At 40.8% G+C, this 72,089-nt stretch overlaps 1 protein-coding gene across 1 annotated transcript; it reads right to left on the reverse strand.

Moving 5' to 3' along the window:
- Window positions 1-1,891: 1,891 nt before the first annotated feature.
- EFHC2 (EF-hand domain containing 2) lies at window positions 1,892-57,961 on the reverse strand. Its single transcript, XM_059840009.1, has 15 exons — window positions 57,863-57,961; window positions 50,042-50,227; window positions 45,563-45,713; window positions 38,950-39,173; window positions 35,707-35,961; window positions 34,046-34,156; window positions 33,587-33,725; window positions 25,045-25,210; window positions 23,872-24,014; window positions 19,573-19,769; window positions 15,882-16,015; window positions 11,478-11,675; window positions 10,793-10,885; window positions 3,871-3,976; window positions 1,892-2,238 (listed from the first exon to the last, which is right to left on the reverse strand). The coding sequence occupies exons 1-15, from the start codon at window positions 57,902-57,904 to the stop codon at window positions 2,143-2,145; spliced, it is 2,241 nt and encodes a 746-aa protein (XP_059695992.1). The 5' UTR covers window positions 57,905-57,961; the 3' UTR covers window positions 1,892-2,142.
- Between the last annotated feature and the right edge of the window lie 14,128 nt (window positions 57,962-72,089).

Genomic DNA, 72,089 nt, shown 5'->3' on the forward strand with positions numbered 1-72,089 from the left:
TAGAAGTGAGAAACCACCTCCTGTTGTCCAGGTTTAATTTATTCATGGCAAATTATACCCATTTTTTCCTTAAGACTACCAACGTTCTTACCTGAACCAGATAATTTTCTTCACCTGGCAACAATGTATTTACAGAGAGAAAGGATATTCATTTAATCTGAGCCTTCATTTCATTACACTAAATAAATTATGCTCTTTCAGTCACCTTTCTTATCTCCATTCTCATGGTCACCTCTCCAGCTCTTCTCTGCACTGATTCCAGTTTACAGTCCCCTTTCTTGACCATGACCAGAAAAGACCAAACCATGACTGAATAGATCTGTGAACATGGTTCCACATTAAATTACAAAATATTATATTTCTTGAACTATTTTTTCTTTTAAAAATGCTCCTTTTGTCTCATATACATAAAGAGAAACAAACTAAAGTGAATTTTTCTTCTCTAGAAGCTACTTGAGAGGTTTTCAATGTTCAGAGTCCCATCTTCTAGGAAATCCTCAGCTGTACAAGATTTCCACAACTGAAACAAATCCTTCGGAAGTCTTGGGAACATTAAACATTTACAAGGAAAACTGCATTCATTTAGTATCAATCTCAGTCTTGGTGGCATGTTATAAAAATGTCCAGCTTTCACCAAGTTGGCTTCAAACACAATTTTTTGTTTTGGATCCTGACACTGTCCCTGTGGTCAGATATTTCTTGTCATATAAGGAACCATTTTCCTCTCTTGGATCTAAAAGCAATTCACAGTCTTTTCTACAACTTGGAGCACTTTAGGTTTTTTGCCCTTTTCATTTTGAGCCTCTGGATACAGACATTCCTTGCCCATTTTATTGCTACCCCTCCTCAGCATCAACAACATAATTATGCCTTGTCTCAAGACCTTTTTCGCTGCAAAAAAGGCAAAGAACTTTCAAAAGTTTTATATTTTGCCATACGGTACAAAAAGAGTAAGAATTTCATTTACATTATCATGCAGAGGTGTAGGAAGGTATTTCTATAGAGAATCATAATTGTCAGGGGGATCTCCAAGTTTCCAAAAAACTACTATTGTCTATCCCTCTGTTTGGGGATTTAGATACATTGAATTCTCATCTTTCTAAATCAAACAATTCCTCCCCAAAACTGTAATTTCAGATCAAAGAAAAAACAGGGTTCTAAGTCTTCCCAAGCACCAGAAGAGGTGCACTGGCTCACACCTCTTCCCCTTCCCCAGTGGAATCTTGTGGATGAATCAGCTCCACCTTCACCTCAGCTCTTCCATTCTTCAGAGTGGGGTAATTACTCCTCTCACAAAAGCACAAAGTAAATCCAGATCTAACCATGGCTTTGAACTGGTGTAAGCTTAAAAAGATATAAAAATGCTAACAGGAACTTCATTAAGCCATGGAGAAAGAGAAGGGCATCCGTGAATTTTCAAAGTGCATTTCTGCTGTAAGAATGCTGCACACAGAAATTGCACTGCAATCCCTTCTCTTCAGACATGTCTCACCCAAGTTAAGCTGGGTGGGACTAACCTGAGTCACATCTAAAACAAAAAGCAAGAACTGACAGCTTCTGTGCCGTGCCTGCAAAACATTTGCTTCCACTTTGGAAGGCTATAATTATCTCTGATACCAGAACAGCTTTATAGTGCAAAATCCTTGCTGGCATTTCCTCCACAAAATAACCAACTTTGACATGAACAGCACTTGAGCATCACCACGGGGATAGAGCAAAACCACAGATAAGAGCTGCAGAGAATGGAGGAAACGTGAATGGAATGGCATTATTGTGCTAACACAGTCAAACCCAGTTCTGAGAGGTCATCCAACAAGGTTTGTTCTCAGAACAAAGCAGGGTCAGTCAGATTTTGCAGTGTTTGACTCAAAGATTTCTCAATACTTACAAATTCTCCATGCAACCAGGCAGAGATTAGAGGATCTAGTTTTAATTATGCTTGTTTAAGTGTGACAGAGGGCTGTTGATTTAGAAAGAGTTCCAAAAACACACAAGTATACATCTCTGTTGGAACAAGAAATTAAATGCAATAAAACCTGTATCTGCTTTTTTCTTATTATACAAGAAATGTTTTTGGTATCTCTCTAAGTAATCTTCAGAGCTGAAGCACCAATCTTCAATCAGTGTCTTGCACAGGTGAGGTTATTCTTCCTTTCCAAAGAGATCATCCAGAAGAGGAGGGTATCTGATCCCAGTCACAGGAGGGGATCGTGGTAGTTGGTTCCAGATATCTCCCCTCTGAAATTAGTAACCCAGAGAATATCTTAGTATAAAATAATGAAAACAGGGATCATTACAAGCTGGTCAACATAAGATTGAATGAGCAGCTTCAATTACACAGACAAATCTCTGAAAAATTTGGTCTTTATATAGGACATCTTCTTAAAAGATTACAACATGCACATTCTTATGAATGTTGCAAAATATTTTATTAAAAATATTTTATATCACTAGAACTTTTGCAGATATTTTTAATTAAATAATGCTACACTTTTTTCATTAAAATGCTTATGCTTCAAATTCTTGAAAGTCGTCTATGTCTCAACACCAAAAATCATACAAAATAATGAGATAAAGAGAAGGAATTAAAAAAAAAAAAGCCAGCTAAACAAGCACAGCTCTGCTGCTGAAATCTATCTGTCAAATAGAGGTACTGTAGCCTCAAAATACTGCTATTCATTCCTGGTAAGTTATGCACAGAATGATAATTGAATTCTAAAGCTGAACAAGATTTAAAACTTTTCCTGTCTCTGATTTCTTTTCCATTTTGTAGTTGTCTCTCTTAAAATATTAAATATTTAATTATTGCTTAAGCAGAGAATTCATCTGTAAAAACAAAAAATACTCCCTCAACAAAGCCTAGTCAACACCATGATCCTCAGGACTGCTGTATAAAACATGTAGAAGGGTTTTGATTTTACCTGTACAAGACAGAAAAATTCTTCACAAAGACAAAGCAAAAATAATCAACCATGGGAAGCAGAGCAAATCAACAGCCCTGGGCCCTTGTTAGACACCAGCTACAGTCTAAGATGCTACAGAAGGAAGTCTTGGTAAGGCAGGCAGGAGTGAGGAGTGAGGAGCACAGTGCCTGAGGAATACTGGTTTAAACTATGCCATGAGTAAACTTGAATTTAAAGGAATGCTGTGTTTCTAAATGGTCTGAACACAATCAAACACATTCTGTACAACACATTGGCCAGGCTAGAACAGCAAAATGATGTGTTGGCAGAAGTCTTTGGATTTATTTGTTACAAAGTATTTAAAATTCAGCATAATTGCCTTATGGCCCTTCTATTTTAAAATGTTCCACTCAGCACAAGATGGTAAGATCAGATTAGTCTCTGCAGTTTGTTGGTACTGCATTTTTTCCTACCCTAAGTAGCAGGCTGAAGATACACAAAGTTGAACCATCAGTTCTTCTCTCTGTGCACACCTACCAGAGATGTGGTGTGCTATGTACAGGTTTCTGAGGAGTTATACAAAATGCAGAGCTATTTTCTGCATATGTGTCAGTGGAGCTTAAAGCATTTTCTGTCTACCTCAGCAAGTGAACAGATCATTTGACATGTGACAATGATATTTGTGGGGGAAGGAGTACTCATGCCCATTGTCCATGGATAAATACACCTGCTTCCACTTCTCTTTTTTTCTTCTATAAAGTGCCCCAAAGATGTGATACCTACTAGGCACCTCCTCATCCCTGTTCGACTTCTCTGCTTCACCCTAAACCTCCCTATTAAATCAATCAAAAAATAATTACTTAAAGAAAACAGGTACAAATACACAAATAGGAAAAATATTATAGTGTGTGTTGGCTAAGGCAATCATGTTAAAGTTGGAGAAATTATACTGAGACACTGGTTTTACCTTGGGTTGCTCCTTTTCCTCCACAAAAGCACGGACTTGATTCTCTCTCCAGTTCAGTGCATGAACAAAATTTTTATAGTCTACCTGTTTTTGGTTATCTTCAAACCTGAGCAGAATATCCACAAGATGACTCAAGGTTAAAGGGAATTTTTAACAAAGTTATGTCATGTTATCTACGGCATACTAATCATTGCCTTTGGGATAATAACTTTTATACGACTTTATTCCCAAACACTGGCAGGAGCGAAAAAAAATTACAAAATGTCAGGAATACCTATATTATATATTCTTTTCCATATTCTTATTGGAATATTTATTATTGTCTCTTATAGTAGAATTCAACTTCTTCAAGCTTTACTTCATTTCAGATATTTACATTTTAGTTTTGCCCAACCTTTTCCAACACTGATCTCACAGCTTTTGACAAGCATAGAGTTGGGATGATCAGTGTATCATTCCTTTGTGTAGAAAAGAAACAGAATTACACAGGAAATCTGTGCTGTAACACAACTGACCTGCTCTATTATGACTTCTACAATCCTCTCCTGAAAATAAGTAATCCTTCAAAAATGCTGTTTGCACACACCTTGGGATCAATTTGCAACTGACAGACAGCTTGGTAACGTATCAAATAATAGCCAGATTTTAAAAACATTGGGTAACAGGTTTATGGCATTGGTCTTTATTTCTATGGATAAATAGATATATTTTGTAACAGTTGTGGCTGTCCCCTAAATGCATATAGATGCTGCCAGCAAATATATATGCCAGAAGATATATATGCTGCCAGCAAAGGTTAACAGGTCTATAAGTACATGTGGAAAATACTATTTCCCTCCCTCAGATTTCTAAAATCTTTACCCTGCACTAATAAGCCACATGGGAATAGATTTATAAGTCATTTTATCCTTCTGCCATTGATTTGGAGGAAGCAGCTTCAGAAATAAAAGTCCTCAGTTCAGCAGAACACTGAGGTGATTCTTGGGAACCACTGTTCTTTCAGTGTCACCAACCAAATGTTGAAAGATACCTTTGGGCTGAAGGTTGAAAAGAACAGCTGGAATGCTCTGCCATAAATTCAGCACAGGCAGCTTCTGAAGGACACCTGTTTCACCTAACACTACCCACCTGCAAAAGGGACCCAGTTTGGGCACAAAAACATAGCCTGGAAGTGTCTGTGCTTCACTGGGGTCCATGGAGAAACACAGATACCCAGCAAGGCTCAGTATCTCTTACCTGGTGGGAGACACCAGGTTAATCAATTCTGCCCTGCCATCTGGCGAGACAAAAACTACTGCACAGGAAACAAGTACTGCAGAAAATCATTTTGCCTTGTCCTTAATGAAATAACAGTGCAGAAAACACAGGCCTCAAAACCCTTCAATCACTACAGAGGATTTTAACAAAAATTAAGCATGAAGGCACCTTAAGGGAGAATTTACACCACAAACTTGGAAAACAATACCAGAGGAGAAATAGATCTGGTGACAAAAATAAACTGCAATAAACTGCAGCTCATCCTTTCCTTCTCCTCCCCCCACACCTTTCATTTAATAGTCAGAAGGAAAGATAATGATAAAATATACTGAGAGCCATAAACAGAGATGGCAGTGATAAACTGGAATGTTAAGTACAGTGAGTTATGCTGAAGATGAAAGCAAAGTCAGAAAAGAATGCTACTGCTACCAGAATTAAATGGAGCCTGAAACACTGCCATGAGAAACCCTCCTATGACAGCCTGCTTCTTCAGCATAGTTCACATGCAGGTTAACATTTCCACAAAGCCTTGCTTTTGGGGAATATATCCAATACACAAGAAAAATTCCATTCCCACTTCCAGTTTCAGATTTTTGGTGGTTTTTTTTTGGTTTTTTTTTTTTTTTTGCGATATGTAAGACAAACAAGTTTTGCATGAGATGTAATAAGACAATCAAAAAACTTACATCTCTTGGAAAAATAAGGGCAGACAGATTGCAATTTCAGAACAATCAGGAAAAATGATTTTTCCTTCTACTATTATGTAGTTACCTTTTGCTCATTGTGAAAAGTCAAAAGATTAGTTCTACCACCAAGGTGCTGAGCTGCATAAGCAGGATTTTTAAGCAAAGAAAAAGTGAAGGTGTGTAACTGTTTAAACTTTCTGTTGAGGAAAGCATTGCTTCTGCTTTTGACACACATTTACAAGGAGAAAAGTCCTTTGATGTTACAGCACTAGTGAGCTGAGATGACAATATGGGTTTGAAATTATCTATAACCAAGAATTTTACCATGGGCAGAGGAAATGGGATTCCTAAATCTCATAATTAAATAGCTACAGAAAGCATCTTAAAATACTAGTCTAGAATAGCTCAGAAAGAAAAAAAAAAATTCTCTTTAGATCTTTTTACTGCTGTGACTTATTGTATCAATCTACTAAAAGCAGACACTAGAGATTTGGCACAGAGCATCCAGATGGACTAAGGAGATGTTATCAATTTGTGCATTATTAGGACATAGATGTCATACATTTCACAGGCTGGAGTTAATACTGCTGAGACAGTGCTCTTCAGAAAAGGAAATTAGATTTGTCTTATCAAGAAGATGTGCCAAAGATAGCTTCAAACCATCCTTCTCTTCAGTTTTTCCCTGTTACTTCACCAATGCATGGGATTTTAGACTATGAAAGTCTTTCCTCCATCTCTATCACAGTTTGCAGAGCTTTTTATTTTCTCTACCATTAGAGAAATAATCACACATTTCTGCTTAAAAAAAATACATTCATAATTAAATACTCCAGATAGGTGAAAAATCTGGTCAAATCACATTATGATCATTCTTGAGGATGCTTTGGTGAGTAAAGGTTACTTACTAAGTTTTTCTTTCCCATCAAGAAATCGATACCCCAAAGATTTATGTGAAATTTTAATGTATATTCAGAGTTTTTTTAATGTCTTCATTTCAAACATTTTTTAACAAGTTAATCTGATAATAACAGAGCAGAGGCATCTACTGCTTTAACCTTAGAGAAAAGGTTGGGATTCTTCAGCCTGTTTGATACTTTCTGTGCAACACAGTTCTACAGCGACTAAATTGCCACAGGTGTACACCTAAATTGTCATAAACTGCTCATAATTAAAGGATTTAAAGCAACAAGCACAACAAGTCACTATTAAATAATAATGGCTATATCTCCTTTTTTCAATTTAAATTTATACTACATTTACTCCTGTCTTGAACAACCATGAATTGAACCATCAGCTCCTCAGTAAACTGAATAACAGCAATAATTTCTCTTAAGAGATAAAATATGAATTCTAGAGTTCCTTTTAATCACAAATGGCACAGGGAGTCTCAGGCACCAAAGGTAACAAGAAGGCAGCAGGAGAAAGATCTTGTGATCATTTCCACTGCTGCTCCTGCTGCTGGACACTTGCTGTACAGGAAAAGAGGGTTTTCTTCCTGAAAGAAATAGGTCAGCCCTAAAAAACTGTTACAGGTAGGAAACCAGGTAAAAACTATTACCCAGCCACAATCCTGGGAAAAAATGAGCAGGCAGGAGTGGCCTGGCCTGACCTGTAAGTGAATTGAGAACTGGGATCACCATGTAGGAGGCCCTCTGTCATCAGGCACTGCTACCTGAGGGACTGGAGATTCACCTTTTCAAAACAACAAGCACCTTTCAAACAGACTCTCCCCAGCAGTGCAGAGAGGTGAAAAAAGACTCAGCTACATTTAACAGAAACTAAAAAACATAATTTAAAAAACTAAGGACCTACAATTAACAACTGAACTAATGCAGAGTAATCAACATGTAATGCTTGTAAACTTGTCATCCATTCTTTCTCCTCTCAATTTTTCCCTTCCTTAGCTTCCCTTCTCTGTTTATAAATCCTCCAGGGAAAGACTGCTTCTTTTTAAGTCCTTTTTAGCATCAATTTAGCATTACAGAAAATAAAAATATCAGAAAAACTCCCTAAACTCATTACTTAAGCACTTTGCAAAATTTATTTATTAAACAAACTGTAATTGTTTATTATGCCTGCATAAATTTAAAGACATGTTTATAATGACTACTGTAGTTTTCTGGCAGAAACAACTGTGTACTGTCTGCATTTTTAAATACAATGTGATTAAATTCTGTATTGTTCTGTGATTAAAAAAGTAAGTGAGAAAATGCTGATGGACAAAGCAAATACTTTTTAACATGCCAGCTCAGGTAAATTGGAAAAATGTGCAGTTCACATTGTTGGGTACCTAAATCCTCCTATTTCAACATCCCACAATTAAAAATATAAATTTACACTAGATGGACAATATGAAAAGGTCTTATGAAACCCCAATTTTTGTGCTAAGTCTCCTTTGACTCCATGGCAACTGAGTGGTCTTTGGGTACAGTAAACAAAGTCCTGGGTCATTTGGAGGTGACCACAAAATTCGACAGTAATTTCTAGTCCCATCCCATGCTTGTAATAAGTGACAGATCATTGCAGTATAATTTCCAAATGTAAATAATAAATACTTTAGGAGTACTACCTTTCAAAATGGAAAAATAGAGTCATTAAGTCCTGGAGAAAGTCTTTGCCACCTAATCTCAGATAGCAAAGCTGAATAAACACAGAGCTTCAGCCTTCAACTATTATCTGATCACATTGTCCAGCATCATTTTATAGCTGAATGGGGTCCAGCTAGTGCATTAGCTATATATACTGATTTTGTGGGAATCAGTCCAACAACTTTTATTGTACCACTTTCTTCCTTCATAAATAAAGATTCACAGAGTAGAACCACCACCACCACTTGTTTTAGAAATATCAGTGGACACAAAACTACATGGTTCCTCATAAAAATATTTTAAAAAATTAAAAAGGAAAGAATACTGGAATACTGTTGACAAACTTGGCCCACACTGAATTGCAAACTCCCCAGGAATGAGACTGTTCTTCATTAACAATAAACCTGACTGTTTCATGATTCTTCTGTTGAAGAAAACTAAAGAAAGCATAAAGAAAGGAAAAATTTAAATCTCATTAAGACGACTCACCTCTTCAATTTACAGACTACTGGAAATTAAATCCTATTAAAGAGAGTTCAAAAAAATATTTCCCTGGCTCTGCACCCTCATAAAACAACAAAGTTCCCAAGCATTGCCAAGTGCACACATGATGAAGAATGTGACAATTCCCCATTACCTGCAGTGCTGTGACACCACTTAAACTGCCACCTTTGAAGCAGCTGATGCTGTAACTTAGAAGTGCCTTGCACAAAGCTCTCTGTCAAATGAAGCACTTCCCACACTGATTTCTGAGGCCCAGCTTCACACCATTCTCATTTACCTTTCTCATACAGAAATCTGTAACACAGGCTGGCCTCAGCCCCTTTAGAAACTAAGGACAATGGATGGGAATTTGGAAATGCAGCTCTGATGCAGGCTGAGGAGATAACTCTCTCCTCCACCACCTACAGAAAGAACCTACAGCAGCTGAAACCTCATCCAGCTGTCATGGGTACCTTGCTAAAGTTGGGTCAAATCCAGCTCTTGATCTCCTCCTTGTGTTCTAAGCTTATCTCTAATTTTTATTATAGTGTGCTGAGCTTTTTCTTTTTAACTGCCTACACTCACTCCTTAGGAAAGTAGAGGTTCAGGACACAGAAGGTTTCCCTGGTATAAATTCACAAACAATAAACATGTCCTAGAGCCCAGGATGTGTCAGGCTTGTCTGCTTCTTATCAGAACTGAGTTAGTACATAAAGGAAAACTTCCAGTGCCTTGTTGTATATCTATTTAAGTTCAGCCCTTAAGAAATGGAATCTGTAAGAACCCCTTGTGTAACATGGGATGTCAATTGTCCTTCAACAATTGTGTTGGGCAGCTTGGTGGGAGTTCTAAAATGTCACTTGTAGACTACTGTTAAAATTCAGACATTTCTGAAGACTAATGCTTATAACTCAGTGTCAGAAGTGATGAACTGAACAGCAATACAAAGAAGCTTTATCAAAATGGATTCCACATTTCTGCCTGACAAGGGTCTTTTCATTATTTACTAAACCCAGATGCTTAATTTGCAACTTCTCCTGAAATCAAGAAGTATATTTACCTGAAAGCATCTAAACATGACAGAAGACAAGACCTGTTCCTGTTTTTAACATACTATGAAAGCACAGACAAAACACGTGATTTAAGGATTTCCCTCAAGGGAGAGAAGAAACCAGCAAGTGTGGTTTTAAACCTATTACCAGAAAATCTGGCCAGGAAAACCAAACTCAACAAGACATGAATGTTCAGAGCACCATAGCTTTCTCTGAACTCGAATACCAGTGCACTAAATAGTAGTTCTTTTCACTTCTATTCCCATTAATACAGCTAGCAAACAATTGGTCTCAAGAAAGCTAAATGTGCCATGGAAAAGTAACAAAGCCATCCCAACACTCCTTTTCCTTTCTAAAAATGCCAATAAAATATGTTTCAGGTGAGATTAACAGGAGTAGCAAACCAATTTTGTTTACTATTGATGCTGTCAACTTGATAAAGACACTTTATTGTATTCATGTTAGTGTGTTCCTTGGAACTCACACATGGTGTTTTCATAAGATTATTGTTTTTTACCTCCCATCTATACACAGGAACAACTAAAGCAAAAAACCTGAATCTTATTGGAAATGATAAGCATCAATAACTGACTCTATCAATAACTCATCTATGGAAAGATGAATTCCATAGAATTCTGCCAAACCCCAGATGCTTACTATGCCAGGCAAAATGAAAAGAAGTTGCTAAGATGGATGCATCTCAGTTGATTATAAATATTCTATAAATAGGAAAGTCTGCATCATGAAATTATTCATATTAGATGAATGACAAATTCTGAAGATTTGTGTCTGCAGTAGATATTTAGCATTGATTTGCACCCATGCATGCAGGTCACCTATTCTGCCCTTAAGTTACCTGGCCAGTAAAGTTTCCAGAAGATCATCAGGAAGTGGCAACTTAAAGGATTTGAAAATAGTCCTGCAGGTCTCATAGGGCAACAATCCACACCTGCACATAAGAAAGAGAGGGGTAGAAATATACATTAGGTATTTTCCAGGTTTACTTCAAGTGAGTGTTTCTGTGCATAGGAAAATGTGTGAGGAACATCAGGATAGAGAAAAAGGCAACAAAGTTTTATGGAATTTTGCTATTACAAAGCTGAGAAACTTGAAGGCCACATTCTTTCACATTCTTTCTCATACTGAGATCCTCAGTGATTCTCTGTGATTCTTTATCTGTGACATCAGAGAACAAAAAGAGCAAATGAGTCACATAAAGATTCATTCTTTCCTTTTCTTTCCCTCTTAAATCACTATTTCTCCAATTTGATTTAAAATCCCATGTTTTGCCCATGAACTTGTATCTGATGTCACAGATGGTTCAGTACAGCATCTACAATAAAAAGCCCATGTCAAAAATATAAAATAGACAAAAAAGGCTGTCCTCCTCTTGTTTATTGTCAAGTGCTGAGAGAGGCTTAACATGACACATAATATTCTTTGGCCACAATAAACCATTTGCTCAGCAACAACCAGAAAGCAGGTGGGTATACAAGAAGAGCTTCTCAAATAACAGTTTGGGATAAAGAGAGGAAACTTACTTTTCTCGGTCGTTATACAAAAACACTGTAATCAGTTGCTCAAAATTTTCAAAGGCATTTTTCTTTAGTTTGTCTTGAGCCACTGAAAGGAGGAAGAGCAGGTCAGTTTGACTCTCATCTCTGATGCCATAGTGACGCCCAAGAGTCATAATTTCATGTTCTGAAAATACTCCAGCAGCAACACTGATTATCCAATTTCTGTGCACAAAAACAACAGCTTACATTAGTTTTAATAAGTTAAAACCAGTTAATAATCACTAATTTTGGATGAGAATGTCCAAATTTCCTCAGTAGCTGTCTATACATACAAAAATACATCCTGATCACAACTGAAGTGTTTTACCAGAGATGTCATACAGAGAATTACACCAAATCACAAGTTCTCCTGGCAAAAATGCAAGACAGGAGGCAGCAGCAAGAGCAACTTACACTTGGATGCTCTAAGTGGAAAATCAGATCCAGTGCAGGGATTGAGCCTGGGATGTGCTCTCCCAAGCCTGTGTGTGCTGCTCAGACAAATCAGCCCAGCTGATTTGAAGAAAGAAAGAAGAAATTTCTTCTGGAAGAAGAAATTTTCTGAGATCCATCTGATGGGACAGTGTCAGCTCCCTCAGCTGTTACAAGGCCTCTTGTCAAATGCAGATTACTGCAACTGCATTGGCTCTATGATCCCAAACATCTGCCTCTGGTGCACTCACATTCAACCAGGCTTTTTAAAAAGCAAGCATCAGCACAGGCCTATGTGTTTAGTCAAAATTAGATTAATTATATATAATACTTCTGAATAAACTGCACTAAGAATAAACTTCACTGTAATTGCTGGTGCAATTAGTGCTGTACCTTGTGATACCCATGAGGACACTGAATCACTGTGATTAAACTCTAATCCTTGAAAACAAATGGAAGAAATTAGTAGTGATGCACAAAGTTCTGACACAAGAGCTAAATGGTTGCCTGGAGAATACTTGAATTGTTGAATTAATCTGATGAGGGATCTCTTTAACATCCATATGTGAACTGAAAGCACAGAAATTTAGGACCCTTCCAAATTTGCAAACTTTTAACAAGAAACAGAGTTCATCACTTGCTTCTTCTCAGATGCTTGTGTGGTCCTGTTCAAAGGAAAGCATCACTTCATGTAATATGATTGCACTTACACAACTACTAAAGAAAAGTTAAATACTGCAGAGTGCCTACTTTGATTCAACTGCTTCTTTTTTCATATTAAATAAATCATCTTTTATTTGCAATGACAGGAAATAAATACAAGGAAGTAACAAGTTGTTGACAGTAGCAAACCTTATCTGAGATTACACAAACTTAATGACCAAGACCTGGTCCATCTATTAAGATTATCATTATCTTGTCAGTATTATTTTTCCACTTACTGGATATTATTATTTATATTGCAGCAGCATTCAGAGCTGCAGTCAAAGCTGGAACCTCCTTCCAGCAGCCTGCAATGAACACCACTGCACACACAGAGAGGACAATGCTGCCTGAGAAGCCTGGCACTCCAGGGCTTGGGCTGGCAGAGCTGGGGGCTGTAGATAACATCAGCCATTTCCAATTCAGACTGGATTTCCATACATGGCACAGATTTTTCCACTGTCAGGATTTATTTTAAAAGTCTTTTATTTTCTCAATCCAGTCAGTGACAATCAAATCACTAAAACCCACAGATAAAATTATTTCACTTGGGAATTAAGAAATATTTTAGTGATTGTGAGGGACTAATGAGTAAGACCCAAGACTCACAAACAGAATGCCATCTAAACTCTCCCTGACCAAAAAAAAAAAACAAGCTCCAATAATTGTTCCCACAGCTTAGCTATCTCTTGTTTTATGTCTTTTTTTGTTCTAGAAGAATAGGACAGATTGCAATCTGAATTTATTACAGAAAGAAGTCATAATTAACTGCTCAAGAGAGCTGCTTCTCAAGCTGAATTGAAGATAGGCATCTTTGTTAGACCCACATGGTTCTTTGTCTCTAACAGCAAACAGTCTTGCCAGTATCTTATGAGAAAAAACAGCCTGGATAGGGCTGTGTGATGCACAGGCATCTAAGTTTTAAATAATTTTTAATTCTCTTTTTAACAAACATTTCAATAGTTCTAATGATAGCTTAGGGGATAGCTTCAGTGTACATCACATATTTATTTCCTGGATGAAGTACTGAAGATTTGGGTTCTGAAAGCAGTTAAAGTAAATTGTATAACCACAATTCTCTTCACTACATCATACTTAAAGATGTAGTTTTACATGCAGATTATATAAAATTACATAGGTAGAAAGGATGAAATCTGAACAGCCAAATCCAAAACCTCAGATGTATTTAAGATAAGGAAAGAGGATTATCATTGAAGCTGTCACACAGATAATTACCTGCACTAAAAATAATAATTTGTTGTTAGTTATAGTAATCAAATGTCATGGCAGATTAAAAATAAACAGAGATGTACACATTAGGAAACTGAAAGAAAAAATATTCTATTCACATAGAAGTATCTTGGAATTTTCATAGATGTAAAGAAGTGCTCGTTTTTGTCATTAAAAATGCTTCTTTCATTCTAAAATAAGATTCACAGATTATAATGAGAACCTTTAGATTACTGGATGTAATACAAACAGAAAGACTGACAGAAACAAAACCTACTATCCTATAGAGCACAAACATTGAAGGCTCCTTAGAGGCAAATTCTTCCTCTGGCAGTGTGAACATGCCCTGTTAGACCCCAGGCCTTTCCCCATAGGAGGGATGGGGACCATTAAGGGGGGTTGAAACTGGCCCAGATGAGCACTGAGGCCCAGAAAACCCTGATTATTTGGGTTGCCCAGATTTCCTGCTCAGGGAGAGGGCTCCTGCATTTTTTGTGGCCAAAACCAAGTCCCTCCATTCCAAGTGATCAGACATATCTCTCTCCATGTCACAGAATAGCACCACCCTAAATTAAACTGTTGAGCTGTTCACAGCTGCACAGATTATGTCCATGATTAAATTTACACCCAACTGAGCCTCCTCTGGATAAAATAAAAAGCTTTGTCTGCCATTTAAAAGCACACTCATCCCTTCTAAAAGTTTGCTTTCCTAATTCTATCATACAAATGTTCCAAACTTTTGAGCTGCTCTTAGTGCATGCACAAAGCTTTGCAGGTGATTATTTCATAATTTGAACTAAAACAGTGGGTTTTTTTATTTTAAATAGTTACCTTGTACATAAATTAAAAACCTTTTACAGGTGCCAGGAACTTTCTCCCATTAAACATGAACTTTCAATTTTCTCTCTCCTTATTCAAGTAATAACATCTTCCCTCTTAATGCAATTGGCAATTCAAAATCTCACTTCTGCTGAGTAAAATATCTGAGTTCAGAAATATTTTGACCAAAAGCTGCCAAAAACTGTGGCCTCTTTTAGTTTAAATCTTACCTTTAAATCACTTATTTTTTCCATTCTGAATACCAGTTTGTTTTAATTTCTCACTACTTTCACTTTGAATTGCTGAAAGAACCTTCTGCTGATCTATTTCTCTTCTGAGATATTTCAGAAGCAATTCCTGCCTTGGTTAGCATTCCTATGGAGATGACATCCCATGCAATATTCATCTACTTACATGCCTTAGTTATTATGACAGTTCCTAAATAGACAGTGTATTACTTCTGTGAAAACCAAATGCTTCTAAGCAAAGTTTTCTCCTCTGTTTCACATCATTAACCTTCCCAGTTCTGTGCCCAACACAGTTCATACAACCAAGTATTCTGGCCGTGGGATAAACTGAAATCAGTTTGTATTTGAACATGATTTCCTCTTTCAAGTATCTCTACATCTGCCCACTGCCATATCTGGATCATTGCCAGAATCCAGATTTCTGCTCCCTTTATCTATGCTTAAATTAATACCCAAGTATTAATTATGGTTCTCACTACTGCTTTCCAATCCTTTTGAAACATGCTTAGCACTGCCTTCTATAATTTCAATACACCTTAGTTCTGTACAGACTGTCTTCTTTACCAATGGTTCAAAACCCAAACACCATTTTCAGGAGGCGACTTGAACATTCCTACTTGAATTTCAAAACTACTGTTTGACTCTCAGGATGGATTTTTCTTTATCTTTCAGCATATATATTACTGCTGACTTGTGCCCTTCTTCACAACACTGTGTCAGCTCCATAAAAAGCAGACAGATTTCTCTTGTGCTTTTCAGCTTACTTGAAACTATCACTTTTTTTTTCCTGGAACATGGATTTGCTTTCTTTTTTACACATAATCTCCAAGTAAATGCAAAACAAATCTATGATATTTCTCAGCTACTGGGCAGAAAGCATCAAAACCCAGTCATGCTTTATACATTTTGGGGGAATGTGCCTTTATTAAATATTAAAACCCCAAACCCACTGTCTTACCTGAAAGTGTCATACCCAATCACATTGGTATGCTCAGGGTCAGTAATAGCAAATGTCTTTCTGATTTCTTTGGCATGAGATTCAGTCATGCTCTTCAGTTTGTTGAGGATGACACAAATATCAGCCATGGGGAACTAAAAAGAGGAAATAAGACATGGAATATAAAGACTTGGAGGACAGGATGCCATTCAGAGGGACCTGTCCAGGCTGTAGAAATGGGACCTAGGGAATCTCAGTAAGACTATCAAGAATATAAACAATTAAACAAAAATCATTGTGCATTCTCAGAAAGTTTAGTGCAGCAACATAAAAGAAGACCCACTTTTGCTTGAAACATTGCATTTCTAAAGCAGAAGTTGAAACATTTAAAGTACAGTTCTAATAACTTGGTCCTCATTTTATGTTGGTGCCCCTCAATGAATTCTCAAGTCATAAATTTCACAATGTTAAAGCTAATTTTTCAGCATTGGCTCCAGAAAGGTTCCAACAATTAGTCTCATTCATTTTGGACTACATTGTCTTACATACTCAGAAACAGCACATTGGAAATTTTTTTAGGAATCAATTTTACCTGTCATGCATAAAAATGCTTACATGTATATTTCCTCCTAAATAGACCATTGAAATAAATTTGAACTCAGATTAAACAGAACACAAGCACTAAGGCTTTCGATCTATATTCAGATTGTTGTGTTAGTGCTCTACCAAAGATTTATTTGCTATACCCATTTTTAATATAAAACACAGAAGTATTTAGTCATTAAATTGGAGGTGACTTCTACTATGTTCTTATATTTGTCATGCTATATCTAGCTTAAAAAGCACAATGAACTGCCTGAAAATACTTTTCTCCCATTTCTTCCAATGGCAATTATTTGAAATTTGCTATGACTAGTATTAAGGACCAGGACATAAAAATCAGGCCTCAGTCCCAACTGTGCTGAAATGTGTCCACACTTTGTATAAGTTCAAAATGCTCTAGAAAAGGGTATTTAAAGTCCCTATGGCACTGCCAGAGCAGTACAAATTGATCCAAGTTTAATCAATACATCAGCTGTTACAGGTTTTTCTCAGAATTGGAGAAGACAATTCTGCCTCTGCCAAAACCCCAGGTGCAGCCCTGGCAGGCAATGCCCTGCAAGGCAGTGGCTTGGAGCAGCTGGACCAGCAATCAAAAGGTTTTAGAGGCAGCAGCTTTTCCAGGCCCCTCTCTGAGATGTTTCTCTTTGGGGCATAAGCACAAAGCCTTCTGCTGCTTAAGCAAGGAACAGGGAGAAAAGACTGAGCAGAAGGGTTCAGAGAGCAGAGTGTTTCAGGATGGACAAAGAGTTCTGAATATTTAAGAGCCTGTCTTCTCTACATTATCAAAACAGCTATTTTTACATCTTTTTCCCAAAACTACATATTCCAAACACCTACACAGGCATTGAGTGTCCAAGCAGCATGGCAATAATTTCACCAGCTTTCCCCCTTCTCATGCTTTCTCTTGATATGTTTCTAGTCACAGTCTAGTTTGGTTTGCTTGCCTTGCTTAACTCAGTGATGATTATGCTGAATTCAATGGAAGTAAAACCCTTTTCTATGTTTGTGCTGCAGCACACAGAAAAGTTAGAACAATTGATACAGTTCAGAGATGCTGAATTCTCTTCCAGTGGTGCCTTGCTTGAAAAGTCCTCCCCAAACCTGAATAATACCAGTAAGACTGCACACAACACACCTGTTCTGTGTTGCAAGCAAATCTACACTTTCTAAATATTTTTTTTTCCTCAAATTGAAAAATAAAACAGAAGTGATGAAAAGTTTTAAGCTAGGTCCTTGAAGTTACTTTCAGTAAAGGTGGCAATCAAAATGACAAGACTCTGTGATTTTTCTCTCCCTTTAACATAAAGACAATACAGTAAGTATAATTTTGAAACAGAAAACTAAAGCTTTCCAACTATCTTAGATGGTTTCAAACAAATTTTCAACATTCACCTGCACTATGATTACCAGTCAAAATTTCATCTAAATCACCATAAGCCTGAAGAACTGTGGTCAAAATGGCAATTTCCATGAAGAAACATGCCATATAAATTTCTTTTACCAGCTTTAGAAAACATACTGATGTGTTCTTCTGGAAGGAAATCTCTTGTCTATTCAGAAGGAAAATAATTTGTTTTGAAATTTAGAAACAACTTACAAATAGCCATATTTATCTTGTTTCCCCTTTTTTCTAAACAACCTTCCAGCTCTGATCTTCTCTATTAATTGCTGAAGTTGTGATTTGAGTATGTGATCCCCTGACGAACTGAGGCAAACTTCTGGAGCTCTAGTCAAAGGATATGAGTTAAGCCCCTACCTCTGGGAGAATCAACCTTTTTTTTTCTACCAGCTGCATGAAAACCTTGATTGTGCAAAGAACCTTTCAAAATTCACTTTAAGAACATATTTTCAATGTCATCTCTTCACATTTTGCAGATTTTATTGTGATACTACACAATCATTCAGTCTGGAGAACTAAAGTCTCATCCATTTGATCCAGGACAATCAATGCAAACAACATTCCAAAGAACATTTACAATCTAAAGGTGAGCTCTGAATTTTGGAGAAAAGGTTTGGTTTTGATTCTACCAGGTGGAGAAACCATTTAGCAGGAAGGAAACACACTGGATTGCATTTTCGAGGTTTCAGCTTTGTATGTTACTGCTTTAAGCTTTTTGCAGTCTTAGCATTTTACACCCACAAGCATTTTGCAGATCTTCCTTGTTTTTCCAGGGAAGGCAGATGGTGCTAATCCACATTAATTTACAAATCCACATTAATTTACAAAAAATTTCACCATTCTACTAAAGTATAAAGCAGCAGAGGCACTCCACCTCCCAATTTATTGCTCTCCCCTCTGAAGACAACAAGAAAAAACAGTAAAACTCAATAAACACTGTAAGCTTGAATTCCTGACTGCAATATGAATTTCTAATATTACAAGGGAAACATTTTGGTAGAAAAATGTGTATGAACCCAAAAAATCAAATTAGGACATAAAACAGCCTTATCAGTAAGACTAAATTGGATGTGCCCACATCTTGAGTGCTGAACACTGTTCCAGCCTCCACATCTCACAGTTACTTTGCAAGGACAGATTAAAAAGGGTGAGACTCTTACCTGCACAGGATTAGGCTGAGGGGGTAAAATGTCTTAGATTTACAAAATTATAAAGGTGGTGCATAAGGTGAATAGGGTCTTCCCTAAACCTCAGAACAGTATAACTGGCCTTGAAACTAGCGGGAGGCTGGTTTAAAACAGATAGAAGGTACTTCTTTTATCAGATATTTGTTTTTCATAGCAGGGAGTGAGCTTTTCAACCTACTGCCACAGAAAGTTGTGGAAGCTGACAGTATCTGTAGGTTCAGCAAGGGTTAGTCAACTCAGGGACAAGAATTTCATGAACAGCCTCAAGAAGGAAAAGGCAGGGATATCCCTTGTCACAACCCCTAATGCAGACTGAGTGGATTCTGAGAAAGGAAAAGGGAATGGACAGTAAAGAGTGGCCAGACTTGCATGCACTCCCAGCTGCCATCCCCTAAATCCATTGCTAGACAGAGAGCACTGGGCTGTGAGCCTTGGGTGAGGAAACACTATAAAGAATTCTGAAAAATACATGTATAAACCACAGTCCTGAGAGATAACAGAAATTAACAAGAGCCTGCTTCACCTCATTTGCATTCTTCTCCATGTAGTTGAACGTGTATTCTTCAGCATCCACCAAAAAAAAGTTGTGACCATGGAAACAAACTCTGGCTCCAACAAACAGATCCTGAGCCTTGTAGTATTCAGATGGCTCACTCTTAAAGAGTTCCTGCCCAGGCTTCTTAATGCGACTTCTTTCCAGGAACTTCCCACCAGCTATCCCTATGGGAACAGAATTACAAATAATTAATTATGGCTTTACTTGGAAAAAAACCCACACACACACAAAAAACCTCCAAGCCATCAGCAAAAAGACACCCCAAACCAGATTATTTGTATTTAAATATCACATTTTGTGCTCCAGTTTCCTGTCTCAGAACACTCTCTTCCCCTGCCTCTCACTGCTAAAAGGACTGTCTCTGCCAGAGTCCACAGCAACAATGTCATTGTGCACATTCTGTGACATGTCTCATTTGAATGCCTGCCAAACACCTTCCCTGCTTTGCTTTTCTTTAAAACAGGACAGAAATGTGGCTCTTCAAATCGTTCCCATAACCCTGTCGCCAGCCTTGGAACTGGCCCTTGAGAAACCTAAGATCCAAACACTAAGATGCAGGCAATTATCCTTAAACTCTTACAAGCAGAAAAAGGAAACTAAAAATCACAACTTAAGAGAGCCTTGTCCTAAGAAGATTGTGAATTCTGATGTACTTTAATTCTAACTTCCTTTAAAGGGCTTTGGAAATTTTTTAAAGATGTAGGAGTGACATGATACTGTCTTCCACACATTGTTCTGCCAATGCAATTTACCTGTGATCTGCTCTTTGCTTTGTGAGGTGGGGATGTCACATGGCTCCTTTTCACAGTATAATGATTTTATTTGTGTCACTAGAAACTGCACAAGGTACTCAAGGGTGGGTAAGATGCTGAAAGGAACATTTCACTTTCCTGTATTAACTTCTGGTGTACCACAGGAACTGCATTGCATGCACTAAGCTTTCTGGAAAACCTTATGTCACATGTTTAGTTTCACTGGGATATGTGCCCTACAACAACTCTGGGGTTTGCTTCCTGTTGATATTTCAGCTTCCAAGCCAAAAGCCAAAATCTTCCTTTAGTAACATTTAATGCTGCCTTAATACCAGGTACTGATGCAAGTCCAGTAAAAAAAGGCTGATGAACAGTGTAATCAAATGCCTTTTATAGTCAAAATTGCAAACGAGTGTGAAACCCAAACTACTTATTAAACCGAGTTTGGAGCAGATGTCTGTCTTAATTGCTTTATTAGCACCATAAAAGACAAAAAAAAAACCTCCACTAGGGTAATCATCAGATCTTGCTTGAATCAAAAAACAATTCAAATCATTAATGTGACTCTAATGTTAACATATTACTTTTCACCCAGCTATAAAAACAAATAAGAAATTTTTAGGTTATATAATCCTGGCAACTGTTTTTAATATTTAATAGGTCTCTGTAAGATTGGAAATTCACTCTTGCCTCTCTATTTCCCTGCAATTGTGCACTTATATTGGAAACCTACTTCTGTCCCATAATGGTTTTTTAAATGTTACAGGTTAATACATTACAAGTGGTATAAAGAAAAATGACTGAAAATAACTCATTAAGTTAGAGATTTTACACTGAAACCTGATAAGGAGTTTTGATAGAAATCTACAAAAGCCAGGCTCAAAGCACAAAATAAACACCACCACGAAAGACCCTCTTCCATTAAGATCAGATCAGAGTTTGCAGGTGTTTGTACAGCTGTTGGCTGGGTCTTACACTGAGTAAAAAAGGGGTTGTGATCTTCTTCATGGGGAAGCCAAAGTTCTCAGGCTTTGATCCCCATCTCAAGAAGTATTTCAAGATGTCCAGTCCTGTGAATTTCATAGAGTTTCAGTGTTACTAATATTAGAGTGAAGTACTTCTCTGAAATCTTCAGGTTGCTGAAGTGCGAAAACTGAGAGCACCTTACTACTTCCCCTTTAGGATTGGGATTTGAAGGATTGGGATTTGAAGCATGACTTGCCAATTTGTACCAGTTCATGTAAATAAAAAGCTAAAATTTCAGCCCTCTGAACCTGTGTACAAGAGGGATGCCCAGGTTGCTATTTTGGATATCTTACTCCTTTTCCTTAGCCACTACTACCTGACCTCTACAAAGCTTTCCCATTCTTAACACTGAAGAAACTCATTCACTGTTCCTTCAGACATGGCTAAAAGGAGGGAAGGATAGTGAGAGAAAAAAAGTAGAAAGAAAAGGAAGGTAGGAAGAAACAAACTTGAGCAGACCCAGGACTTTTTGCAACTGCTGCTCTACCTCCTCCACCACATTCCTTGCCTTTTCAATGCTGTTCTCACTAAACTCTCCAGTGGCCAGTTCTCAGCCATATCCTTTCATTTCACCTTTCTACCACCTCTAAAAGTCAGCTACTCCATCCATTTTAACAACCCAGGGAAGTTAAAAGTCCACTTACAGACATATGCCTTTCATATGTGCCTTGAAGCATTTGTTATTATTAGTGGGCAAATTTGCCCACTTATTGATTTACATTTTATTTAATCAGCAGTGTTCAATGGACTCCCAGATGAAATCCCAGCACATATTCTCATTCCAAAATAAAAGGAAGGCAGGCAGCAATCTCTGGCCTGGTACTCAAGCTGTTGATGGCTCGACCAGCTGACCACATCTGCTCTGCAGTGGGTGGTTTGACTCTTCTCTGGGTGCTGTAGGATAAATCTGGAGTCTCAGGTCACAGCTATATTACTGTGTGTTCATGGTTCTCTGGGGCCTTTTCTACTCAAAATGGTGCAAAGGAGAGCTAGAAGTGACTGAACAGGCAGTACACATGCTTGGGGTCCAAGATTCAAACTGTTCCCCGGACTTCTTCAATTTAACACTGCAGCTGTACCTTTAGCACCCTTTATGTCTCTGGACATAAAAAATGCCAATCAGACATGTCATTCAGTGGGCAAGAACTGAGCTGCTCTTGAGTCTCACAGTAGCATTACATATTAAATATATACATGTGTGTGTGTGTGTGTGTGTGTGTGTGTGTGTTTAGCTGCATCAAAAGAAGTTGCACAAGTTTCAGGCCACTGGATCCCAGAAGTGAGTAAAGTACTGATAAGAAGACACTGCTGCCATAAAAGTGCTAAATCTTGATGCTGTAGTGGAGCAGGATTAACTGGGAATGCTCAGAGTCCTAAGCAGGTACTATACACCTTATCAAAACACTTCTCAGAGTATTGCTCATATTTTAGCTGGGGTTGAGGTCCCTATTTATGCACTCATAATACGGCTGGATACAAGCAGAGATGCCATCAGAAGTTCTCTGGATTGAAAAGGCACTTCTGGATGTTAACTGCCCTGAAACTGTTGCTGAAGATGTTTAGTGGGCTTCACAGAAAGACACTAATCACTTCACCAGGGTTATGCTTAGCCAAAGCTCCCCCATCTCTCTGAACTACAAAATGACTTCCTGACATCCTTCCCACTGCTGTGTCCTTCCATCTGGCCACAAGACACTTCAGGAAAATAAAAAGATGCTTGAAAATCACAAAACCCTTCATATCCTCAGCTGGAGGCAGCCGAAAACAGACAACAGAGGCCAAAAGAATTAGAACATGACAACATTTGGTGACCATGCTCCAGCAATAGGATAAATGTGGTCAAGGAACTGAGAAGTAACAAAGCATTTATTTGTCCCTTCAATACTGTCAGTTTGGCTCTTGGAATACAGTTCAGTATTGTACACAAACACACATCCAGACTCTAGCACAGGGAAATCTTCCCTCTTTAAATGCTCAGCACTCCATGATTAATGGTAAAATATGTTACAAAGTGTCACAGCTGTTTGGCTTTCATGAGCTGCTTCTATACAATGGATGCTGTATAGGTTCCATAACACAATTTTGCAAAACAAAGGATTTAGTCTTTCATTCTTGAAGTCTTGTATTTCCTGTCCCTATTTATCATCAGTTACAATAATATTCCACAACAAAAACAAATGTTTAAAGGTCAGATTTTCAAATTAAAATGTAATAAAAGCTCTAAAGTGTTACACTTGCAGTTCCCAAAGGATATTGTGAAGCACTGTCATGCAATGAACAATGTAATCCTGAGTGAGGAAGATCATGAATTACTATGACATCCAGCTATGCAAGATAATGCAGCAGGCCTGCTGATGCAATTCCCACTGCATTTAAAAATCCATATCCCTGCTCCTGCTACTGCTGAGTCTGGCCACAATGTTTACTGCAAAGTCCAACCAATTCAGCAAGGGAACTGGGGCTGATTAGAGACGTTGCCACCTCTTACCTGAGTTTCTCTCTGCATATTCAAAAACGGAAATGGTGTCATCACTCAGGAAGAAGGAAATGATGAATTTACGATCCTTGTCCACGGGGATGTCCGTGATGAGTTTGGCCGCATAGCGCAGAATGTTGCTGTCCATGCCATACCTAAAACAGCAAAGGAACAGGTAAGAAATCAAAAACAGAGTGTGAGAAAAGTTTTCACCCCTAAGAGATGCCTTCTCCTGAGTTTTGTAATATACATTAATTGTGTTATTACTGCACCAAGAAGGAAAATGGCATAAGATTCACTACTTTGTCAAAAACCATTTTCAGCTTAAATTAAAAAAACTAGATAGAGTTGGTCAGACAGAAAGGAATAATTTTCAGGGGAAAATTACTTCTCTGCCACAGGTCTGGAATTAATTTTTATTCAAGTTGAGTTGCAAATCAAGCCCAAAGTTACTTTCCAGAAAATTTGTAAAGGAAGAACACATTTAGGTATGTATATTTTCAAAGAAAATTATGAATAGCAATTCATACAAGGATTACCTCCCACAAATTCAGGTCCACCAGATGACCTTACTAGCTAGATATTTATCAAGTGATTGTGTTTTAAATAATTTGCAGTGTTTGTATACACACTATCAATACATTCCCAAGCCTTTTCTAACTGCTTTCCTCTTTTACAAAAATTCTCCAGGTGAATCTTTAAGAGGAGACTTTGCTTTGTTGCTTTGGCTTCAACAACTGCTGCCTAATAAACCATTTCATAATGGAAAGTAAAGTGTTAAAGCTTTAGAAGTGCTACAGTAAACTGCATGAAATTCAGCAGATTAAAAAAAATAAGTAAGTATCAGAAAGTCAAACAAAAACAAATCTGTGTTGGTCTGCTGGATCATCCAAATTCCTGACTAATGCCTGAACTAAGATTTCTGTCAAACTCCCACTGAAGACAGAAGAGGGAAGGAGGTAGAGGATGGAAGAGTCATAATATTTTCCCTCTCCAAAGAGAAATTTTGCAGAGTTTGCAGAAAATTGGGAGTACCATGTCACTGACCCAGGCCTCATGCACCTGTCCCTTAAAGTCTGATGAGCTGTATATTTTGCTGAAAAAAATGACATCCCCACATAACATTTATGTCCTTCACAAAAATACATCATTTAAAAAACTGAAATAGTTTTTCACACAAAATACCTGTCTTTCACCAGGAATTGCCTGTAATCCTTATGGGCAGCCTTGATAACCACACCCTTACAGGAGCTCAAAGAATCTTCTTCAGAACCAAATCCATTATAAGGAGGAATAATTTTTTCTGGTTTTGGAGGTGGTGGAGTCTTATACTGAACTGGGGTGAAATCCACTGCAGCAAAGAGAACAAGACTTATTTGTTACTGCTGTGATGAAGGCATTTTACCAAGGATTTAAACTTCCAATATGAATAGTTATTAGCCTACATCTGTAACAGACCAAAGATCAAAGTCAAACCAGGATCCCTCCTACTGTTGCAGGGTAGAAGAAGACTACATAGAGCCAACAGCAAAATTATTTCTTCAAGGATTTCAGGATTTCATCTATAATCTTAAAATATTTGCAAAATATCATTAAGATACACAGGCAAAAGGAAAGACAAATACAGTTTAAAATGGGATAAAATAATAAATTAAAAATTCTAAATTAATTTTTCATCCTTTGAGACAACAAGATTCAGTAAATAACTGTCCTATGAGTTTCCTGCCCTGTGCTTTTGGCTAGAGGGAAAAAAATACATAAATAAGAAAAATTTTATTCATTACTTAAAGCATACATATATTCAAAGTCCTTGGTACACTAAAGCAAATAACTTCAGCCCTCAACTCACTATATCCAGAGTTTTGGGAAGCTTTGTTTTTCCTGATTTTCCCCAGACTCAAGTCTTGTCTTGCAGTGATCAGTGGTCCTGACTATCCCAGGTACACAGCAGGAGCTGTCCTGGCTCAGCAGAGGCACATCTGGCCAGGGACCTGCACTCGATTCCCACAGAGGTACCTCCCAAAAGTGCTGCTTCCCTGATTCTCATTACTCCTCTCTTGGTGAAAATCTTGTCCCATTTGGCCCCTTGTTGCACCCCTGCATGCAGGACAGCTTCCAGTGTGTTCACATGAGACTTTACAGAGGAGCTCAGTCTGCTGCTTAAATGAGGTTCATGGAAAATGGAACGGTGAGAGGAAAGTAAGGAACTTTCATATGGGAGAAAGCAAATGGGCAGACCTAAGGCAAAAGAAGAAAAGATCCACAGGAGCACAGGATAACTCAGGTTGGACAGGACCTTTGGAGGTCCACTCAGCACAGGGTCTGCCTCAGATCAGAGGAATACGAGAGATATGAGAACAGTGTATAAAAGAGGATCCCATGAAATAAAGGTTTTTTTCCTTTAAAACTTAACTTTTCTACCCAGAACTGAAGAGAGATGGATAACTTAAACTTGTAACATGGGTTTCAGTGCAAATAGAGGAGGGTGACAAAACTGCTGTCACTTTGAACACTGAACTGGTTTGTGATTAAAATGTTTTAAACATGGCCATATCAGAAGATCAAAGCACAACACTCCTAAAATCTGGCTTGCCTAACAGTGGTGTGAGTTGAAAAATAAAGCAAGCATTCAGATGTCAGAGTTTTTCTTTAGCCTGAAAATAATGAGTTCTCCTTTAACCTTTACCTCTCAGAAGAATATGGTCTGACTCAAAAAGCTGATACTTTCACCTGAATCAGTCAAAAAGGGTTTTGCACAGCCCCGCCAACATTCTTCTCCATAAAAACTACATGTGCCCTTCCTGGGACTCAGAAGCAAAAAGGCCAAGCCCAAAGAAAGACCATTCAGAGATCTTCAAAGTAATTTTTGCCATGAAAGAGTATGTGTGTGTAAACATGCACCAAAATCACAGACTCATAGGACCATAGAATGGTTTGGGTTGGAAGGGACCTTAAAGAGCACCTCGTTCCAACCCCCCTGAGCAGGGACACCTTCCACTAGACCAGGTTGCTCAGAGCTCCAACCAGCCTGGCCTTGAACAACTCCAAAAATCACAGAATCAATTAGATCATCTGAAATCATCAAGTCCAACCTATGATCAAACACCACCTTGTCAATCAGACCATGGCACTGAATGCCATGTTCTGTCTTTCCTTAAAATCCTGGTGGTGACTCCACGGCCTCCCTGGGCAGCCTATTCCCATGTGTAATCACCCTTTCTGCGAAGAATGTCTTCCTAATGTCCAACCTAAACCTCCCCTGGAGCAGCTTTAGACTGTGTTCTCTCAACCTGTTACTGGTTGGCTGGGAGGAGAGCCTGAGTCCCACCTGGCTCCAGCCTCTTTTCAGGGAGTTGTAGGGAGTGATAAGGTCACCCCAGAGCCTCCTTTTCTCCAGGATGAACACCCCCAGCTCCCTCAGCCACTCCTCACAGGACTTGTGCTCCAGACCCTTACCCAGCTCTGTTGCCCTTCTCTGGACCTGTTCTGATGGGGCATCTGAGATTTCTCAGGACAATCTGTTCCAGTGCCTCACCACCCTCACTGCACAGAACTTCCTCTTAATATCCAATCTCAGCACACGTTCTTTCAGTGTGAAGTCATTACCCCTTGTCTTGTCACTCCAGGCCCTTGTAAAGTCTCCATTTTTCTTGTCTGTTCTTTTCAGGTACTGGAAGGCCACCTTTAAGTCACGCCAAAGCCTTCTGAACTGCCCAATTCTCCAAGCCATTGCCCATAGGAGAGGTGCTCCTTCCCTCTGATCAGCTTGGTACTTTCTCTAGACTCTCTCCTACAGCTCCATGTCCTGGGATCCCAGGGCTGGATGCAGCACTGCAGGTGGGGTCTCAGAAGAGTGGAGCAGAGAGGCAGAATCCTCCCCTCCCCTGGTGTCCACAGTGCTTTGGATACAGCCCAGCGCACCCTTGACCTCTGGGCTGAGAGGGCACAAGGCCAGGGCATGTCCAGCCCCTCATCCACCAGCACCCCCAAGTCCTTCTCCGCCTAAATACTTGGGATCTGCCCACCCCTCAGCCTGGATTGACACTGGGGATGGCCCCAGCCCAGGTGCAGGGCCTTGAACTTGTTCTTATTAAACCTCAGGAGATTCCCATTAAGCTGTATGAGATCCCCTATTTTCTAAGCACTGTTTGTGACCAAAACACCACATTCTCACAGCTCCACAGCGTGCTTGATACAGGCAATTCCTGATAGCATAAACAGGGAGCCTGTAAATCGGCATAGACGGAGCAGGAGGGTAAACCCCGATGCCTACAGGTGCTGAGCACCGCAGGTAGCACACAGGATCCTCCGGCGAGATTCCTACAGGATTCTCCGCTGGATTCCTACTGAATTCCCGCTGGCTTTCCTGCTGGATTCTCGATTCCCGCGCCGGGAGCGGCACCAGGACCGGCGGCTCCGCGCTCCCACAGCGCCACCCGGTGGCGGCGCGCCGGAGGCGGCGGGGGCTGACGCTGCTCATCAGCCCGAGCGCTCGCTTTTAATTAGACAATTAGCGGATTTTGGCAGCCACAAGCCTCGCCTCTTTGCTCAGGTGTCACAGGTCCTGCCAGAAGCAGGTACCGGCTACTCCTCCTCGGGGTACCAGGGCACCTGCGTGGGACCCTGGCTGCAGAGGACAAGAAGCTCCTGTGTTTACACGCTGGTCACAGTCTGCACATTCACACCCATGCATAAGGCATTCATTAAGAGATGCTAAAGCATTTCCCCTTTCGTAAACTTCAGCACATGTGGATGAAAATTAGATTTATAAACTAGAAGGAAATTTTAAATTAAGAGGAATAATGTTTTATCCCTGGAGGATGTGTTGAATCCCACACAAGTGAAGCTCGGAGTAAGTGAAATCCAAAGGGAAGTTCAGCCCTTTGGTTCCCATCTCATCCCTGAAGTAAAATGAACTTGTGTCATTCACTGAATCATAGAATTACTAGTTTTAGAAAAGACCTCTGAGATCACCCAGCACTGTCAGGTCTACCACTAAACCATGTCCCTAAGTGCCACATCTTCACATTTTTTGAACAGTTCCAGAGATGGAGACTCCACTCCACTACTTTCCTGGACAGTCTCCTCTAGCCTGACAACCCTTTCAGTCAAGAAATGGTTCTTAATATCCAATACAAACCTCCTCTGAGGCTGTTTCATATTGTCCTGTCACTTGTTACCTAAGAGACCGACCCTCACCTGTCTACATTCACTAAAGAGAAAAATACAAACATCCAGCCTTGTGTCACCTATATTTTCCAGGATTTTAAAGGATTATGTATTCATATTCTTTCCTGTGAAAGAGGAAATTCAGAAAGAAATTGCCATGGAGAAATACAGGTTATAAAACTAGTCAAAAACTCATTTCTGGAACTTGTGAAGAGCCAGCTACCTGAGCTCAAAACTCATTTCATCTTTGCTCTTCCACACAGCATTAGGGCAGAATCAGACAGACAGCTGGCACTTACATACAAAATGCACTCTTCTCAGGGTGATCACTGGTGTTTAAGAAAATTACCTCTGTCCAGTCTGGAAAAGGAATCAATTCTCACTTCTTCCAGGCTGTAACATTTTCAGTGTAAATTTACAGCGGATAAAGAGTAAAGTGAAAGTCTGGGATTACTAATTTTATTTCCAGAAAGAACAGGTATATTGGCCATGTATATTTTCATCCCTTGTTACTGCAGTAACCTGGGGGGTTATTTCACCTCGTTTATCAAATTTGGACCACATACTTGTAGATTTCCCATAACTTCAAAACCTGAGTGAGACTGGAAAAAGCACTGGAAACAGCAAGAAACAAAACAGCTCCAATCACATCTTTAGCATATAAACAATTTGAAGACAGCAAAGCCTTCTTAGGAAGAAAAACTAAATTCCTCACAAAAAAATTTATTGCCAGAGAGGCAGCATTAAACTAGCTTGAATAAGCTTGTCAGCTTTCAATTTCAATATATATTCTGAGATTTTGGTATAGAGTGTGAGATTACCTTCTGCCCTCATTGAAGAACTGCAGGAAAACCCTCATGTGTTAGATAAGACCATATTTCAAGGAAGAGCCAAGTGCTACATACTTTGGATTAGAATGATAACTATACTGAATATCAGAGTATAGAAAAAGGAAAGAAATTCTACCTCCAGAGGAAGAGGACAGGCACCTCTGACCAATAAAGCCAGAAACAGGAAAGAGAAATTCCACTAGACTTGGACAATATAAAAAGGTGGTGATAACCTGGGGAGATGGCAGTTAGCATAGTGTTCTCTATACATCAGAGGAGATGCATGACAAACAGCTGAGACCTTCTAGTGATAGTCTGCTTCACAACTGAGGTAAGAAGTAAAATAAGAAGGCAAAAAAAACCAAACCCACATCCACAATTTTTACATGCAGGAATAAAGAAAACCTAATTCTCACTGAAGTGTCCATGCAGCTGAAACATGACAGTGTTCATCCTGATTCAAAGAAAACCTCCCTTTACAGTCTTACTTCTTAATGATTATTACAGTTACCTGGACAAAAAAAAAAAAGGAATCTATACATGCACAAGTATATTTAGAAGCTGCTGCTCAGTCTCCACCACGTATAGTGGAGAGGTTAAACACCAGAGACACTGACCTCTGATGAGCCTAGTGAAAATTGGCAGCAGGCTGTAGTGCCCCGCTGAGGGGAAAGCAAGGAGTCAGCTGTTATCCCGTTCTCCAGGAGCAGCTGCCTGGCCAGCAGCACAGAGCCCAGCCCCGGCAGCGGGTCACGGCCGGAGCCTGAGAAATGAGGGGGTGGGAGGGGTGGAGAGCCGGCACAGGAGAGGGATTGCTGGGTGCTCTGAAAAGCCTCAGCAGCCAGGCTTGGGAGGTGCTGGGACAAGGAAGAAAAAGCTGTAGGAAACCAGATTTTCCTGGTTTTGTTCCATCTTGAGTAATCTGTTATTTAAGAAAGAATACTTTTTACTCTGTGCTAAGATATTGTATTAAGTGAGAAGGACAAGTACCAGCTTCCCCTCCCTGCACATCAGCCTGTTTCTCATTTCAGCAGGGTGACCACAACACCTACATGGCTAAAGTCTCTTCCTCCTCCTCTGAGACTGCACTAGCAATTCTGGACAGATAACTTCACACATTAATGCATTTTCTCTTGCATTCACAGTACTTTTAGGTGACAGTAATGCCATCACCTTCCTACTGAAGAGCATTAGCTACATTCATCAATGTAGCATCATCTGCTTATCACAAACATATTAAAATAGGGAAACCCCACATTAGAAATATATCACGTTCTTCAAGAGAAATCTAAAATACTCTTCATTCCCCTAAAAGGCAAATTCTGTAGGCAAGCAACTTGTGCTGAAACTGCAGACTCAAAAATAAATGTCAGCCTCTTTAATGGCTTAGGCAGACGAGTATAAATTGAAGGGGAGTAATATAAAAACACAATAACAAAACAGCTGGATTGGTGCCATGAGTGCTGAGTACTGTGCCTTGATGTAAGAACTAATTTATCCACTTGCTTACTCTTGCTCAAGTAAATGGTCTCCCTGGACTGGAACTGCAATTAAGTCCGTTCCAGTTTTAATTGGATGGGAGTGGAATTCTGAGTGCTTTGTGGGACTGAGCCCACTGAGAGTACCTTGTACATCCACAGACACACACAAAACGTGTAAATCACTAAAGGGTGAACACTCACTAGTTCTCTCTAAAAACCTGCTTTTAAGCCAAAACCTACCCTGATTCTACTTCTGGTCCCTTCCAGTTAAAAAGTCATACCTACATTTTTTCAATCCTTGTGGGGAAAGCAGGAAACAATTTTACAGCCAAGTGTGTGAATCCCTTAGCTCTAAGAAAGTATTGTCTCTGAACAAGACAGGTTGCATCAAGATGGATGGTTTCTCATGTCAGCCAGAGTCTCTGCCATCATATATCCTTAAAGGTATGTGTAAAACGCTTCCCAGTTTCCCAAAGGTCTCAGCTAGAGCAATCTTTGTGTGTTTGGTGTCAACGAGGCAGAGAAACTGGAGAGAGCACTGAGAAAAATTATTACAGATAGAAAAGAATGGACTTTTGAAAAAGACTGAAATGTTTTCTTTTAGCAGCAAATGGCCTGGGATGGGGGCAGGGGAGTAAGGTTTTGTATTGGAATAATGTTCAGATATGTACAAGGTTATCAAAAGAAAGTACTGAGCAGTTGTTCCCAAAGTCCAACAGAGATAAGAGAAAAAATTTACTCTCTCAGTTTACACAAACCAGCTTCAGAGTAGCTTTTAAGCAGCATTTTTAACTATGAGGTTAGGACAAGATACCTCAGGAGGCAAATCTCCTTTACTGCAGAACAGGAACAGACTAGACCACCTACAGTTTTCTAGAATTCTGCACATCAGCAACTTCTGAATTCCCTTAACTTGCAAACCACCTAACTTTTAACATCGAGAGACATAAGCAGTAATTACTGAGCCAGCATTAGAGGAGGGGAAGGCCCTTTGCATTTGTGTGTCACTTGGTTGTTTGACCCAGGATGGTCAACTGCATTTCATTTATTGCCTGCCCTGAGTAAGAAATCCCCATTCTCTGTTTGGAATAATTTGCTCAGACAGAGGATATTGCTGCCAAAAAGCAGCATTGGTCTTGGCTGAAGAAATTCCCAGAGCAGAACCCCCCTATTTTGCATCTCTAGAGTTAAATTTGCTATTATTACAGGTTTAATAATAATTACATGGTTATTGAATATGGCATCCTTACACACTGGCAAGATCAGGTTTACTTTGGTGCAGACATGCCAACGTATTATTGAAAAAGTCCTAATGAGAAATATTTTGCCAAATAATAAATCTAGTGTTTGAATGGCAATGCTACACCATTTAATTCCCCCAGTGTAGCAGACAAGCTCTGATACACACACCTATCTGACCACAAAGTAACAGAAATAGTCTGCTCAGGTGCTTTATTTCACAGTGGCAGGGAAAGGCCATAGTAGGATTCTTCCAACCATCTCTGAATAGTCAGATGTTCAGCTATATTTATTGAATGAATAAACTAGCAGAAAATAACTAAGTCATTTTTGCAGGAAGATATCCATGATGGAACCATTAGCAAGTCTGACTGGAGACATTCAAAGATGGATAAATGAAAGCCCGTATTGTTATTCATTTCCAAAATGCTTTTCCATAATGGACATAGTTGCTAAATGTTTCTAGAATTTAGTACTGAAATTTCACAAGATACACACTCTAATGGTCCAGAATACACAAAACTGCATTGTAAAAACCAATGATGTGATAGACTAAAACTGTCATGTCAGAAAATCTTATTATGTGAGGATTCTGACATCCATATAAAATGAAATATAAGGGGGAATAATTGAGTTCATTCTACTTACCCCCTTACTACATGCTCTTTATTATTCTGACTGCAAACACAGCTATTGGAAGGGGAGGGGAAAGGAGAGAAGAAGAAATGCCAGTCTATCCATATGACTATTTCATCACTGTAGTTTTCAAATAGAGGCATTAGAAGAAGAATACATACATTAGATGCTAGTTTTCAAGGGAGCAATGCATAAGAAAGCCCTTCTGGATTACCTGCAAAATTACTGCTTTGCTGCTAACAGCCTACAACAGATTGTTATTGCTAAAGGTTTTAATGAACATGTTTTGTCAGTAATAAAATTTGAAGACAGCTCTGCTAAATTTGGAAGTATAAAAATGCTCATAAGGAAAGGATAATGATCACTACTTACCAATTCCATACTTTTTCCTGTAATGTTCTTTAGTGAATTCATCACAATCACAGAGTAATATTTGCCTTCCCCAAACATTAATTATGGCCCCTATTTTCAAGTCACTGTCTTTGTAAAATTCCCGATGCACTGCTCCTGTCTAATAAAAGAAAGAACATTTATACAGCAGTTCCGTAAATCTCAGAATCACACAACCTTTGTTAAAACCCAGGTCATTATTGTGATTAAACAACCTTTGATGTCCATTTATAAGTGTATTTCACCCCATCTTAAGCTCCTTCACTTTTACAAATGTGGGATTTACATACAGTAAATCTCAGTAGCTCTCATTTGAGCTTCTCTCCAGTGGCAACACAATTTCATAAATAACTCTCTTTGTTGCAGAGGATAATAACCACAGAAATTACAAAAATTACAATAAAGATATTCAACAGCTGGAGGCACTCAATAATTTCTGACCTGCAGAACGTCCCGAATGTAATAACCTTTGTTTCTTTCTGACTTTCCCAACACATTGAGCAGAGTGTAATTGGTGATGGTGCCTGGATGATACAGAGCAGCAGGAGCATTCTGCAAGGAAAGAGACCAACTCTTCAGAAATATGGGTGACAGTGAAGAAAGAGAACTCTGCTACCTTAGAACCAGCAGGTTTGTTACACACTGGCTGTTATTGTAGTATTTTCTGGGAGATTTTTTAGTAAATTCTAAGATTCTACTACCAAACCTAAAAGCCAAAAGTGTATATTCCAAAAGCCAGAATGTATATATGCCAGAAACAGCATTCAGAAGAATCTTACTCCCTCTCCAAGGGTAATGTCTCCTTTCTCTTGGAAGCCAACAGAAAGCAAAGCTCAGCATACCCAAAGTACCACATCATTGTCAACATCTGCTCTAAAGGATATTATTTTGATTGGTAATAATTATAAAAACATGCAAAGAACCATCCAGGATTGGTCCTATCCACTACACAAACAGCGGAGATTCAAGTCAGCTTGATTTTGTTGGCAAAGATGTGTTTTTGTTTCTGTTGTTAGTTTTAAAATTACAGAAGTAATTTATCCCAGTAATACCAAACTTAATATATATTTATGTCTCATTTTTTAAAATTATAAATAAAATGCTGATGCAGGGTAATCAAAATGAGTTCTTTTGTCTTACCACTTCTCCTGACCCCTCAACTTTTGATTCCTCTGCTGCCATTCTCAAAATTTCCAGAGGAAAAAGCCAGTCCTTAAAATTGCAACATGCACCTTAGTGGTCAAAGGGGTCTGATATCATAGAGACACTGCTAAATCAGCATCTCAGAACACAGGACTTACAAGGTGAGAAAAGTGTAACATTTTGCTGGTAGGTTTTTATTACAAAAACTCATGTACATCTATGATATCACAAATAGATTATCAGTGTTAGAAGGAAAGGAGGAAAAGATTCTCAGTATTTTATTCCATCTGTTGGCTGATGTTATTCTATCACCAGGATCTGTCAGGAGTGATACAGAAGTGTATCCAGATCAGTAATTTTATAATCATAGCAGGTTACAGAGGATACAAACTCTTTGAATATTTCCCTGAGTGGAGCCTTTCTCATGATTAATGCCCAAGAAGGCTTATTGATGGATTCCTATTGATTTTAATTGGCTTTGCTTAATTTCCCAAACCCAGAAACTCAATTTTAAGAAATCACAACAGATTTGCTATGAAGAGGTAATGTTATAGAATACTAAAACTGACTTTTCCAAAGGCTGAAAATGGAAGTCATAGATCAAATCTGAATTCACCTCAGTCTTACATAAGCTTATCAATATTAATTTTCTTGTCTTCCATTATTGCAGAGTTTTATTAATACAGTTACCTTAATACATTAATATAGGAGAAAGAAAATCATAAGACATGTTGGTGACTAAATGCTCCTTTTAGTCTAAGCACGAAAAGCCTAAAGATATTTTTCCATCACTTATTAATTTACTACACGAGTATGTTTGCAAAACCTAAATCATGCAATTATGATTAATACTCTGAAAACACTTTCTAAATATCATTACCACCTTAATACAGAATGTTCAAAACAAAGCAATCAATATTTCTTAATTAGTGGAAGAATTTGAAATTTTCACTGCTCACCTTTGGAAGCTTATCTCTTTTGAGGAAAAACGGAACTACATCCCGGCCTGAGTTTGGTGGTAAAATTTCTCTTATATCAATGGTGTCATCAGACAAATAATAACGAAGAACAAGTTCCCGTGGGTCAGAAATCTGCAATTCTGGGTCATTCCACACACAAGAAAACCCCAAAACTTGTCCATCAAACTCCAGAAATTGTTTCAAAGTGTCAAAGCGCTCATAAGGGTGAAAAGGATTTGTGCTCTCCAGATATCTCTGGTAAAGGAGAAATTAAAAGAATTTTAATTAATATATTTTTAATTATTTACTCCTAAAAACAGGATCACAACTGCAGGATGCTGTCTAACCTTAAAACATAGGTTTAGGATTTTCAAATGACACCACACCATTACAGTATATGAAATATGATCTATGTCATTATCAGAGAAGTATTTACAAGGTTGCTGTGCCCTCAGAAAAAAACATGAAAACAATTTTGGATTGGTTTTAATCCTTGTTTTTCTTGCAACGAGGTCCTCTAGATCACAGAATTGTTAAATTATTTACAGTACAGCTCATATTTTCAAGAAACTGCCTGTGGTAATCAGATGACTAGAACACCAAATAGCATCACTCTTCCTGATTTACTTCCTTAAAAATGATTTCTTACAGATAATGTGGTGTAAAGAATCAATTCATTCTTTTCCCTTTGGTATTTTCTGTCATTCAACTTTAAAATATAGATTTTTAACTTTTGATTCATGCTACACAGTTGGCAGGTACTGGATATGTTTGTTCTCCTCAAAACACACCCATGGGTCTGATAAGAAACAGCAAATGTTCAGCTAAAGATGCTTTCCAGCTCATGTGACAAGGTGCTTCCTGCAGTCATGGTTGCTGCAAAACCGGTAGCACAGGGTTAAACTGGGTGCCAGGATGCTGATCCAGTCCAAGGACTGCATTTCTGTACTGTTAGTTCACATCTATAGATGTGACCTGAACAGAGTGTTTTTCACAAGTCCAAATCCACATGACCAAAGTGCATTAAAAAGGATGAGATAATCCTTCTCATCTACAAAATTGCTTCCAAAGAAGACACTGATGAGACAATGGGAGCTGAACTGTCTGAACAGAAAACAATGTTGACTGTGGACAGTTTATATTGTTGTCTATATTTCTCTTTATCCACTAACACACCTTCTGGCCTTAAAAATCTGGGAGGGAAAAGGCCCATTCTTTCAGAGCATCAAAACTTAAAATAAGGAGAGCAGAACCAAGTTATTTACCTTCCCAGTGCTCTCTTTTCTCCTTCCTGACCCTTGAAGATGCAATTGGCAACAAAACACAGCCACAGAACCAGGTAACACCATTGTCATCCATGGAATACCATCTCCAACAATACAGGAGGAATTTCTTCATGGAAAGGGTTCTTAAGCTTTGGAAGAGAATGCCCAGGGAAGTGGTGGGGGCCCCATCCCTGGAGGTGTTCAAGGAACACATGGATGTGACACTCAGTGCTCTGGTCTGACTGACAAGGTGGGGATTGGTCACAGGTTGGACTTGATGATCTCAGAGGTCTTTTCTAAACTAAATGGTTCTGTAATTCTGTGAAATATGAGTCTAAATGGTTTACTGCACTTTCCACTGGCGTCATTTTCTATCCCATTCCATTCCTTACCTTCCTTCACACCTTCATTTTATGGCCATGTACTAGGAGTCCAGTGAAAACCAATTTAATTTTGCTCAAAGTAGCCCAGAGCAATCAAAAAAAAATTACCTTCCACAAATTAGGTGGTAATTTTTTCACAGAAAAGTGAAAGCATAAGGCAGCCAGAATCTGCTAAATAACTTTTTTGGAATTTCTCAACAACTGAGAACCTGAAGGCATAGATTTTTGTAATTTTTTGTCTTCTGAAGCTCTTATTTCTCGAACCTTTTTTCCCCTCTCCACTCTCTTTAGGGACTGATATGCCAAATTCTTGAATGCTTTGCTTGTTGTTAAAAAAAAATTAAAACCTAAGTGGGTTGTGCAGTATCTTACAAAATGTTGACACAGTCTGAAAGTATCAAGACAACTCAGCATGTGTTTATATACACAGCTGTTACCTACAGGGGCTGAGTAAGGGAAAAGAAACCCATGGCCAGGCTGAGTCACCACAACACAGAACCAGATGTGCTACAAATGCTGCTTTTCACTGGGGGACTGCACAAGCCTGGCAGCATGAGTGAAGAGAAACCAACTTGTTGGCCTGAGAGTGCCTCAGAGACATGGAAATTGTCCTACACATCTCAGCCACAGTCACCTTCCATTACTGCTGCTGAGGCCCACAGCAGTTTTCTCACTGGGAGCACTGAAGATGCCACAAACAAAGGGAGTATTTGCTGCTTCCAGAGGACCAGGCTAGATCTGTCACTACAGGCTGCATATGCTGGGACAACAGTCCTAAGAGTCAGGTCAAGCACCATTTGCACTCATATTAATCAAGAAAAACAGAACTGAAAGAAACTTGTCATTATTCACAACAGAAAACATCACTCCCATTACTATTCCCTCCCAGAGGGAAAAAATATAAATAAATCAAACAACAAATCCTGCAAACGGGAATTCCACATAGAATCTAGGAGTTGTGAGTGAGACTTCTGGAAGTGTGTGCTTGTGCATATGTGATCCCATACACTTACAAAAGAGGGAGGTAAATAAAACCTCACAAGTCTTAAAACTGCAGAACACCGGGTTCTGTATGGCAGAAGAATTTGCTTTACACATGTAAAGAACATGTTAAAAACATGTTGGAGTAGAAATGAAAGATAACATATGAATAGAAGAAAGGAGTCTGCAGGAAGCCATGGGTGGGCTGGAACCACAATTCCAATTAGATCTTCCTTTAAACACTTTAAAAGTGGTTATCATCGTTATATTAGCTCAAGCAGAATCATAAGTAGAACATGTAAATTACAATAAAACATGTAATAGGCACATTTTTTTTCTTTTCCATTTAATACTGAAAGGCTTATATTATTTTTCCTAATTAATTTTATTCTGTTTTAAAATGTGTACCAACACATCAAGAGAAAATTATGCATATAGTACAATGAGGCACATACCAAAATATTTAAATCCAAGTTTTCTCTTGATATTTACTCTGTTGAAATAGCTACTTTCTATTTGATATTAAATAAATAATGTATGTAATGCATATAAGTAATATGCATTCAAATCAAGTTTTATTCAAATCAAGTTTTCCCCACTGCTGCCCCCCCGACCTTTTGTCTCTCCGTGGTGTATGGGTCATCTGGACGGCTTGCAGGAGGATTTAGTCTGATTCCTAACTTCCTCAGGAAATTTTTTGTGTACAGGTCACAATCTATAATCTTATATTTTCGGCCATAAAGGGTTATTTCTGTGTTGATATTGAAATGATACATAGTGTAGAACTGATCCTCATGAGGAGGTGGAAGTGGAACCAGGCCCCGTCGTAAAATAGTTCCTGGAAAACAGAGTAAATTCATTAGGTAAACAATATTTGCTCTGAGGATCCTGACAGAACCAGGTTTAGAGAAGAAAAACCTGCCTTAGCAGGGAAAAAAGTATGACTTATCAAGGGACATTGAATTGACATGGAACTGAGCTTCCTTAAGGAGCACATGGAAAATAGAGACAAGAGAGGTGAGTTGGGCTGATTGCTGGTCTGAAGCAAAGAATCCATCTTGAAAATACAGAGCCATGACCTCACAACCCACAGTCTCACAGGAACAGTATCCAAAAGAGAAAGAAAGGAGAGGAGAGAGAAGAAAAAAGAGAGATATTTTAACTTTGATAAAGTAATCAAATACTTAAATTTTCTTACTCATAATCTTTAAATGAAAGGACTGTTATCCTGACAGCATTAAATTTTATTCCTTTTGAAAATTAAAAGACAAATAAACTGCTATTGGCCTATCAGCTGAAAACTCTCAAATACATTGATGAATTGGGTGATGCTTCAAAAGTACTCACTGCTTGTGAGCAAGAGATTGGAGCATTTTTCAAATGAGGAAAGGTTGAGAGAGCTGGGTCTGTTCAGTCTGGAGCAGAGATGACTCAAGGTGGGGTAAACATATCAAAGTTTACAGATACCTAATGGGAGGGAATGAAGAAGATGGAGCCAGGCTCTTTTCCATGGTGCCCATTGGCAGGATGACAGCAAATTAAAAGATACAAAATTGCAGCTGAGAACACAAACCCACTTTTTTACTGTGCAGGTGATCAAATATTGGAACAGGCTCTCCAAAAGGGTTGCAAAGTCTCCATTCTCAGAGAAACCCAAAAGGACATGGCCCTGGGCATCTGGCTCCAGCGATTCTACTTGGAGCAGGAGCACGGACTAGAAAAGCTTAAGGTATCTCTTCCAACCTCAGTGATTTAGGAATACTACAAATATTTCAGAAATAACTTAGAGGAATTTTAGAACCAACTTAAGGGGTCCTGGGGAGAGAGAGGATAAAGAGAGGCAGAGCAGAAGGGATAAAGATATCTGTGCTTTGGTGTTTGAAGGGCCTTGTTACTAGGTTAGTCCATGGAAATTCTTTATTGTTCACTTTATTTCCCTATAGACTAATTTGTATGAAATACCTTTCTTTACTACATTATCAGAGTTATTTGTTAAGTTCTAATTCCTACAATGAAAATATATCCTTAATTTTTCAGGGGAGTAAAGCAACAAAGCAGATTTACTTTATATTCCCATTAAAATAATTGTTTAAGACCCATTCATCATCCTGATGTTTCACATATACTGAATCCAACATTCTGGTTACTGACCTTTGACTGTAAAATAAACTTGAACCTCTATCTGCTTAAGCATATTATACACCTATTTAGGATGTATCCTCATGAAAGGTGTTAGAAAATGGGGGATGTAGCACATTTTAATGGGATGTAAAACTGCATTACATTAGATTTTAAAAAACCATATACTTTAAAATATTTTACCTGATTTTGGCTAATTTGTAGGTCAATCAATAGATAATGGGGTAAGTCAGAGCATGCAAATCCTGTTGAATCACAACTCCAACTAAAATATAATGGTTGATGATCTTCTACTATGAGGTGTTTGCAGAGATTATATTCACTTCAGGTTTGGTGAATCAGCCTCAGCTTGTTTTTCATATCACTTTTAAGGGTGAAACACATATACCCATTTTGTTCTGAGGGAGAATTTCTTTCCTAATGGATAATGTCTTGTAAAGATATTATCAGTAGCAACCCTTTGCTTTTATTAGGTATCACTGTGCCTGATGTACACATGTAGAGGGTACATTTCATAATGTTGAATTTGAAATTTAATAAAACCTGATCAGCTGGGGTTAGGTCTCATCATTTTAAAATTGTTCTTCCTTCTGGAAAATAATACATTTCATCTAGAAATTTGTTGCAAGCTGTTAAAGGAGCATCTGATTGTGCAGTTTTCAGGTTGCTCAGGATGGATTGCTATTCCTGATGGCTCTTTGGTTGTCAGTTTATTGAGCAGGACATGCTACTTCACCATCAAGCATTGATTTAAATATTTGCATCTGGTCAGACTAAGGCTCTGTTCTACTGTGCTCTTGGAAAGGGAGTTGGGGTACTGCTTTGCACCACAGTGGTAGTGGCACTGAGCTCCCACACCATAATTTGTGACATATCTTCTTTGCTCTTGGGACTTTGGGTTATTTGGCAACCCCAGCAGCTGCTTAAGGAGATCTCACTAGTAGTGAAGGCCTTTTGACAATGAAGCTGGGCAGAAAATTATTTGGTGTCTGCTGCTTCTCTTCTCTGCAGAAGAAATTAAATGGTATCCAGAGTTTCCTCAGCACAGCTCTCTGACTCTGCACAGCTCAAGAGTGCATTAGAGAGAGGAGATGAATGAGTAATACCTCGAGTTGTACACACTTTGCTTGCACAGAAAAGAGGAGAAGCCATCACTATTATTCTTGCAACACAAAGAATTAATCCCAATAAACAAGGAAGCTTCTTACATTTACTTACTCACCCTTCCAGAACATAGCAAGGTCATGATTTGGCCACCATCAAACATGGCAAAATTACAATTATTTCAAGGCCTTGGGGGAGGCTTAAACTCTTAGATAATTTGTTATATTGGAGAAGCTGATGCAACTTCACTTTCCCACTTGTACTTTCCTCTTCAGCCAGCCGGCCTTGGGAACCCAGCCAGGAGTTCACTCTCTTTTTCAGCTGGCTGACCTTGGGGAAACCAGCCAGCTGCTCCACTCTGCTCTGGCTTGCAGGGTCTGGATTGCACTGGAAGCTACAGTCATCCCCACAGGAACAGAAATGACCTTTTGATAAGACAGTATCAGCCAGCCACAGTCCTGTTAACTGGGAATTATATGTACAAAACACTTGCAACTGCCATACGTAGCCTGGCTCTCTATGGGAGAAGTTTTTTTTTTATACTGAAAGAGTAATTATCATTCTAGCTGTGGAAGAAGCATTTGGAGTTTGTTATGTGGTCAAGTTTACTGTCCTTCTCTCCTTATCTTGACTTAGGCCTTGTGCACTGTGATTGTCCTGCTGTTTCTTGCTTTGATTCTGGTTTCTCAAGTTCAAGGTCTCTGCATTCTCTCCTCAGTACAGATTTCCTCTAATGTTTCTAATATTTGCCAAATAGCAAAGCAGTATTCAAAATTAAATGAAATTTAAATTTCAGCAACCTTGTAAGTCCAAATTCATGTCCAAGTACAGCAGCCAGTTTCATAAAGCAGTTTTTAAAATCATTGAAACATTTCCCACAGATCATTTACTTCATTAGTTTGAGATTTTGATCAATGGTAAAAACACATTTTTTTCATTTTTTTTCTCTGAAGCCAATTTGTTTTAGTTTTGTAAAATCATAATTCAATTTAGAAATTCTTCTAGCTTCTTTGACCACTGTTCCTTCACCAGATCTTCCTGCAGTCTATAAACCTGTCCAAATTTCTTTCCACAAAACCACAAGCACTACAAGAGTACAATGGGAAACTACTGCATTCCTCCAATCCCACCATTCTCAGACACTCATTCAGACCATCAAAGTCTCATTTGTGGGTTATGGCACAAGCATTGGTAATCCCATGGCCTCAAGGCATTAACCAGCCAAGACACCCTTGATCTACCCTGCCATAGCTCTACCTTCTCTCCAAGAAGCCTCCCTAAAACAGCCAAGCCAGCTGTCTGGTTTACATCTTTTTTGACAGGGCAAACATCCAAGTTAGTGTGACCAGCATCTTCTGCCTTCAACAGTTCAATTCTAGTTTACCCATCACTGGTTTTTGCTGTTCTTCCTTTACACAACCCCTTTCCTGGCACTGCAACTCTCCAATTCCTCACACAGACCAAGCCCATCCTGCTCCTGATGTCCTCACATATTTTTCTTCATGCACCTGTGCTCTTTTGTTCAGTGCAGTTTGCCTTTTAGCAACCCAAGCTCTCCTACAGCTGAACTCTCCTCTACAAATCCCTGGAATTTTAATTAACTGAAAAGTTGTATTTCAGCAGATGTGCAGAGAGCAGCATAATGGTCAGGATCCTGAACTTCAGTTCAGTTCAGTTCAGCTCCTCACCCTGTTATGACCTTTTCTGTATGATCCTGAGTAAGATTTTCATTCCTTTGTGCTGCAGTTTACCAGCTCCACAATGCAGACAGTTCCACTCCTGTTGTTCTTGGACTTAAAAATTCCCAGTCAGGATAAAAAAATTTAAACAATGTAAGATAGATAGATAGAGAGAATTATACTAAAAGCAGAAACGGGACAATTCTTTATTGAAAATGGTAAGATTAGCAGTTCATGATTTAGCATGTATTTTTAAGAAATATTGCTTTTGCATGTATTCAACATCAAATATTTAGAGCCTTTAACATAATAACTTTGTCATTGGTCTTCGATAATGGAGCACAAGGTCAAACTCCAAGTGCATGAGAGTAGAGAATCCTCTGATGGATGTCTCCATCACCTCTTTCACTCCACATCATATTAATTTCTAGAACAACAAGAATATTTATGTAGATGTTTATGATAAAGTATAGACCCTGTATTTATGCATCAACTGTGAAGCCCAAACACATTCCAAATAGTCCTTCGGCCTTTCAATCTACAGTTTTTCTTCTTTCCTAAACAAAACCAATACACAGAGCTTCCTTACCAGACCAGGTACCAGTGACAAATAAATTCAGTGCACTTTGGAGATCCTGGAACATTCATTTTTAATCCATCGGGTAAATATGTAGCACATACATATTTATCCCACATAAAGTACTCAGACAATCTCATAGAGACTTTCAAAACATCCTTGCATGAAAAACTGAGAAAATTCTTGTTTCTCTCTAATACTATTCAGTTAATTTTAGGTCCAGTATCAAAGGTGACTCCAACAATCATTAACACCAGATACAACCAAGGAAACAGGAGGAAATTGTAGCCTTCCTGTCACCAAAAGAACAGGACTAGACTGCCAGGAACATTAGGGCTGAAGAGGCAGCCTGCACAAAAACAATGAAAATAACTCCTTCAAAGGAATCAGCTTTGAATTTGCTTTATCCTGCTCTAAAGAATCTGGCTTCCACCTTCTCTCTCAAAGGCATCACCTCTGACTCTCTGTACTTCCTTTGTCAGTGGACATTTCCTCTAAGCCACAAACCCCAGAAGTAGCTGCTCCCACTCTTGGGGCACACAAGTCAAGGAAATGATGATGTCTCTCCCACGATGATGTCTCCCATGTCTTACATATGGGTGCAGGCTGGGGGTAAGGGAAAGAGCCCCAACATGATTTTCTTCACAAGAAAAAGCACTTGCCCAAGTAGGAGTAGGACAAGGTTTCGTTGCATTCAAAATCAGTCCCTGTTGATGAACCTACAAAACTTCTGGCAGGAACTACTCAACATAGGAACAGCAGTGCCTGAAATACCATTTTAAGAGATTCACAGGCAATTTTATCCCAGTCCTAACAGTAATGATGCACATAACACCTTTAAATATTATCTTATTCTGTAGACAGAGAAATTGATAGCATCTGCTGATCTGGGAAAAGAACATGGTAGTTAAATGGTTAACTTATTTTTGAAAATTGCTGTGCTAAGAATGTATAAAATGTACAAAATATCTTTGGGGACTGGGAGGTGCAGCCATCCCAAGACATCCTGCTTCTCTGGATTATATCCCTTGAAAACTTTTAATTCTGGCAGCAACCCATAAACACCAAGAAGCAGCAGCTGTGTTCCCCCTCTGCAACAGGATGTTGACCGCTAGATCACATTTTCTTAATATAAACCAAGTCCAGTAATACCCCAGTAAATCAGCACAGCAAACCCTCCTCCTGAAGTCCTCAGGCTGGTCCCAGAGCTGGGCTGTGACACTGAGGCAAGGCAGCTCCTCAACTTAAAAGGCATCAAGGAAGAATTACTGTGCCAAGGGCACTTTAATCTTAAAAGAACCAAAAGCCAGAGGCTCAGAAGACTCTTGTCTTCAATTATGGCAGAGACACTGCAGTAGCTCATGAACAATTATGGAGCTGCTGCCACAGAACTCCCTGTCAGTGCCAAGATGGGAGGAGCCAGGCTGAGGAATGGAGATCTAGAACACAAATTGTTTTTGCAGGACTGACAAAGACCTTACCACCATATGATTTCAAACTACTATATTAGAGAAAAAATTATATGTTTTAGAAGGGGAGGGGATTCAGCCTTAGAAAACCCACATTTTGAGAAACTAAAATTCACATCATGATCTGTAACAAGAAAAGACAATTATACCTGTGCATTTACACCCCAATTTAGCTATAAGAACTCACATTATATATCCTTTGGAATGGACCAAGACTGCAGAGAAGGGGAGGAAAAAAGGTGCCAATAAAAACAGATACCTTGATTTATGCCACTGTCTTTCACTACAGGCTCAGTCACTTGAATTGTATCATCTTCAAGGTAGAAATATATTTTACAGTGCCTGATTCTATACTGCTCTTGATGTTTTTCAGGCACTTCTTCTTCAAAATAGGCATCAAAACACAACACCTATTAAAAACAATAAATAAATGTAAAGCAGCAAAATCTCCAATGCTTTAGCAAAATGTGTCAAATAAACTTGTAAAGGTCATAAGTAACTAAATGTATGGATTTCAGGAGGTAGATTTATTTCTCAGAAATGTAACAACAGAAATCCACATTAAAGCACATAAATATAAAATTCTTTGCTTGGCGTTTTTATTATCACAACATGTAAGCAGAGATGGAACTCTAAAGTAAAGAAATAAATCAGATACAAAACTATCAGCAGGTTGCTTGGAAAATCTTCCAAACAAAGCATTTCTGATAACACAATGAGCTGCCTAGGTACTGAAGCAAATTTTAGACTGCTATTCTATGAATTACTAGAAAATACAGTGCATGATGACAGCAATGGCTTTACCATCAAGGTAAGTGGAAAGAGTTCTTTTTAAGCAGATCCTGCAAGTGTTCAAATGAATAGTACTGAAGACTATCAGAGAGAAATAACATTTTTCAGGAGATATTTACAGCTGTGCAATGTTGGCATTTCAAAACTTCCCTGGTTCTGCAGTTCAGTGAGTGGGGAAACCACACAGAGCGTAGCAACTTCTCTTCATGGTCTCTTGTAACAGCAATAATGCAAATAAAACCCCACTTTCACAGGGATGTGCTCACTGGCCCTCATACCTGGAGATCCCAGCTCAGACACAATTACACAAATTTTGCACTTCTTGGTATGAGTTTTTAACCACCAACACCAATGTTAAGGGAACATGAGAGATGTATCTACTTCCTAGGGCATTATCTAACAGGATGCTTGCTTTAGTAAGTATGTGCTGGAAGGCATTAATTAAAACAGATTTCCATCCTGTCCCCCCCAATACATTTGGGTCAAATGATTGTTAATTTATACTTAATTTTCCACACTGGTTATATTTAATAAATGCAATTACCTTTACTCTTCATTCATCAGACAACCTGAAGCATTGAAAAAAAAAGACAGTTTAGCCATTCCCTATGTTTCAACAAGCATCTAGCACACCATGAGTTGGAAATGTTTGAAATCTAATAAGCTGGCTGAGCTCCCTGCATGACAGAACACACTGGTTAATAGTCTGCACTCCTTTTGCACATGCCTTTGGGAATCTCAAAGTACCTCCATGAGTATTCATGGAGTACTCACGAGTACTCTGTCATCCAGAGATTTTATAACACCTCATGGACAAGAACAACCTCCTCTTCTACATCAGGAAAGAGAGAAGTAGCAGCCTTCCCAGGGGCACACAACAACAGCCACCCTGTGTCCTGCTCAGACTTCTCAGTCACATTCCCTTCTCTCAGGCAGGCTAAGTGCAAGATGAGAATAATTCTCTTTCCAGAAATTATTTCAAAGGCTCAGATCCCACTGATTTTCAGCAACCATTGAACAGTATGACAGACATTTTTGGCATCAACTCTCCTGCACTGTGACCCTCCACCACTAGAGAAATAAAATTTAAATTATAATCAAATTACATAACCATTACCTGTTAAACCTGATGGCATTAGTCCTTCACACAAATCTAGAAAACTCAGTTACAGTTTAACTAGTACAACATGCAAGTTTCTGAACAACGTACAGATTTAAAAATATATTTAAAAATTAATACTTGTCCACATTTTAGAACTGTGGATTTCACTTTTTCATGTATCAAACACAAAAACACTGGACAACACATCTGACATACAACAGAGGCAACACAGACTATCAATCTGCAACATCTCTTCCTCTTTCAGTTTGTCTCAACACTGGTGCAGAGTGCCATTTTTGGTGACCAAATGATCCTTCCTGGCCTCCAGCTACTGTTCTGGAACGACCAGGAGCCCTGTATAAATCTCTTGAACACTCCAGTGGACATAAAAGGTGCTCTGGTAGAACAAGTATCCCAGTCTGAACATCCTGGGCTTCAGCTGACAAGGATCAGAATTTCACTCCTCGCCCAGCTGCTGATAACCCATGAAATCACTCAAAACATGGAAACTTCTGCACCCTCCTGTCCCTATTCTGCCAGTCCCACTAGAATGCTCTTCAAGAGCTCTGCTTCATCACTAATTGTTCTTAATTTTGTCAATGATCTCTTCTGAGAACAGTTGTCTCATGAGACACCAGCCAGGCAAAGCAGACTGTTTGCACAGAACTCCAAGCCCAATCACATCCTTAATACACTGGATTTTTTTCTTTCTCTGAGCACACACCTATGCCCTGGTTTATCCCATTTGAGGAGCTTGTGCAGGTTCTTTTGCACTCACACTTTATTCTCTTTACACCCTTATCAACATGCTAGTGTGTGACTGAAATATATGCAGCAACCAACTGAAATTTTGCAGATCAAAGCAGATTACTTGGGAAGTGTGAGGAGGGGAAGGAACAGAAATGAAGATGACTTACTTTTCATTTTGGACCAAAGTTAGTCTTAAAAATACTCAAAATGTAACACTTCCTAACTGGAGTCTCATCTGCAGTACAGAACTACAAAGTTCCCATCCCATTCCTTAAAAAATTAAATGTTACCTATGAAAACCAAAAATAACAAATATTGAATAAACTCTGCAGCACTTTGCAAAGTGCCACAAAGTTTCTCTGGCACCTGTGACAGTCAAATTATAAATATCACTCCAAGCCCAGGAGGCCTTGTGTGTGTACTTAATCATACAAGAAATTAAATTTACACCTGCTTTCTATTAGGCAAGTGAAACTACAAAGACTACTTCTCAGCTTACTTAATAATGAAGTTTTATGCCTGTCTTTCTTCCAGTTGCTATGGTACTATTGTAAGTTAGCAGCCAAAGTGGTAAGAAAGCAGCTTACATTTCAAAAGATAAACACCTACTCAGACCTTTTTTCATTAAGTGCATTCTGCTGAGTCCCAAACTGCAGCTCTGGAGGACAGAGCTGCATTCCAGGCTCTTAACTGGGGAAGCTAAATTACTTGGATAGTGAGTGCCCTGTAACAAACTGCCATTAATACAAACACATGAGCCCTCCAGAGGCCAACTCTGAACCTGCAGACTCCTGTCCTGGACCGCCCTGTGGATGCACACATGGATTAGATGAGGAATGGCCAAAGGCCAGCAAGCTCCTCTCACCAGCCAAGGCCAGGAACTGATGCTCACTGGAAGGTCCCTCTGCCTCCTACTGAACCCCTTGATTCCATAGGCTTGGATCCAAGGCCTGAGGAGGCAATACACCCTCCTTGTTCCAAGAAGGGAGTAGGAGAAGCAAGTCCAGGTCTGGCTGAAGCCTTAACACCTGGGCACACTGGACCAGGTCATACCCAAGCATGTTGGTCTGTGAGCAACACCAGGGATCTCAGAGGCAAAGCCAACCAAAGGCATGTGAGCTGTTCAAACCTAACATTTTCTTGTTGTAGTTCTGCTCTACCAAAAATGAATGTGTAATTGTATTCCAATTACCTGCATGGCTTCTCTTTTAAAGCAAAAATTATGAGATTTGCCTTTCCTCCCTATATTTAAATACCATAATCATTTAGTCATGCAACAATTCTGCTGAATGATTCCTTTTTCTGGATCATTTTCCTTTCCTGATTGTAGGCTTTTTGCTTTAGAAATAAAACATCTCTAAGTAGAATTTAATGTGAATTTAAACACAGCAAGCAACAACAATGTGCTACAAAATTCCTGTCATCACAGGTTACAGTTATTTGATAACTCACTAACTTAAAAGGTGACACTAAATTATGCAAAAAAATCCCAAACCAAACAAAAAAAAACCAAAACCCAAAACCAACCAAACAAAAACAAACAAAAAACCCCCCAAACCCTCATTTTAAACATCTGTGTCTGTATCAGACATACACAATTATACAATAACAAATTATACAGAAGTCCAGAAGTCAACAGGACTTTGAGCATACAAGCATGATGGGATGAGTGAATCCCAAGCATGTAGCACTTCACTGAGTTTAATGATTCCCAAGTGCCCAGACACACTTTCTCCTAGACTGGGGATTACCTTACAGTCATTCTTACCAGCTTGCCAAATAATTCCTTACTGTCATCATATTCACTAAAAAGAAATATGCTTCCCACCCCCTTATTTTTGTTAAATCCTGTAGATGTATTGCAGTACAGAAACATTTTTATATATTGTTGTTATGTTTATATTAATTGTCCAATACATTAATATAATGAAAAAAAAATACCCACTACCACTCTTTTTGTCTATCTAGGAGCTTTTTTGACATGCACAAAATAACCTTCTGAAATCTAATGGAATTTCATCATTATACTCTGTCCTATTGTAGCTATTCATCAAAAAAAAAAAAAGTTTTCTACATACTACACATACTACATACCTGCTTGTCAAATGCTATCCAAGAAGGAGGACCACTTCCTACTGCCTCAGGAAACACGCTGCTGGTAATTTTCAGGGTCTGACCAGGTAACAGTTCACCTCCTATTCCAGGTTTATCTTCAAACAGCTTCCGAACATTATTGCTGTACCCACAGATCTGTGATCTGTGGAAATTTTCTCCCCCAGTCTGCCAAAAGTGCAGAAAGAGAAAAAAAAATTCTGTGTTTTTAAGTCCATGATAGCTGACCATCCAGGCAAGGAGAATTAATCATGCAAAAGTTTCTTTATATTTACTTTTAATACAGACTCTAAAAACCTGTAACAACTGGCATGCTGCAAATGAAGTGACACTTTCCAGAAGCCAATTTGCCAGTCTTATAGACAAAAATGGAATAATATTCCAAATTTACCTAGGCTGAGACTGGACAGCAGCAGATGTTTAACCCCACACTCCTTCCCTCCTATAAGGATTGAGGTGGGATTGAGAGAAATAATCAAATCACCCTCAAGAACTGCTGTAAAAGGTAAAGGGGAAAGGCCTTTCCTACAGCTCTCCAGAGGAGAAATGGAAACAGTTCAGCAGCACTCAGAGAACAGACTGCTCTTCTTATTAATGTCAAAGACCCTATTTACACTTGCATCCCTGAGTGCAAAATAAATTCCTCTGTACTAGTGAATACACTTGAATTTGGGAGACTGGACCTGAATCAAGAGGCAGACATTCATTTCATCTGGGAGTATTTCAAAAGAAGGTCTCTGCAGTCATTCCTCTGTATTATTACTAATTTTTCAGGCAATTAAAGATGGAGTGTTTAAAAATATAGGAACAACCAACAGCAAAGAAAACCATCTTGCCCACTTGAATTTCTTGGCTGGGGCTGGAACTGGCCTTCAAGTGACACAGAAAAGCTTCTGGGCTAAAACAATATCACTCCTGTCCCTGGGAATGTCCCTCCTAATAAGCTGCCTGCTTTGCTGGCCAGAGGCAGCTGGTGCGAGCTGGGCTTGGGCAGCAAGCCCCTAATGACCCCACACATCAGGCTCGTAGAAGAGGACAGGGAAATAGGAAATGCCAATAGAAAACTCCACTTCCTTCCATAAGCAACAACCCTGACTTGTTAGCTCCTCTCACTCTGCCATTCTTCCCTTTCTTGCCCGCTCAAATCCTCAAAATACTTTATCTGGGAAAGCAGAGAGGAGCCACTGCACCCTGGCATGTCCATTAAGAGAGAGGCCATCAGAGCTGCGCCCTCCCTCGGTCTGGGGCTGAGGGAAGATGAGGCTGAAGTGGGAACTGATGCTATGGCTGAGAAAAGTAAAGGTAGAGGAAAAGGCTGGACAGCAAAATTTTTCACAGCAGCACCAGAGCAGAATGTCAGTAAAGTAGCAGGGGGACAAAATTGCCTCCCCACTCCATTTGGAAGAGCAGGGATCACTGATTATCACATGCATATGTGTAAACCACTACTCCCCCAAAAGGTGTAGACAGTTCTAAGTTAGTGTCATAAATCAAAAAATTGTACAAATAATCCTTTTTCATGATGGTAACATTCAAGTGCTCCAAGATAACATAACACACACCCAGCAGAGCAGTTCTGGGAACAAGTGCAAGCAGTGAAGCTGCCAAACCTGAAAGTACTCAAGCAGTTATTTCATTCTGCCAGTATGAAAGAGTCAGGAATTGAAAGGGAACCAGCCTCATGGCACAGAATTATCAACACCAGTCTGCAGGAACTCCTGCACATTGGGGTCACAGTCTGAACTGGTCACCTGCCCCTAGGTGCTCCAAATCCAGTGGCACAAACCAGAGAGCTGCTGACACGAACAGCCCAATCACTGCTTTAGCTGAACCTTGCTTAAAATCCTTTTGCACACCACTTTGCCAAGGACAGCAGTATGAAAAAGAATACTTACTATTTTTACAAATCATTATTTTTAATACCATGATAATCAATGGCTATACCCTTGCTTAGGTTAAAAAAAGCTGAGCTAGCCAGTACCCTTTCAAACAGTTATGGCAAAGGAGTAAGGTTCACATACTGGGGTCAGAAACAATCAGAGCTATGAGAGCACATCCCCAAAGAAGATACTTTAAAGGTAAGCAGTGTTTTGAACAAAGGTGGATAAAAGAGCATGCAGAAAGTATCATAATTTAAAGAATATTAAAAATGAAACAGAAAATTACTCCTCAAGATATAACTCAAGAACAGGAGTTATTGAATAATAGAGAAAATCAGTAAAAAGAAATGCTTGTATGCAGACTAGGAGTTCATGGGTCCCCCTACCACAGAGCATTGCTCAAGCCAGGAATTTAACCAGTCACATTTGCAGGAACAACGCCCAAAATAAAACATTTTATATCAGCACAGATTTGTGTGCTGTGATATAAAATGCCATGCTTCAGTGTGAGCACTGACATTTAGGCATCAGAAGCAGAGCTTCATGTGGTCATCCCACCTCTCCCACAACAAGTGAGGACAGGCACTCTCCTGGAATCTGGAGCAGCCAGGCCCTGACAAGGGCTGGCACCTGCTTTGCAGCACATCTGCACTTGGGATGGTTTCTTCTCTCTCCTTTGGGTGCTACTGAACTTCCCTTTGTTCTTTTGCTTCTTTTTAAAATAATTTCGTTTCTCTGCAAGCTGAGAAAGAGCTGGGGAGAAGTCAGGAAGGAAGGGAGCTTTATGCATTTATCAGTTCAAATGCACAATAACTACAGTCAAACTGAATTTTAAAAGGGGATTTTGTAGGCAGAAGCATCTGATTTATACTGAAGGTGCTACAGAACAGATCCACTTTCTGGCACAGCAAGTATTTAGTTATTTTCCCTCTATTACCAAAGCATGTATTAGGGAGAAAGGCACAGTTAGCAAAGCACAGTGAGGGTGGCAGTTTTCCTGAGCAAAGGAAAGCTTTTCATGTCCTCAAAACCTCTTCTAGAAGCATTTGCTGTTCATATGTCTTTGGGGTTTAGTAGCAAAAGTATGGCAAAGTGTTCAACAAAGTAATCCAGGAATGATCCTGCTGGAATTTTCAGAATTTAGGGCTAAATCACAACATCCTTAACATTTTATATGAAAAATACATGATGAAACAGCTTTAATTCTGTTAAGAATCTTTTGTGTCATTCCTGTAACTTTCTAGGGTTTGACAAAAAGACTATTTTAGATTCCTAATCACATAATGACTTACCCCCTTCTTCCAAAAAGCACCTAGATCCATAGACAAAACCATCTCTTCTCAAAATCTGTACAGTTATTTCTTAAAAAAAGAAAAAAAAAACAAAACAAAAAACTAGAACAACAAAAATAGAAAGTTTAAGAAAAAGATTAGCTATAATTGAGGATCACAAAAGAGAAAAATCACATTTGGGAAACTTCAGCTAATGAACTCAGACCACATCTGGCCTAAAATAGTGACAGAACACCATGCTACCTCCACACTGAGTGACTTCTAACAGAAAGCTTTCAGAGAGCAGGGAAAGCTTGAATGTGTCTGCTGTGCTAATGCAGCTCAACTGAACAGGCCGTGGATCTGCTGAACAAAGCTGGACATTTTCTGTATGGTGAACTTGAAAAATGGTGAGGATCCACTCAATAGTGACTAATATAAAGGTCAGGGCTCTCTGACTGCAGCTCTTGGCTCTGCAAGCTCAGCCCCTGCAGTCCTTGGGGAACGCTGCCTCGTGCTTGCTCCGTCTTGCTCTGGAATAGAGTCACAGCAAACTCCCCAGGGAGCTGCACATTCCAGCTGAACCAAACTCAGCTGGAAATGGTCCAGCACAGCAGCTGCAGTGATGGGAGAGCCCTCCGTGAGCTCTCAGAAGCCACGTTTTTAACTCAGTCCCACAGGGAGCTATGGCAGGAGGGGCAGAACAGTTCTGTACCCAGTATCCATCTGTAATTCCCACCTTGAGAACAGCAGCTGCACACTGGATGTCCTGCTCAAACCCTGCATCAGGAGGAACTGTGGCACTTCTGAATTTTTCTAGGCTGCTGATAAAGTCTCCTGGCTGCTTCAGCTAAGTGATATAAATAAATGCAAATGCTAGACACTGTGCCAGTCAAATTCATGTGACTGATTTCCAACTCTTTTATCACCCCCTGCTTGCTGCAGAGGTCTCAGGATGTTCAGGGTTAAGTGGTACTGGCAAAGGAGGAACACCCTAAGATATTGTTCCCAGCAATTCCGATGCCACTCTAAAAACATCACAAAACAACCTGCATCAACACCAATAGTGGATCAGTACTGGAAAGGCATGGATCTATTGCAGCAGGTCCAGAGGACCTCCAGAAAAATTAGCAGAGGCTAGAGCACCTCTCTTATAAGGGCAGGCTGAGAGAGTTGGGGTTATTCAGCCCAGAGAAGAGAAGCATCCTGGGAGACCTTATTGTGGCCTAGCTTTAAGGGGGAGGATAAGAATAAAAGGGACAGACGTTTTAGCAGAGCCTGTTGCAACAGGACCAGGGGTTGTAGTTTTAAGTGAAAAGAGAGCTGATGCAAGCTAGGTATAAGGAGGAAACTTTTACAATGAGGGTGGTGAAACACTGGGACAGGTTGCCCAGAGAGGTGGTGGATGCCCCATTCCTGGAAACATCCAAGGTCAGGTTGCCCAGAGTAACCTGATATAGCAGAAGGTGCTCTGCTCATAGCCTGGATGACCTTTAAAAGTCTCTTCCAGCCCAAACCATTCTGTGATTCTGGCCTGCTCTTACTGCCTGGGAGAAGACAACAGATGGACAAAGGAAAGGGCCCAAAATGCAGCCACAAGGGGCAGCTACAGGAAGATTCAGGTTTGGGGGTTGTGAACAGACAGATCTGGGTGAGCAGGGCTGAGGGGCAGGAGGTGGTGGAAGGGGTTCAGGGAAAGATGGCCAGGGAAAGAAGAAAGGACAGCAGACACAATTACTTATAAAGAGGTTGGGAAATGTTCTTGGTCAAGAAAAACTGTCCTGTTTTGTGGGTTACAAAGCAGCAATAAATATTTCAGGCAGGAAACACAGAGACAGCCACTGTAGCACAGTTGAGGGCAATTCCAAGCTGCTGCAATAAACAAGGAAGACAAGGAATTTCAGCTGTGCCACTGAAGTTTGCAACAGATTTTTTTTTACAGTTTTTCAAGGATGTAGTTTCCCCCTGAGATCTATAAACTTATTGTCTGATTATCTAAGAAATGCCATGGAGAATTGTTGCACAGAATTTTCTCTCTGAGAGGGATTTCAACCATCAGGCAAGAGAATACACTGGTCAGCCAGCACTTGGCAAATCTGACCCATATGAATACATGCTTGTCACCCTCCTCTTTAGCTGCTGACACAGGCAAGGACATCAATCCACTATCAGAAGGAGCAGCTGCTTTTGAGAAGAGGAGGCAAAAAAGGAACACTAATAAAGGGAGTACTTGTGTTGTAACCAGTGCCATCCCTGACACAGTCCAGGCTCCAAATGCACAAACTTTTTCTTGCAGAAATAAAGCAAACCTTTAATATGCTGTGTTTCCACCACGTGCTCAAAACACCTGTATTGTTAGATTTCCTCATCACCCACAAACAAAAAACACAGGCACTGCAGATGAGCAGCTGATCTTTGGACTTCTGTTTTAAAAGAGGTGAAGGGTTTGTTTTTTTGATGAATGGACTTATGTGTACACAAACTACTGTAATTTTGATTTTGAACACTACCTTAAAGCTCTGATTTTCTGGAAGCAGCCCAGCCACCTTATTAAACACATCCAAGGTAGACAGAACACACATGTACTCCCCTTCCATGCCTTTTGTGGTTCTACAGATGAGGCAGGTGGAAGCATTAGGAGCAGAAAAAAGAGAATTTCACTAGGAGCTTGAACAGTAATGAGTGGAATTAATACCCACAGTTGTAAACCAAGGGCTGATAGGAACAACCATCCCCTGTCCCCTGTGCATCCTTCTTCAGGGAATGCTTTGCCACTGTTGTTTCTGTGCAATGAGGCATTGATAGTGATGCTCACAGTCCTGACAGGTGGAAACATTTTCTTCCTTTTCAATTTATCTATAGCAGTGACACCTTTTTTCTCCTTTAAATATGTTATTTTCAGCTTATCATTTGTGGAGGTGAGTTGTCATTAACTCCACTGTCTCAAGGACTGACAAAAGGAGCAATCTGGAGCCCTAACAAAGGTTTATAACCATGGTTTTATGTGGGACTTTGTGACAGCTTTCACACCCTTAGTTCTTATAACATACTCACTGCATGCACTTCAGCATGGGGTGTTCAACATTGTCAGTAACTCTTCCCAAGCATGTGAAGTTAAATTAAATCAATTAAGTAAGATTGAAGTTTGGAGAACAATAAAGCCACAGATGTCCCTGAGCTGAGCTATTCTGCTTCCAGCCAGCAGGTACCAATGGCACACACCTATTCCAGTGCTGCTGACACGCCTGCTCAGCAGCCACCTCAAGAGTTACACACACAACCAATCCTTAACAAAACAAATCTCAATTCAGCAAGAGACTGAGTATTCACCACCAGACCTTTTTTTATACCCCTTTCTAAACAACAGCATCTGGCTGTTTCCAGGGAAGAAGATGCCTGAAAGATCCTCACAGTGTCTAGGCTGGGCTTGCAAGAAGTCCTGTGTTTGCACACACCTGTGCAGAGCTGACACACAGAGTGAGGCCTGGAGCCCACATATTTCTACGCAACTTCATGCTCCCTGTACCTGGGCAGCTTTGTGTCTACCTGCCTTGTGCCTGTCCTAGAATCATAGAAAGGCCTGTGTTGTAAGAGACCTCAGAGATCATTCAGCTCCAACCCCCTTTTGATGGGTAGGGACACGTTCCTCTAGACCAGATTGCTCAGAGCTGCACCTGACCTGGCCATGTCAATGCCCCATTGACTTCCAGCAATGGGGCATTGACATGTTCTGTGGGCAGCCTTGGCCACAACATGTCTATAGTGTGAAAACGATCGATTCCCTTCCAGGTATTTTAACACTATTAACAACCTTAAAATACGCTGTTTCATTTGCTTCCTGGAGGCACCAGCTGGAGTGCTGTGCACGAATTCTGCCCTACCCCTGGCATTTCTTCACATTATAGTGTGTTCAGTGAATTCCTAGCTATTCGTGATGAAAATTTTTGAAGTAGTGATGGCAGCCTCCTCTTTTGTTCACTGTGATAAAATTACCATCTTGTCTATTTAGCCTGCATTAATAGTACTGGCAACCCTGAAACAGCACATCAGCATTTCTGTCACTGCCCTCTCTGGCAAAGCCTTTTTGGTTACTTATGTAGAGAGTCTCTCTCTCTCGCTGTTTTGTTCTGTTAGAGCTGTGCCAAGAGCTCAAACTGCCCCAAAGCAGTTGCCAGATCACAAACTCAGTGAGACTGGAAAAGATCTCTGAGACCATCGAGTCCAACCTGTGACGGATCACCACCGTCACCCAGCCCATGGCCCTGAGTGCCACATCCAGGCTCACCACCGTGCCACCCAGCCCATGGCCCTGAGTGCCACATCCACCCTTTCCTTGAACACTTCCAGGGACGGTGACTGCACCACCTCCCTGGGCAGCCCACCCCGATGTCTAATCAACCTTTCTGTGTAGAAACTCCTTCTGGTGTCGAGCCTAAACCTCCCCTGGCGCAGCTTTGGCCTCAGCTCCGCCCGTCCTGCCGCACAACACCCTGACCCCGCCGCTGAGGCCGGGGGAGCTCAGCGCACCCAGGGGCGCCTCCCCTCCACCTGCGGGCCGCCCCCGCCACGCCCGGGACCGCCTCCGGCCCGGCCCCCGCGGCCCCGGGGCAGGGCAGGAGGGCGGCCAGGAGGCGGCCCGGGCGGTCACTCACGTTGCGGCGGCGGGAGAAGCCGGGCAGCAGCGGCAGCGCCATGGCCGCCCCTCAACCGCTGCCGCCGCCGCCGCTGCGCGGAGACCGCGCGACGCTGACGTCATGCGGCCGTGACGTCACGGGGCGGGGACAGGCGCGCGGCGACCGCGGGGATCGTCCCGAACGGCTCCAACCCGAACCTTCATCCCGAACCCTCATCCCGAACCCTCATCCCGAACTGCTCATCCAGAACCCTCATCCCGAACCGCTCCAACCCGAAACTTCATCCCGAGCCCTCATCCCGAACGGCTCCAACCCGAACCTTCATCCCGAGCCCTCATCTCGAACCCTCATCCCGAACTGCTCATCCCGAACCCTCATCCCGAACGGCTCCGACCCCAACCGCTCATCCCGAACCGCTCCATCCCGAACCCTCATCCCGAACCGCTCATCCTGAACCCTCGTCCCGAACCCTCATCCCGGACCCTCATCCCGAACCACTCCAACCCAAACCGCTCCATCCCCAACCCTCATCCCGAACGGCTCCAACCCGAACCGCTCATCCTGAACCTCTCCATCCCGAACCCTCATCCCGAACCGCTCATCCCGAACCGCTCCAGCCCGAACCCTCATCCCGAACGGCTCCAACCCGAACGGCTCCATCCCGAACTGCTCATCCCGAACCGCTCCATCCCGAACGGCTCCAACCCGAACCGCTCCATCCCGAACTGCTCATCCCGAACCGCTCATCCCGAACCTTCATCCTGAACCCTCATCCTGAACTGCTCATCCCGGACCCTCATCCCGAACGGCTCCATCCTGAACCTTCATCCCGAACCCTCATCCCGAACCCTCATCCTGAACTGCTCATCCTGAACCCTCATCACGAACGGCTCCAACCCGAACCGCTCCATCCTGAACCCTCATCCCGAACCGCTCATCCCGAACCGCTCATCCTGAACCCTCGTCCCAAACCCTCATCCCGGACCCTCAACCTGAACCGCTCCAACCCGAACAGCTCCATCCTGAACCCTCATCCCGAACGGCTCCATCCCGAACCGCTCCATCCTGAACCCTCATCCCGAACGGCTCCAACCCGAACCGCTCCATCCCGAACCACTCATCCCGAACCCTCGTCCCAAACAGCTCCATCCCGAACCGCTCCATCCCGAACCGCTCCATTCTGAACCCTCATCCAGAACAGCTCCATCCCGAACGGCTCCATCCTGAAACCTTATCCCGAACCTCTCCATCCCGAACCCTCGTCCCGAACCCTTCTCCCGAACGGCTCCATCCCGAAACCTCATCCCGAACTGCTCCATCCCGAACCCTCATCCCGAACCGGTCATCCCGAACCACTCCATCCCTAACGGCTCCATCCCGAAACCTCATCCCAAACCGCTCCATCCCTCACCCTCCTCCCGAACTGCTCATCCAGAACGGCTCATCCCAGGATATGGCCCGGAGGGATGCAGCCAGATCCCGGCTTTCCTCTGCACCAGGTGCGGGGGGTACCTCATGGTGGACCAGAGTCAGCAGTAGCAAAGTAGAAATAAATCCATTCTTATTTATATATTTATATGAATAATTAATATGTGTATATAATAATTAATTCTATATAATTATTAACATGTATAATACAAATAATATTAATTCATATGTTTAGTTATAGAAATATATCTAAATATTATATGTATATATAGTTTATATCATTTTATTATAATAGAAAAACATATCATATATAAATGAATCATAATATATATATAACATATATTTATATAATATTTATTACACATCATTATTTACTGAATGCTAAATACATATTAAATCCAACAGTAGCTTACACTAAATCAATTTCTTCAATTTTTCAGGATTAATGGCCATTTTCATACAAGAAATTTAGAGAAAAGGAGGCTCAAGGGTGACCTTATGGCCCCCTACAACTCATGACAGGAGGCTGTGGCCAAGTGGGGGTCAGGCTCCTCTCCCAGGGAACAAGTGACAGGAGGAGAGGACATGGTCTAAGGCAGTGTCAGGGGAGGTTTAGGTTGGACATCAGAAGGAATTTTTTCATGGAAAGGGTGATAAGACACTGAAATGGGCTGCCCAGGGAGGTGGTGGAGTCACCATTCCTGAAGGAGTGTAAGGAAAGGCTGGATGTGGCACTCAGGGCCACGGGCTGGGTGACATGGTGGTGTTCAGTCACAATCTCAGGGGTCTTTTCCAGCCTAAAGGATTCTGTGAAAATTTACCTCACCTGGTGAGGAGCAGTGACTTCACTGGACATGGAGCCCCCCCCAAATACCTCTGGCACTCGGGTCACAGATGGGACAAATCCCACCACATTTGCCATTTTCTGCACCAATAATTTTTAATGTTTTTCATTTTGTGACTTTTACACAGCATATTTTACTCTGGGGGCCTGTCAGGGGAGGGGGAGGGGGAGGTGGGAAGTTTTTACAGCTTTTTGTTTGTTTTTTTTGCATTTTAGTCCACTGGGATAGGGAAACTGGGTCAGTGGGTTTCCACCTTCTGGTTTCCCAGTGCTGTACCACACATCTGCATTTGCATTTAGTGTGGAAAGGTAAACATTTAAAATATATTTTAATTGAAAAGTAGAGAAACCATCATTTTAATCACATTCATTTCATCAAGTGGGAGGTATTATGCAAAAATTTAAATTTCAAACAGAAAATACAGTGAGAGTTTCTCACGGATGGCTGGTGGGGGAAGGGTTGTTTTTCTTTAATGGAAGTAACATTTTCCTTGTTAATAAGGGAAGATGCATTCCAGATCACTTCCAAAGCCAGTTCCAGAGAACAGCAAACTAAGTTCCTCCATTTTACATAAAGCTGTTCATTAATATGTGTTTTTTTAATTAGATTGCTTTTACAGAAAAATCAGTTTATGGATCAAATAGCTTAAACCGAAATATTCCAGTTCTGATCTGCCATCACCCTGTCTCAGAGGAGCTGTACTTCAGCTGCTGAATGTCCTTATTCTCATGGATGGAGTGGGTCTCCCCTGCCATATTTCATACTCTATGATGCATCAGACCATGAAATTCCCATAATGTGTCATCCCTCCTCCCCCAAACAGAGGCTCATGGAACAGCATGGGAGATGTGTTCAGATGTGTGAGCAAGGCTGGGGGAGACTCCCCAGCCAGTCCCCAGGAAGCATTTGTGCAGAATTCACTCTCTGAATTGGAATTTCGCCAAAAATGTTCCAATTTCCAAAACTGTCATTCATGGGGAAATTATTTTGGGGTTGTTTTGTTGTTTTGGGAGTTTTTTGCCAGATGTTTAGGAAGGAAGGAAGTGGCGGAAGGAAGGAAGTGGCGGAAGGGAGGGAGGGAGGGAGGGAGGGAGGGAGGGAAGGAAGGAAGGAAGGAAGGAAGGAAGGAAGGAAGGAAGGAAGGAAGGAAGGAAGGAAGGAAGGAAGGAAGGAAGGAAGGAAGGAAGGAAGGAAGGAAGGAAGGAAGGAAGGAAGGAAGGAAGGAAGGAAGGAAGGAAGGAAGGAAGTGGCGGAAGGAAGGAAGGAAGGAAGGAAGTGGCGGAAGGAAGGAAGTGGCGGAAGGAAGGAAGTGGCGGAAGGAAGGAAGTGGCGGAAGGAAGTGGCGGAAGGAAGTGGCGGAAGGAAGGAAGGAAGTGGCGGAAGGAAGTGGCGGAAGGAAGTGGCGGAAGGAAGGAAGGAAGGAAGGAAGGGAGGAAGGAAGGGAGGAAGGAAGGGAGGAAGGAAGGGAGGAAGGAAGGGAGGAAGGAAGGAAGGAAGGAAGGAAGGAAGGAAGGAAGGAAGGAAGGAAGGAAGGAAGGAAGGAAGGAAGGAAGGAAGGAAGGAAGGAAGGAAGGAAGGAAGGAAGGAAGGAAGGAAGGAAGGAAGGAAGGAAGGAAGGAAGGAAGGAAGGAAGGAAGGGAGGGAGGGAGGGAGGGAGGGAGGGAAGGAATTGGTATCTCCTGTTTAGTTTTTGTGGCTCATTGCACAACAGGGTGGTTGAAATGTCTAAATATGCCCTCTGATATCAATAATAAACTGTTGCTCCAAGGTTTCAGGCAGTGGGGGCAGAGGCTGCATGTGAAAACCATGCAAAATAAGGTCAGTGAAATGCAGAGTATCAGTAGAGTCCAGTGCATTTCCAGCAGAAAATCCTGTGAATTGTCCCTAAACCCTCAGGTCAAATCTTTCTGCACCTCTGCCTCCCCTAATAAAGAAGCCACAGGGGGCTGTGGAGAAGGAGAGCATCTTCCTTGTGCACCAAACCACCACTGCAATTTTATGTTTTCTACCAGTCTTCAATCATTTTGTTTTCTTTCAAATGAAAAAAAAAAATATAATCTGCTTTAGAACACAATTGCTTCTTTCTGCATTACCTTCTCTTTGGGGTTTCTCTCACATGTTTATCTTTTTTGTTCCTTGCTGTATTCACTCAGTGGTACAAACTGAGTGAAAACAAATTAATTTTAATGCCTTTTCTAGGAAAAATGAAAGTACTCCAGGAAAACCAATTTTGATAAAAGCTTTTTATTAAATGAAGATTGTTAATGACAACAGTAAGCAGTTGGCAGTGGTAAATTAACCATGTGTTCTGACTACTCTGCAGATGATAGTGGTGGATGTACATAGGACTGCATTAGTTGTACAGTTCAAAGGAAAGAGAAAGCAGGAGGGAAGCTGAAGCTGGGGAAAACATGGAAAATGCTGTCTTTGTGATAAAAAGACAGCTATTATAGTCTCTTTGTGTTGAGATTGAGTTTTACTGGCAAACTTGAAATGAGTAGGGGAGTACAAATTGTAAAGTGAGCCCCTCAAAACTTTCCAAAGAGGCTTAATTTAAAAAATATACATATTGGCTTTTACTCTGACCAAATGCTGCAGGCTCCAGGCTTAGTCCATTTGTCTGAGTGGAAGGCCAGGTCTGACCAAGTTCTGTCAGTTTAGAACAGGAAAATTTAGAAAAAAGAGGAAACCAGGAAGGTTAGACTAAAATCAGCATAATTTAGTGTTGCTTGTCTGTGAAGACATGTCTCTTCTTTTGTCATATGTGTGACTTATCCTCTTCCTGGGACTGGTTTTACAGGCCATGTTAAGGCTGGGCTGCCCAAAATCAGATTGTTCCCAGGCTTCCCAGTTTGAAGTGAATTATGACCCTACATGGATCATCATACAGCACACTAAAACCTGAACCAAAACTGAAATGTGGCATACACTTAATTAGATTCCAGAAATTAAGAATGGAAAATTACTACATAATGATACCCTTTTCCTTAGGCTTGTCTTATAAACATATTGGATGCTGTAAGAGGCATTGCAGAAGTCAGGGAGGGGATTGGATTAGGGGAATCAAACCCAGCCCTGCCTGTGGCCAGCTCGTGTTGGGGCAAGGAGGGCAAACCCCAGTGTGGCTGTTCACTGTGGGTCAGCTGCTACCTTCAGTAAACAGCCCTAGAAATACTGATTCTTTGTTTTCCTGTGTCTTCTATTACCCCATTCATTTTGTTATTACCAGTCAATGAACATGTAGCCCATGAAGATAATTCTTCATGGCCAGAAAACAATGCTGAGATCACAGCTGTGCAGTGCTCCAGACAAGCCACACAGGGAAAATCCAGCACCTTTATGGCCATGGATCTGTGCTGGCCATGTACCACAGGGATACTTGGAGCATCATTCCTCCAGCTGCCTCCTGCCCCAGGGAGGCAAAGTGAAAAGGGTGAATTTCCACATCTCATGGCCTGGAACCTTTTCCTCCTGGCAATGCCATGGGGGAGAGGAGACCAGAAAACAGTTGCAGCCATTTGGGTCTCACTGGAAGGTTTCCTTAGCTGGAATGACCTTTCCATGGGCAATTGCTCCAACTCATCCTGTTCTACTGAGAACACATTTGCACATGAGCCCCTCAGTGAGAGGTGCCCTGCCCTTTGGGGACAGAGGTATTGTGCAGGGATGAGGGATGCAGGAACAGTATCCCCACAGGTGCTGCCTGCCTGGCAAGCCTGGGTGTGAGGGGCCCTGCACAGCCTGGTTTTCCTGTCCTTGTGCCCCCACCCCATCATCTCATCCCACAAACTCCTCAGTCTCTGGAAACTTGACAGAAGTGCTCTGTCTCACAGAACAAGCTTGGTGGGCAAGTTCCACTTTGCTGAGCCTGTTTGAAGTGTTTTGAAGTTCCTACTCATCTGATACCCAGCGCCTTTACATAAGGTGTGAGCTTCTCAGGGGGTATTTGCAATCAGCCTGAGTTCCGTGTCATGGAAGTCAGGAGACTGTGAGGGGCCACTTCCCTAAGTCCCCCACACTTCTGAAAGAACAGGAAAAGAGAAATATTCTGGGCCTGGTAGATACCTTTGTGTTGCCCCCGCTGCATATATTCAGTGAGATCTGCATCAGGGAGTAGCTGTTCAGTTCCTTTCACCCTCCTTATGTGGGCTGATTTGAGATGCAGGCACACTGGTAAAATGAACCTGATAGAAAAGCCTCTAATTTAATTCAGAGCAGAATGCAGATTTTTTTTTTTCTCTCTCTCAATTAAGCTATAGGCATGCATTTAACACAGCATGCAGTATTAAATGGGAAGAGTTGGAAAAACTTGTAAGTAAGACACCTAACAGTGATGGGAATGAAGTATGAACATGGAGCTTGGCAGTCAGAGTGCAGCTGAGGCCTCCCAGTTGTGTCACCTCTGCAAGAGCCAAGCAGCCTTCCTCCCTCCAGATAACATCACTTCTAGGGTGAGGACAAATCACTTGGGAACACAAAGCCCCCGAGGCAGGGAGGCACAGTGACTCTCACAGCCCAGACATTCCCATGGAAGTCAGGGAAATGCTGCTGTCACTCAAGTGCAGCACCCAGACCCCTGTCACACCCTGCAGAATGAATGGGGAGCTGCTCTCATGGGGACAATAAATGAGGGAGGCACTTATTGCCCTCCTGATTGGACTTATGTTCCTTCCTTCACTCCTGACCTGTTTGGGATGTTAATGGGACTGAATTTATGCAGGTCAAACATTTCCTGACTTTCCTCTCATGCTGCTTTTCTGACAAAAATGAGGGATTTGGCTCAGCAGAAGTGTCAATACACCTTCCCTCCTTTCCACCAGGCGTGTAACTTGCCAGTAGCCCGACTCTCCATTAAGAAAACTCTCTCACCCAGCTAAGGAGGCACTTCAAGCCCTAAGAAACCCCAGCCCTGGCTCTGTTCAGCCAGACTTTCCAGTCTGCTCCATTCTGCCTAGGAATATTCTGTCGGCATTTCCCCAAATCTTGCAAGTTGCCTTGAGGATACACCATCAGCTGAGGCTGCATGACTGATCAATTCCTCCCTCTTCTCCCATCCTCCATTTTCAAGCTTCATCTATGTAGCTGATGGATAAAACAACAAAAAAACCCCCACCAGCCATATTTAAAATTCCCATGGCAATAAATAGATAGATAGATAGATTAGAGTCAATTACCAGAAACTGCTATTGATCAAGGCTGGTTCAGAATTATACTTGCTTTCACGATCAAGCTTACAGTACAATTTGCCCTGCATTCATCATCTGTTTCAATCAAAATGAGAGGGGAGGAAATGACACTTATTTTAAATAAAAAGCTTTCAAGCTATTCTTGCAGGCTGCTTTGAGGATCTAGGACAGATCAAAGCTGCTTTGAGAATTCATCCATTCTCCTTCAGATATGATAGCTCATTGTCCATAGGAAAAAAAAATTAAGGCAGTATAAGTTATCAAAGCAGCAAGTGGATTTTGGGTTTCCAAGAAGTGGTCTCAAAATTGGTGAAGCCTGCCAGGATAATAGCAGAACAGGAGTGACAGTAATCCCCTCTGTCACAGAGACCAAGATATTGGCAATTGCAGGCGCTACACCAGAAATCGTTTCCTAATCAAGCTCTGTCTTAATGGTAGCTGGGTCATCTGTATGGATCAAAAGCCTTGGTCAATACCAGCTTCCCAAGACTGCTTGACATTGGTCAATTATGAATGGGTTAGGAGCTGAGGTTTACCCCAAACCTAATTCCTTTGCTGATTAGGACTTTATTCTAACTTCCAGCCTAAGGGCACTCTTGGGAAACAGATCCTTTTGATCCTTGTTTTGGCATTGTCCTTTGAATAATGTATCTTTTTTTTTCATCCAATGCCTTCTCCTTACATAATGGTAGATAGCAATCACATCTCCCTTCAGCTTTTGGCCAAGCTTAGTGAAGCAGACTTTTTGGCACACTGCCTGTGTGATAGTTCATGTTTCTCCTGAACTCCCAGCTCTGCTTTTTTCTCTGCCCGTTCCAGTCCGAGTTCGTCTTCCATGAATAAAAAGCAGCAATGCACAATAACTTAAAAGAACTCTCTCTCACCAATGTGCTGCACTGTTCCAGTTACTCTCATCTCTGCTTTCCTCTGCCATGTCTTCTCAATATTTCTTTTCAATATTTCTTTCCCCTGCCTTCCTGCTTTCTTAGGTTTGTGCTTCCTCCTGGCCCTGCTCATTCCCACTTGTTCTGCTTCTTTTCTTCACTGCTGCTTTTCTCATAGAAGGCCAAAATAAGTGAGAAAAGTGTCAGGTCCTCCTTTCCAAACCTGTTGATTGAACGTGCTGAAGAATAAGTGATCTGCAGGGAATAGGATTTATTGGGCTGTTAGCTTGAATGGAGACGTCTGGCTCAGCCTGCCGAGTCTCTGAGCACAATTTCTCTCTGCACGGCTCCACTGCTGCTCTTCCCCTCTCTAAATGCACTTTGAAGGGCTTTGCTTTTGTATCAGTGTGTGAGGAGTATGGGTAAGACCTAATTTCAGCGATGGGAGAAGCAGACTTCACTATATATCAGAAGTGGTTTCATGCCCTTATAATACATTTTTCAAGGCAACTGATCCTGATGCTTCATGGCTAACTTGGCTTCCATCCACTGAAATCAGAGCTGCTGTCCTGGTGGGGTTTTGTCTCTTTGTTTGGAGGCAACCTGTGATAGCACAGAAAGAAATGTCTTCACCTGGAGGTCATTTTGAGCTTGTGATTAATATCAATTCTTTTGATGAACGAGGTACCTATTTTGCTGTTTCTACCTTACAGATGGGCCAAACTCCAGATCCTATCAATGAAAGGATAAAGAAGAGAGAAAAAACCCGTCTGCCATGCCAGATGTTTGCTGCTCACTAGCATATTCCACATCACAGCCAGACCATATTTATTTTTGTGTGCTAAATGCTGTAGCGAGGTTAGTCCACAAATAAATAAATAAATGAGTAGAGGTTCAATATTTAAGGGAATTTCAACTGGAACAAAAACTACAGTGGAAGTTGAGACTGTAGCAGCCTCCACAGTGTCCCTTTAAATTACACTTAATAAATACCAGGGAGCTGAAGTGTTCTGTGGTTGTGCATATATTTGTAACAAATGGTTGCACAAATATTTGGCTCCTAACGATGAACTAACTGGTATGACATTTGCCAGGGAAAATTAATTGCTTTAACGTGTGTTGTATAAAATATGAGATAATCATGTAATGTATGTGTGTGCTGTAGAGTGTTGCTGAGTGACTAAGTTATTACCAAAGGAAATTTATGAGAAACAAACAAGAAACACTCAGAGATGCTGTAAATGTCATGCTATGCTCAAGGGCCTTTTGCGGCTGAATAATTTTTATGTGGATGAGGAGGACAGGATCATGCTGTGAAAAATCAAGTTAGAATGAGTTAATCTTTGTATTTGCACATAATTTTATTGGTATTTAATGTAGCTGTGATGTTTCTGTTTCAAATTGTAGGGACAGTTCATAGTGAAGATGACAAGATCGAATCAGACTGAGCTGAGTGATCTCAGCATCAAATTTTGAGCGGTCTATGTTCAAGAAGAAAAGCTGCCTGTTAAAGAAATGGGAAATAAAGTGGTCCTGATAGTCAAGTCATGGCTGCTGGTTTGTGCAAAATTTTACTGCCTAATTTATGTGACTTTTTGGAAGGGTGAAGTAATGTCCCTTAGAGGTCTTGCTTGTGAAGAGGCACTCACTGCTCTGTGCAGCTCTAAAGCAGGGAAGGGTCAGGAGCTGCCAGGGCTCTGCCCTCCCCTCCCACCAGGATTTTCTGCAGGGTCTGCATGAGGCTGTGGGCAGCAGGGAGAAGTGGAAAGCAGTGAACTGAACTGGAGAAATAGGAACTGGCGAGGGAAAAGCAGACACACACATCCCTTCTCAGACAGCGAGCGTGGAGCGCGATAAACCTGATCTCTAAATGGTAGCAGGAAATAATGCAGTAAAAATCACATCCATTACATTCTGCCTCTTACCCCTAACTAAGGAATTCAGAGAGGGGAGACTCAGTCTTGGGCAGACAGCAGAGTCATTTGAAAAAAAATAGAACCCAACAAAGAAACCGAGCTAACTGGTTTGAGGGGGTCCCTCCTAGTTCTGAGGGACATTATAAAGTAGGGCACAGCCCTTGGTGGGTGTCACCAGCATTTTGCCAGGCAGGAGCACAGAAAGCAGCTTCCCAGGTGGAGTCCTGGAGGGGAGAGGAATAACTTGGGAATGTGAAAGTGAAGGACAATGTCAGTGAGAGTTACAGGATTTGTAAGCCTCAGGGAATGTGGGGAGGATAACACCAACCTCAAGGCAAAGGGCTTGAAGGCAGCAGACTTAATACAGAGGATAAATTCCTGTGGGAATCAAATCCATGGAAGAAAGGAGTTCCAGAATGAGTTGGTGGTTCATTAAAAACAAATAAATAAATAAATAAACAAATACTGTAGCAGCAGAATCACAAAATATCCCAGTGTGTAAAAGGGTAGGAAATGCAGTCGGAGATATCTGTGAAATCACAAGCTCTTCTATGATCTCAAGTACAAGAAGGGAGAGTACAGAACGTAGAAACTAGGTCAGATATCTAAAAATGAATGTAAAAAAAAAAAGCTCAGCATGAGCATACAGAGAGAAAATCACAAAGTGTAAAGCACAAAATAAAATACTTTTCCTATTCTTTGCTTATACTAATAAGGCACTTTCAGGTTATTTTTTAGGAAGAAAAAGGAAAAACAAGGGAAGAATTACTCCATGGGTAGGAAAATCAGCAGATGATGCTGAGAAGCTCAGAAAGCTTAGTGCCTTTTTTAAAGAAGACTAGAAGGGGACAAATGTAGTGCTTCTGTTAAAAGAGGCAGGGAATTGTGAAGCCAGGGAATTAGAAACAATAGGGTCAGTGGGATGTGGTAAATGAGTGTGAGCATTGTTTCTCACCCAGGATATCTTGTTGTGTCTCTGCAGTTATGGCCTGGCAGGAGCCTGGAAAGGTGAGGGGATGGATGGCCTTTCACTCATGGCAATCTGGCTCATCATTTGCTCCAAGGTGCACATTCAGGCTTCTCCCTGTGTCCCCTTTTCCTTCTGTACGGCTGGCAACTGTATTCTCACTCAGAACTGGCTGAGGACATCACAGAGACTGATCCAGAGGGATATTTTGTCTCTGGAGGTAGCTGGGACAGACATGGTGGGAAGAAACACAGAATATGTGTGAGGAGATAGCCAGCGATTAAACTGCTTGTTGGTGAAAGAAGGGTAAATGAGAGAGTCCAGCTTCAACATTAAGTGAAGTTGTGATCTGACATGCAGCAAAACAAGCCCTGGGGCTGCTCCAGTCCTTCCAGCACAGCTGCTGGTCGTCCCATCAGCTGAGGAGAGGATGATATTTTCTTTAATCCTGCAAGGCTGTCAAGGCAGTGGAGCTTCATCCCCTCATTGTGTGGAACAGCCTTCCTCTCTTCTCATCCCCTGCCTCTGTGCCACTGGGGGGTTTTGCTGTCTTATTATTAAAAAGTCAGAAGTGCCAGGTCTGCCTGTTCTTTGTTTTCTTACCTTGTACAATTCTGATTGCTTCCTGTGTAAATCAGCTTCCTCAGTTTTCATTTGGGGTTCTTTTTCCCGACTTCTCACAATTGTCAGGAATCATGCCTCACCTTTCTGTGTCTCGATAGAGAAAGGGCTGCCTCTGTTTGAAGGAGAAACCCTGGTTGTTCTGAAGGGTGCTGGAGAACAGTCACCTACCATGAGATTCTTGAAATATCTCCTAGGAGAGAGCCAGAGCCCATTCCTGTCTGCAGAGAGATCTGAGTAAGCTCCTTAAGCTAAATCAGCTCTTCTGAGCAGGTCTCTGCAGAGCATTAGGCTGACCAGGACCAGATCCACTATTCCAGGGGAATCACTAAACCTTCATGGCACTGAAATGTCATCATATTGAACCTGTTCTCTCTTCCACTCCAAATATCCCCCAACATCCTCTTTGGGATTTCACCACTGGTTTACACTCAGCTTCCAGGTGCATTTCCCAGTCTTTCCCTGACTTTGCTGTCTGTGATTTAGGACCAAGCACTGTGCAGAGGGCTTCAGGTCACTCCACCTGCTGGACATGATTTTGCATAGATGAGAACCATCACAGCTTTATTGTCCCACTGCCTTCATGCTCAGACTGGACAAAACTCCTGGGAATTCTTTTCTCTCCATTGGCTCAGCCTAACCTAGATAACTTTGTGTCACCTTCAAATGTTGCTTCCCCACCTCTTTTCTAGATCACAGTGACATACTGCAAATGCCACTCATTGTTTTATACAATTCACTGGCATACTAATACAGGACCTTAAAAAAAAAAAAAAAACAACTGAAAAAAACATTCCAGTTACAAATATAGCAGATGCCAGGATTAAAGGTTCTTATGTCATTGTGATTTAGTGATTTAAATCTGTGCAACAATACAGATTTTAGTCAAGGGTATAGAAGGGCATTCCTGGGTTAAGTCTTCCAGTGCTGCATGATTCCCACCATCAGGAAGTTTTCTGTATTTGCTGTCCTAAATCTTCTTTACTTCAAAGCTGATTTGTTCTTGTTCTTGTTTTGATGGACATGATGAGCAAGTGATGATAATCCTCTTTATAACAACCTTGTACCTACTGGAAGACTGGGAGACAGATTTTCTGGAAACCTGATTTCAGCTTTAAAATAACTCTTCCAAATTATATTGCTTTTGTGCCACTTGGCCACAAAATAGGCAGTTTTCATAAAAGAAAGAGACAGGAATGACCATTTGAAAACCATCTCTATCCCTCTGCAACAGAGGTTTAGTCCTTTGGGAGGTGACCTGTCAGACATGAAATTGATGCTCTTATTTACCAGTGTCGTGTGCAATCTGTAAATTCTTTTAGTGAGATAAAGGTTTGCAATTTTGTTCCAACAAAAAGGTTGGGAGACTTTACCTGACTGGTGCCTCTGATCCCCTCTTGAACTTGCAGTGGCTTAACTCACTGATTGCTGAGCCAAGGAAAGTTAGATTAGGTAATCTCAGTAATAACACCACAGACTTCCTACTTCTTACAATGCTGGAAATTAGGAAAAGCAGTGCAGATAAACAACAAAACCAAAATACACCATTTTTGGAAGTCACTCAAGAGTATTTTCTCATTGGGGTGGGACTGAAGCTGCCACCTCAGCTGTGTCTGGCTCTGGGTGTGTCTTCTCCTCTCTTCAGAAAGAAACTTCTTGCACCTTTTGCCTTCTCTGAAGAATGGAGCCTAACATCCAGAGTCAGTCAGCACTGCTGTTCAACCATGAGAAGGGCTGACAGGCTTTGAAAAGCCATGCAGCACCTGGGGATGCCCCACACCACCACTCCAGTTTAGATAATGGCTCTGGGGAGATCGAGTCCATCACTGCTCTTTGTCCTGAAGGGGATCAAGGAAGAAGCAAGGAGAAAACAAGACTGTGTGTGTCTCCTGATGCTGAGCAGGCAGGAAGAAACCCAGCCCCAAAACTGAGAATAATACATGTTGCCGAGGAATGGTATCACTTTTAGCAACTTGAAGAAATACTTGTGCTCAAATTTCACTCAGCAAACACCAGTTTTGCATGTCATGTAGCTCCTGAGGAGCAGCAAAAATGATGGGCAACAGCTGTGGGCATTGCCTTGTCACCCCAAGTCAATAAAAATCAGGGCAGTGCCCATCTGTGTGACCTGAGGAGCAAACCATGGTTTTAGAGGCTTGGTTGTCTTTCCCAAAATCCTCACCCCATAACACAGGCAGTGCAGGGCTGCTCTCCCAGTCTCTGTAGCCTCCCCAGGGAGCTCAGCTGCCTGTGTTCAAGGCAGGGACCCAAGGCCCAGCTCTGGCACAGCACAGCTGTGTAACCTCGAGTCAGGCTCTGAAAAAGCCCCCAGAAAGTCTCTGCACAGATTAGAGAGGTACAGTTACAGTCAGAGGTGGGAAAGATGGGAACAGTTTGG

The sequence above is a fragment of the Haemorhous mexicanus genome, chromosome 2 (assembly GCF_027477595.1).
Source record: "Haemorhous mexicanus isolate bHaeMex1 chromosome 2, bHaeMex1.pri, whole genome shotgun sequence".
Taxonomy (NCBI): domain Eukaryota; kingdom Metazoa; phylum Chordata; class Aves; order Passeriformes; family Fringillidae; genus Haemorhous; species Haemorhous mexicanus.

Bases quoted from the DNA above. Each gene is read 5' to 3' on its own strand.
- EFHC2 (XM_059840009.1), bottom strand. From the start codon at position 57,904: ATGGCGCTGCCGCTGCTGCCCGGCTTCTCCCGCCGCCGCAAC. The intron at 45,714-50,041 runs GTATGTAGTATG...TGTTTTTAATAG, and splicing joins GGATAGCATTTGACAAGCAG to GTGTTGTGTTTTGATGCCTA. The intron at 34,157-35,706 runs GTGAGCAGTGAA...CTTTCCTTGCAG, and splicing joins AAAGAGATAAGCTTCCAAAG to AATGCTCCTGCTGCTCTGTA.